The sequence below is a fragment of the Mercenaria mercenaria genome, chromosome 3 (assembly GCF_021730395.1).
Source record: "Mercenaria mercenaria strain notata chromosome 3, MADL_Memer_1, whole genome shotgun sequence".
In the NCBI taxonomy this organism is placed as follows: domain Eukaryota; kingdom Metazoa; phylum Mollusca; class Bivalvia; order Venerida; family Veneridae; genus Mercenaria; species Mercenaria mercenaria.
In genome coordinates, this window is record NC_069363.1 from 102,027,508 (window position 1) to 102,099,596 (window position 72,089).

At 35.1% G+C, this 72,089-nt stretch overlaps 4 protein-coding genes across 4 annotated transcripts in view; all 4 read left to right on the forward strand.

The window, feature by feature from the left end:
* Positions 1-3,427: 3,427 nt before the first annotated feature.
* On the forward strand, positions 3,428-8,787 carry LOC128555832 (protein draper-like; the record flags this gene model as incomplete). Its single annotated transcript, XM_053539525.1, has 6 exons — positions 3,428-4,175; positions 4,730-4,832; positions 5,001-5,092; positions 5,457-5,627; positions 5,960-6,082; positions 7,240-8,787. Coding segments are annotated over 6 exons (1,461 nt in total), but the record flags the coding sequence as incomplete, so codon positions are not given.
* A 7,078-nt stretch (positions 8,788-15,865) lies between these two features.
* On the forward strand, positions 15,866-23,020 carry LOC128555833 (multiple epidermal growth factor-like domains protein 10). Its single transcript, XM_053539526.1, has 5 exons — positions 15,866-16,009; positions 17,136-18,380; positions 19,376-19,478; positions 19,625-19,716; positions 20,601-23,020. Exons 1-5 carry the CDS (start codon positions 15,958-15,960, stop codon positions 21,317-21,319), a joined length of 2,211 nt encoding a protein of 736 aa, XP_053395501.1. The 5' UTR covers positions 15,866-15,957; the 3' UTR covers positions 21,320-23,020.
* Positions 23,021-37,484: 14,464 nt separating this feature from the next.
* Positions 37,485-42,781, forward strand: LOC123523723 (multiple epidermal growth factor-like domains protein 10). The gene is made up of 4 exons (XM_053537705.1): positions 37,485-39,020; positions 40,124-40,226; positions 40,925-41,016; positions 41,647-42,781. Exons 1-4 carry the CDS (start codon positions 37,595-37,597, stop codon positions 42,378-42,380), a joined length of 2,355 nt encoding a protein of 784 aa, XP_053393680.1. The 5' UTR covers positions 37,485-37,594; the 3' UTR covers positions 42,381-42,781.
* A 20,823-nt stretch (positions 42,782-63,604) lies between these two features.
* Positions 63,605-72,089, forward strand: part of LOC123523721 (protein draper-like) — an 8,707-nt gene continuing 222 nt past the window's right edge. The window contains exons 1-5 of the mRNA XM_053537706.1: positions 63,605-63,741; positions 64,977-66,449; positions 69,083-69,185; positions 69,369-69,450; positions 70,634-72,089. The exon at positions 70,634-72,089 is cut by the window's right edge and continues 222 nt beyond it. Coding sequence (XP_053393681.1) covers positions 63,690-63,741; positions 64,977-66,449; positions 69,083-69,185; positions 69,369-69,438 — 1,698 coding nt within the window. The 5' untranslated portion in view covers positions 63,605-63,689 and the 3' untranslated portion in view covers positions 69,439-69,450; positions 70,634-72,089. The remainder of the gene's footprint in view (positions 63,742-64,976; positions 66,450-69,082; positions 69,186-69,368; positions 69,451-70,633) is intronic.

Below are 72,089 nucleotides of genomic sequence, written 5' to 3' on the forward strand. Positions count from 1 at the left end.
AACCCCATTTCTTTCCGTTTTATTGTGTCAAAGTAATCTGTAGTGCAGTTTGAGTTTATATCTCATAGTTTACCATATTCATGACAGTTCATAAATTGTTGCATTTCAGCTCTATTTTCATCAGTCTTCGCTTTGTCATTTATCATTTCAGCTCTATTTTAATCAGTCTACGCTATGTCATTTACCATTCCAGCTCTATTTCGGCTCTATTTTCATTAGTCTTCGCTATGTCATTTACCATTTTAGCTCTATTTTCATCAGTCTTCGCTATTTCATTTACCATTTCAGCTCTATTTTCATCAGTCTTCGCTATGTCATTTACCATTTCAGCTCTATTTTCATCAGTCTTCGCTATGTCATTTACCATTTCAGTTCTTTTTTCGTCAGATTTCTCTATGTTATTTACCATTTCAGGTTTTTTTTTCATCAGTCTTCGCTATGTCATCTACCATCTCAGCTCTATTTCTATCAGTCTTCTCTGTATCGTTTTCCATTTCAGCTCTATTTTCATCAGTCTTCGCGGAATCGTTTTCCATTTCAGCTCTATTTTCACCAGTCTTTGCAATATCATTTACCATTTCAGCTCTATTTTCCTCAGTCTTCGCTATATCATTTACCATTTCAGCTCTATTTTCACCAGTCTTCGCTATATCATTTACCATTTTAGCACTATTTTCACCTATATCATTAAGTTATGCAAGTTATGTTAGAATCAGCGTAAATCTGATTAAATTTCGCGTTATTAGTTGTACACTGTACCCGCTATTTGTGCTTAAATATTTGTCATGCTAGAATGCTACTTGTCGTACGAAGTTTAAATGCATTATCATTTATGGTGCTTGGGTTGGTATTTGTGCTATATTATGTAGCCCACCACATGTGTTTAAGATCTTTTAGACTGACTGAGTGAGTTTAGTTCTATTGCGAATCGACACAGAAAGGTCATACACCGCCAAGAAACAATTCTACCGGAAAAGTTCACTGAAAAGCATTTCTTAAACATCGACGTAAAACATATTAATAGTATAAGAATATCAGTTGTAAACAAAATAAAATCGCAGTAAGTGTGAATAAAAATATTTATTTGTCAGATAGTATGATAGACACCAGTCTATTTCAAAAAAGAAAATAAGAGGAGAAAATATTAACAATTGATATGTTAAAACATTTCTTTTTAACAGCTGATTTTGTCCTTATCGTCATTTAGGAACATAAAAGGCATTTCAACTTCCCTTTGTGTTCTATTTTTAGAATATTTGCAAAAGAATATGAACTCATACGCTAAATGGCAACCCGCTAATGTAAATGTTCTTGAAAAGAGATGTGTGAACTAGAAGAAAAAAAATCAAATATAGCATTCGGTAAATTTTCTTATTGATAAAAGTTTGTCACTGGCTGTTCTCACTTATTATCAACAACACCTATATATCTATTGTAGAATTTATCCTAAGTTATTCCAGATAAAATTGTTTAAGCTAAAACTTATGGCAATTTTAAAACAATTAGATGAACAATATGTAAAATTTCCTTCCTTTACATTCGTCATGTCTGATCTGTAATTCAAGTTTAAGGAAATGACGCAGCATTTTATTTCATAAACATATATGTTTTACAGACATGTTGTTAATGTCGGAATTTAATGAAAATGATAATTTTACTGTGCTCTTATCTTTTACTTCAAACTGCTGTTGACGCAGGTAAAATTTTTGATGTGTTCAGTACAATGATTTTGAGTAGCGTTTAATATTATTTATAAGACAAAAGGCATTACCTCTTATAATGAATGTGTCATAAAAAAACAACATATATATAAAAAGGTTGTAGAACTACGATTATCAATGTTTTATAGTGTTGTTATAGATTTACTGAGTCATTGGAAGCATTATGAATTTATATGCGTGGCTAGTGATCCATGGTTTACCGACTGGTTTTACATTTTGTTGTGGACCTATTTTGCAATGCATGGCCTTATGGCTGTGTTTGGATGCTCTGTGCTTCCGGGAAATCTATCCTTACCTTTTATCTTTTATAACGTTTTACAACATTTTGGGGGGTTTAGAGACACATTGATTCAATTTAGGTTATATAGCAACTTTGCCACTTTTCCTGGTTTTGATGAGAGGAGAGGGAAAGACCCCAGGTACCCTCTGGGCATTGTTTCAATCATAGACAGAATCCTAGGTTGAACTATTGATATTCGATAAACCAGCTGGATATGCCTATATACATATGCATTGCTTGTATGTCAGCTTATGTAAATGCATTACATGGCGGCTTATTTCCGAGTACATAACGCTAGTGTAAATGCGTTCGTACGTCATTTTGTCGTACGAGAGTCATGCACTTAAACGGTTCCCAAGAAAAAAGTGCATTTTGAATTGCCGTTGAAATATTTGCTGTTTCCATAAATGACGCTAAAGGAAAAATTAACCCTTTTTGAGATATATGTAAGCAAAATATTAGATATATATGTCGCGGTCTCAATAACTTTCCATGTGGAATACATTGCTTGCGTCCCATGTGGTTCTGGGACGATCTTAGCATGATCGTAAGAGGCGACTAATAGGATCTTAACACTTGGTTTTGCTGTAACTCTGTGATTCCAGCAGGTATGCAAACTCTGATTCCATACCTCATGTTTTTATTTCGATGTAAATTAGATGTGAAACCAAAATTTGTAGTCCTGTTTGGCGCCATATAACCTATACTGTGTTGGTGCACCGTAAATCCCAAATAAATAAATAAATAAATACATTGCTTGCGTCTAACGTGCGTGACATTATGTTTGACCTCCAAGCAATTTAAACACACCAATGTTTTTCATTTACTTTAACTCAGTTTTCGCTTTATAGCACTGATAATGTCTAAATTAATTTCAAGAAACGGCAATAGTTGTATACTTTTCATAGTTTTAGGAGAATGTCCAAAACAGTGTCGTCAATCTACTTCAATCGGAGATTCTTGCTGTGAATGTGAAAGTGGCTTGCTAAGACAGCACTGTAGACTTCCATGTTTGGTAAGTAATGACACTTGTTATATTTGCCTGAACAGTTATAGAGAATCGCTTACGTATTTCAAATCAAAATGTTTTGGATGCCACGAATATGAGTATTTTCCTACCGGAGTGTGTAGGTCATGTCCAAAAGGATGTGTTTCTTGTTTCGACGAAACATTTTGCTTTGAATGTAAAAAAGGTCTGTACGGAAGATCATGCAATAAAAGTTGTGCGCATTGTGAACCGGACAGTGAAGGCGTTTTGAAATGTGACATTGACTCTGGGACATGTGCTAATCGATGTGAAGATGGCTATTTTGGTCATCGTTGTGATACTATATGTAGACACTGTAAACCTGATAATCATGGCGTGGTAAGATGTGGCAAGTACGATGGCACATGTGTAAACGAATACGTGGATGGGTATTTCCATCCAAGTTGCGACACTGTATGTGGATACTGTTTACCGAATAATGTCAGTGTAGTGAAGTGCGATCTGTACACAGGATTCTGTGTAAAAGGTTGCGTTGATAGCTACTTCGGTCGTCGTTGTAAAAAGAAATGCGGACATTGCCTACCAGACGATAACGGGAGAGTTGCGTGTGATATAAACACCGGAAATTGTTTGAACCCTTGCATTGCAGGTTACTTTGGTCCATCCTGTTTTGATAAATGTAACAGTAACTGTTTTGATTCAAATACAAATACAAATAGATGTGATAGATTGTCGGGAAATTGCATTTATGGCTGTGTGTCTGGATGGTACGGTGACATGTGTAATAAAACTTGTAGTAACACATGTCAAAATAGATCGTGTCGTCAAAAATCTGGCAACTGCGAAGGAAGATGTTTGTCTGGTTGGTATGGCGATACGTGTAATATAACTTGCAGCAGCATGTGTTCAGAAAGATCTTGCTGTCAAAATTCGGGTTACTGTAAAAATGGATGTGTTTCTGGTTGGTATGGTGATAGTTGCAACGTTTCATGCAGTAGCAACTGTAATGGTACATCTTGTGACCAGAATTTAGGCCAATGTGATGGTGGTTGTATTCCTGGTTTCTTTGGTCACACGTGTAAATTCAACTGTGTTGACACTTGTAAAAACGGTGTTTGTGACAAGGAAACATCGGAGTGTACTCAGGGATGTGTAACAGGATACGAAGGAGCATTCTGCAATACAAGTATGTATTATCATTTTTTTAAATTTATGTTCTAGAAATCAGTTTCATGCTTAGAACACAGTACCAAAATACTTTAGTTTCGGAAATTAGCTTGATAAATGATTAAACACATTGATCTCATCAGAGTTACCACGAATTATAAAACACAGTTAAGATGTCCTGTTTTTTTAATGTTCCTTCTTTTCAATAATAAGAAATATCTATAAATGAAACACTAGTTTAGTTATAATACATTCTTCATTTTTTTAATGATTTATGGATGGAAAGGTCGCCTTGCTTTATAGACATAAATAGATTTTAAAACGCAAAACTCGAGCAATCTATAAAAAACCTGCTTTCAATGTATTGAAAAAACATCGCTTCAAAAACCCAAAGTCAGTCTCTGATCTGATTGAGACTTATTTTACTAGTTTCACATCACCAAGCACATCAAAAGAATGAATGACGACTTTGATGATATGAAAAACGAAAACAATAAAAAAATCGAAGGGAGGGAAATATAAACCTTATCTTTGGGAAGGCATTTTTATTCCGATAATATCATTACATTTCAGCAACAGACAATGGTCAAGATTGTATTTTAGTTGGCATGACGAGCAGTCTGGCTGGAGTTGTAACATCTCTAGTATTTGTCTTTATTGTTTGGTTCATAAGAAGGTATGTATCTTGCATGTCTATTTGTTTACGAACTCTAATAAAAACAATTTAAACGACCTACTTTAGTTGAATACGGTAACATATGGAACTGCTTTGTAGTAATGTAGAAAGTATAACATATCATTGCAGTGAGTGAATCATCACAATAAATTCATTTTCTTATTTTAGAAAAATAATCAAAGGGAAGCGTTATAACTGCCTTCAAATGTCAACAAGAGAGAGCGCAGTGCCATTATATGACGATATATTAAATATAAATGGTATGAAAATATATACATATTTATGATACAATGTTTTACTATTCTAGTCAGGCTGTAATGTCACCCGATGTGTTGCCATTATGTCTGGTCCTTTAGGATCGTGGAGTTCATTCAAATTCGAATTGTTACAGAGTTCCTCTTAAACCAGTGCTAGGGGCATGAGGGATGTTGCAATTTTCATTATCTCTCTTGCATACATTTATTCATAATCTACTGCTATGACGCATGCTTCAGTCCCACGCGTTCAAAAATCTTCTTAATATAAATTTGTTTGATACAAAGGTGACCTAATATCTTGCATATATTATTATACCAAAAGTTACTGAAAGTAATACATGTGCACTTATTTTGTATTGAATTGTAGATACATCGATGAAACATTTTTCTGGCAGCGATTTGTACACAGAAGTTGGTACAACTCACACACCGATGGGTACACATGATTTCAGATCCAGTATGAGTACCAGCTGTGATAATGAAACTGGTGGCAATTGTGCAAGTACGACCTTCGAAGTTGATGCAGATGCGGAAACCAGTAATGACACTCGGTCTCTTTGTTTCGGCATTTTACACATGTCCAGACTGCATTCTGAATTCAATGAACACGGAATTGTTTATTTCTTGCATATTTCTTTACATCGCAATGGCCGATTTAATATGACCGATCGTGTCCACTTTTATTGATTTGTAGTTTTGATTGATCATGCAGTATTAAAACAGGAGATATTTAATTACTGTGTTATTGATGCTGAAGTGTAAAGTTCATATAAAATTAAATTTGATATAAGAGCCATAGTTAAATTGTAAGTAATGCATATGGTTAAACATGTACACTGATGTAATACTGGCTTGTTTTGAAAATTGTAGATAACACAGAGAAACACCGTGTTAGTGAGAGCTATTCATACATAGAAATTGATGCCACCCATCCGAGAAGTACACATGAATCTGGATCTAACACGCGTATTATTTATGATAACGATTTTGCTGGTAATTATGCATCAATACTTGCAGTTGTAGTAGCTATTAAAGACACTCGTGTTTGTACGAACGCTCTCAGATGTCTGCATTGCACTCGGAGGGCAATGAAAACAATAAAGCGCTTGTATTCAGTTACATGTGTTCTGATAATGCTAATGTTCACAGAAAAATAAAAAATATCAAACCAATCAAGAAAATATTATGGAATACTTCACAAAAACGTGATTAAAAATCATAATATCAAAATAAAAAGCAACTACACCAATGATGACCATGTTATTCTAATGTTAAATGCAAGACCTTGTGTCAAGAATGCCGAATCTCCTGAAGCTAATCTATCCAGATGTTATAACAGAATGGCTGACTTAGCTCTCATTTGGTTTTTAAACACTTCTGGTAGAAGGTACGGGAATGTGATTTATAAACTTCGTAAGATCTTGGGTTATGGAGTTTTGGTAAAATCATAAAACGTTTTAAAAGAAGTTACAACCCAACAGTTTAAAGTTGGACACTTCGCTTCCGTTTTTGATTGTGTCTGACGGAAGTGGGAGGGGGACTCTGTGATAAGCGGTTTTTGAATCTCACCAGGACTGAACCGTTTCGAATTTTCGCTTCTGACCTGTTTCGTCGGACCCTTAAAGACGATTCTCTTGATGCCCTGTTTCCTGAAAAGGCGTTAAGTACATAGGATTTTGGTTCTGAAGGTTTGCTTTTATGTAATTATACAGGAGCATTTTTGTTATTTACAAACCATGTCTTCTTGTTTCCATTGCATGTATTAGAGATTCCCCTGACGGGGATTACTTTTATTTAAACTGTCCCGAGTGTTTCCGATTGTTTGGAACATTATGCGGGTAAGAGGTAAGAGTGTGGTTGGTGCGGTTTAAGCATCGTTTTAAGCTCCCCAGTAGTATTTCTGCCTTTGACCATTTCAGTGGTGCCCCACTGTGTTCCCTTATTTGCCCGTTTTGTCCTCGTGCTTTTACTCTCTCTCAATTTCTGTGTGTATGTGCTTTTTTATGTATGTGTGTGTGTGTGTGTGTGTGTGTGTGTGTGTGTTTGTGTGTGTGTGTGTGTTGGTAGTGTGCACATCTGCATGCTTTGGGGAGGCTGCTTTTTCGGAACATGCAATTTCCAGTTTCATATGTATCTTTTTTTTATTTTAGCTACACGCCCAAGAGATTCAAATAGAACACTAAACAAAGATTTGATGTCCACAAGAAATAAGGAAATAGATGCCAATGACATTAACGCAACACCACAAAAGTCTGAAGAAGATAATTGCAACACAAATCCGTCTGTATTAAACATTGAAATGCAGTTTAAACCACAGGCGGATGCAATTGAAGGAGACAATGACAGCTTAAATTATATACATCCTGTGCATTAAAATGAAAATATTATTCAAAACAAGAATTACTTTTCCTTTTGAACTGAATAAAGGAGAAAGAAGTTTCAGTGGTATACATGCACACTTGCAACATAGTTAATTAGGAAAATTGCAATGGAAATAAATTAATTTGTTAAAGAATTTTATATCAATATGTGCATCATTTTTTTAATAATTCTAATTTTCAAGTACGTGTTACCTGGCATAAAGAGATGACTGACTTGAAGACGTAATTTTTATTCTGTTACACAGCGAATGTTCGTCATACAATTTTCATTTTACATTAGCGAGCTACGCTTTTCTATTTGATTGATGTTGAAGACTCATGATGGGCACTTTTAAAAGCCCACGTTGATTGAGCTGTTTTGATATTTTTCTTCTTGCCTGTTTCGTTGGGCCCTTGATGATTATTTTCTTGTTGCTCTACTTCTTTCACAGTTTTATTTTGCATGTTTATTTACACGTTCATTTTGTGTACAAATCATGTTAAACTGGACCATTGAGAAAACATTCACGCATCAAATACCAGGATGACGTCCGGTTGATTATTCTCTGATGAACGAGGTTCTGTATAATTATTATCAATGGATATTGATGCCTGGACCAATAAGAGACCATGATGACGTCAATTATCAGCATGAGGTCCGGTCCATTATTATTTGATGAATGAAATTATTAATTAATATTGAAGCATGCACCAGTGAGAGACCATAATGATATTAAACATCATCATGACATCCGGTTCATTGTTCTCTGAAGAATAGCATAATAATTATCAATGAATATTGATGCACGCACCGGTGAGAGACTATAATGACGCCAAATATCAGCATGATAACCGGTTCATTATTATTTTATAAATAAAAGTTCAGCATGATTCTGATCATCATGTTGTATGGACCAGTAATAAAAATATATCAAAACAATTCTAAAAGTGCCTTTTTTAGTTTATAAGATGTTCATCGGATATACCGAGACGGCGTTCAGCACTTGCACATCTGTACTGTGCCCCTCGGTAAATTAGACTATAAACAACGGGAAGGCGTTGATTATGTGTTAAACGAGCTAATACGTCAATATTGTTATGACTTAGTGTGAGATCTCATAAATGAGTCAATCACACCTTTTATCATAGAATCATAGATGTAAGTAAACATTTCATAAAAAATGTCATTAGTCTTTTAAAGTATCTTTTAGCAAAAATAATGAGGATACTAGAACAATTGATACTATATCATTCAATAAAAACTTCGTATAATACAGACCTCACGCTCAGTGTTGCGCGCCTAAACTTTGGGGTCATAATATTGTTTTTCACGTTTCTGCATGATATTTATGTCCACAGTTGTTTTATGAAAACATTAATTGGTACTGATCCGTTCTAAATCAAAAGTCCCAGAAAAAAATGGAATCATTCGACTTACTTTCAGAGCAATACTGATTCAATTACAGAATCACCTCCTTTCCTCGATTTGCAGGTTAACATATGTGTAATTTGTAACTCGCAAAACTTATTTTTGTTTAATTTGGGCTAAAATCATACATAAAATGACAAAAATACACACAAGATTTGACAAGATGCCTGTCCATATCATTCATCAAGAAAGAAGTTCATTTAGTTTTGATATTTCGTCCGAATTAGCAGGTAGGTGAAATTAGTTCCTTTGAAAATAATTTTGTAATTTCTAGTTTTGACGAACTATAACTTTTTAAAAAAGAGAAAGTCAATATGTTATGATAATTCAAAGAATTTATATTTAGAAGTTTGTATGTAGAACTATAGAATTAAGCTCATTTTCTGTGAGTAAACATTTTCTCTACTATTATTTGGCACCGCTGTCTGTAAGTACAGACTTTAGCTTCGTTTCCCTTTTCAGACAGGGATACTATTGGGTAATGTTGAGATGCAATTTGCAGAATTTGAAAAGTTCTATTATCAAACATTAAAATGGTACAGACTGCACTACAATGAAATGCAAGACTGGGTTTAACTATATTTTGTCGATAATTTAGTCCGTTATGTTTAAGATTAATGCTGTCTTTGAAAATATATGATTACCTGAGTACATAATGTAAATGATTTTTGGATCACGAACTGTTTTATATGTTTATCATGCTGCAATTATATGAGGTATAAAACGATTTAAAACTTTGGGATTTCAAACAAAGCTAAAGGTTTAAACAATATGAAATTTTAAAATAGTTCATCATTGAAATCTTTATTATCGAAAAAAAATAAAGAGTGTAAGAAATTTTTACAACAACGAACCAAACTTTTGCGTTCGTCTTTCAACCGTTAGAAGTGACTTTCCTCTATCTTTGTAACACTGCTATTAAAGAGACAATAGACTTATTTCAATTGTGTAATCTTTTAAAATTAAAAAACTAATATTAGAATATAACTTTATAATTTAATCACTAAAAATTCTTCTTAAGTCAAAATAAATTTTCTTTATGACATAAAAGGCAGATTGGAAAAGAACTTCATTGTTCAAAACATTCCTCGTGGAAAGGATAATGCATACCTTTGATGTTAAATGACTGATGTAGCATTTTGACTGTATCAGTTTCCGTTATATTCTTAATATATATTGATTTCCTTTAGTTGACTCTGTGTAAAAGGAAATAAATGAACTAAAGTAACTATAATAAAATTCTCAATTGATATAGAGGGGTATAATAATTGCTCAGTACATGTTACTTAAAAGCTCTTGAAAAGTGACAAAAATCACCCAAACCTCCAGGGGAATGACTACAGTTCAATATTATACTGAAATTTGAACAACATTTTATTGTCATGGGCGTCACAGGTCATAAAACGTGTGACTTCCCAACAACCGATTTGCATATTTTATGCCTTATATTGAAATAATTGTTGATTTTTTTCTACTTAAAAACGCCTGAAAAATAACAAAAATACACAAAATCCAAAAAAGGATGTCCTTTAACAAAATAGTGAAATTTGAATAATTTCTAACGACGAGGAGCGTCATAGGTAATAAAACCACTGGGCTACCTCATACCAGTTTCGCCCATTTTTGGAAGTATATATGAGTGATACATAGGTGACATAATGAAGGTTCTCAAAGGTATTTGACATCACTTTCAGGGGGTTATTTTATAAGGGGAGTCAGTATTTGATAGAAAAGGGGTCATTATTCTATATAAAATAATGACTGGAGGGTCATTATTCTATGGTGGTCAGTTTACAACGTTACACCGGCTACAATGTCTCTCCATTTTTTATGTATGTGCATTTTACGTATTCCGCGAATTAAAAGGATAATACCGTTGCCAATAAAGAGGAAGAGTGTTGCAAAACCGAAGAAAAATGTTTCCAAATTTACTGGTAAATCACTGGTAAATGTAAAATTTGGAGTATTCCTCGTTAACTGGCATGCATTTATTAAGTCCTGTGTACACATTTAACAAAGAAATTACGATCCCATATATGATATGGGAATCAACTGCTAAAATTACTGTCATTATGACTATGTAACAAAAATGGAATTTTGGTGTTTCATTTTGTACGACCAAATCACCCTTTAAAACTCTTACAACTGTCAATGCAGTAATATAAAAACCTAATGTTTGAGAGAAACACATATATTTTTCAGCCATATCATTCATGCTCGTACCTTTTAGATCTAGGCCGAAAACATGAAATTCATGCTATAATTGAATAGAGAAGAATACTGCTTGGATACACATGAGTTTTTGTATATGTAATAATCATAGCAACAGACACGTAACCTTTACTAAAAGGAACTATTTGAATTTGATTGTAACATTACTGCGGAAACAAATTCTGATATCCGGTGGAATAAAAGGTGACAAGAAATAAAATGTATAAGATGACCTTAGGAAGCATAGAAGGCAAAGCAAACGCGATTTGATGAGATATAATGAAATATTCAATATACTCCAGAGATCCCAGTCAGTCAAATTCATCATTGATTTAAATGTTTATTATTTTAAAAGCTAACCATTTTGACATCTCCTTGTCCATATTTACACCCCCGGAATCCTTTTCTATAACACTAAGCACCGAACCCGGAATCCTTTTCTATAACACTAAGCACCGAACAGGTAAGCTATCAGAAAACAATCATAAAATAGCTCGCAGTTCACCAACGGGTAATTTCGGAACAACTATTCTTACATTCGGAACTCAGCAAAGATCCAGTTGATGAAACGTTTCAATTGTGCTCCGAAAGACACAGTTTCATTGCTGAACGACTAACACTAGTGTATGTTAATGAGTAAGATATTTTCGCAGCCATATGTCAGATATATGTTTTATTTAATACAGACTCGGCTTAATTTAAGTGACTCAGGATGAGAAATATATGCATATGTGATACAATATAAATATCTATGCCTTTCAAAGAAATTTCTTTTTATTTTCCTGTCCGATTAGCAAGCCATTGTAATCAAGTTCTAAAGAAATGACAAAACATTGTTATACCAGAAGTGACCAATAAGTGTGTCATCAATTGTAAGATAAAGTGAAGATGAGTATCATATTTAGTTCAAGGTTTTTTAATCAGATCGATCTTAATGCAGGTAAAATCATTACAATCTTTAAAAAGTTTACTTCTGCAGAAATGTTAAGTTTATGAAATACATTTTCAACTATTCGCGTGAAACATATGCGATGATACATGAAAGATATATATTTTGTACCTGTTACTCTGTCGGGAAGTCATAATTTCAAAGTTGGAATACAGCTAACATTTCGACTGTGAAACAGTCTTTGCGTCAATCGGGCTTCACAATAAAGTAATTACCTTGATTAGAATAAATATCAAAAAGACGATAATATTAAAATGAATCCAGTATTAAAGTATGGAACTCCTCTGATACATAAAATATGGATGATGTCTCTAAAATGCTCTTTTGTACTTTTAGCATGTGTAAATGTTGAGTTCTCCTTAAAGATATTTCGTTTTATTTTCCTGCTAGAGGGCGTGGACGTTAGCATGCATTTCCACTACCGTCCATGAACAGGCTCAATCAAACCGAGCCTGCAATATTTTCGTTTTTGTCGTGTTGAGCGACCTGTGAAGTTTATACTTTTCTCTTTTTTTTACAAATTTTTCCCCCATAGATTTAATAGATTTAATAACTATCACAAAAGCAGCCTTTAAGTGCCGTGTGGCGGCTGTAAAATGTCTCCCAGTACTTGGAGTCAGTTTTCTTATATCTTCTTGTCCTTTGGGATCATGGAGGACATTCTAATTCATTAAGCAGGTGCTAGCGGGCGTGAGGGTATTGCATATTTAATTACCTCTCATAAATAGACTCAATCAATCCTAGCCTGATTAATTGTTGCTTGGTTGCATACTTTGCTTGAAAATCAAAACTTTTCTCAGATTTTATTCTAACACAGCCTGTTTGGTTGCATTCTTTGTTTGAAAATCTTTTTTTAAATTTTATTCTAACACGACTTAACACATTTCTGTCTGGCAATACGATGGATGTTAAAAATATCCGGAAAAAGTGCTCTTATATCTTTATATCTGGCCCCATTTTGCTACATTTTGACATGAACAGAGCAAATATTTAAATAACAGATCTCAGAATATTCACAATATTTATTTAGCGTCTCCTAGGCAATATCACTACCTCAAAAGCGGCCCAACGTTATTATTACTCATTATTATTCATATCAGAAACAATTGATCAACACAACACGTGATAACCATTAGTCATCAAATGCATTTTCTATACCTTCCTACGTATAAATAGATACAGTAACTGTTCATATGATATTCCTGCCGTTTTGATGAAAACAGACACACACTGACCTGTGATGTCATAACGAGGAACGTGACTGAACCTTACTTTTTATGTCTGTACCATGAGCAGTGCCGTAGCCAGATACAAATTGTAACCGAGGCAATCTAGGGGGTCTTGGGGCATCCCCCGTCCCGGAATATTTGTTCCAGGAAGGCTCTGGTGCGTTCTGGAGCCCTCTCTGACTGTGTTACATAACAGTTAAAATCGTCCTTTCAGCCCTATTTATCAAAGTTCTACTTTCATATTTTAAGAAAAAAAAAATATTGTTAACAAGGATATTTGGGGATTTATATGGTCGGATACAATCATTTATGTAACTAAAAGGCATTAAAATCAGAAAACCAGCAATGAAGACATTTTAGAACATGCTATTCATCAGTTTACTAAGTAGTTTATTAGATTATATAGGCTGAGATGGGTACGGGAAGGAGCTCTGTCCGTGTTGTGGGGGTGTCAGGGGATCTCCCCATAGAAATTTTTGAAATAGCGGTAGGAAATGGTGGCCTCTGGTGCATTGTTTGGTCTAAATTTTGAAGTATGGTGGGGATTTCCCCCTCATTTTAGTGGGGCCAGTGGACTTTCTTCCAGGAATTTTTTTAAATACAGATTCGAAATGGTGGCCTATGTTGCATAGTTTTGTTTTGATTATGAGGTACTGTAGGGGGCCCATTTTATGGGGCGTCTCGCGCTGAATAGAATTGAAATACAGGTATGGTCCAAATTTTAAGGTATTGGAGGGTGTTCCCCATCATTGTATTGGGATCAGGGGACCCTCTTCCTGGAAAAGTTTGAAATACAGATACGAAACGGTAGCCTATGGTACATTGTTTGGTGTATATGTTTAGGTACTGAATGGGAAACCCTCTTGTGTTAGGGGGGTAATTGGGCTATCTCACTGGAAAAAAATGAAATACAGATATAAAGTAGTGGCTTCTTATGCATTTTTTGGTCTTAAGTTTGAGGAAAGTGGGTTCGCTCATTTTGGTGGGGTCAGGGGTTTCTTCCCCTGGAAAATTTTGAAATATCGGTATGAAATAGTGGCCTCTGGTGCGTTTTTGCGTTTAAATTTGATAATGATGATAAAAATTGGGTTTAACTTTGATGAGTATAAGTCATTTATAAGCAAACAAGGGGTGGGGTTAGGGCCTCGCAAGGCTATTAATATGACTGCTAGGATTTCTACCTCACCTTGCCTCAAGGATGTAATGAGGCAAATGATATTCTGATATAATCTATTCATGTTAATATACTTTTTTGAATTTTTGTAACTGAATTTTTCATCAGTGTGATAGGCCTACTTTTTTGGCTCCTCAAATTTTAACGAGGCAGCTGCCTCGGTTTGCCTCAGTGTGGATAAAGCATTGATGAGTCGTCAGCAATATTCTCCTGATAAATTTGGAATGTCCAGTTCCACTTTTAAAATTTTGTTTCATTCTGGGCATTATTCCTTAAACCCTTTGCAACACAGCATTTGACTGTTTCCTTGATTTTCGATTCAAAACACAAAATGTTATCTCATGTCTCCGTTCAACACCGATTTTCACATGATGACCAACTTAATATGCCTGCCAAACGTTTTAATGATGTTTTATTTATAAATTTTACGAAACTGGAATAATGCTTACATTTTACATTGATATTCAACCAATCTTAGAAAAGGAAACTTGAAAAATAGGCAAGCATAAAGAAAATATTTGACATTCCCTAATATACATTTTATAGCAGTTTCATTTATTTCTGATGATACATGAAGAAATAAGAGGACTTTTCCGGGTATTTATTGAACACCCCCTTGTAAGTCTGTGTAATTGAGAACAGAAACTTTACTGCAAAAATGGTGATTAGTGAACAAACCAAATTAAGAAAAAGACTTTGAAAGCATGAAATGACAGCTGACTCAGTTTTATACACTCTGTTCATGAAAAGTGACAAAGTAACGACTAACAAGTAACAACAGGACAATCCACAGCATATGTTTACAGCAACACAAACGAATACAATAATAACAAAGACGTGACAAGCAGTTACAAAACATGCATGAAGAAGGAATACAGTTGGGTACCGCCTTGGAACGGTCAGTGGCTAAAATATCACTGTGGGGTTTAAATTAGCTTACTAGCGCCAAACCTTACTCAAGACTGCCGTTGTGACAGTAAATCAAATCCATAAGATGATATATTGGAAACTTAGAACGCCGTAGATGGGGACATCTCTTCAGATCTAGGTTATCCTATAGATTCTATATAAATGACGCCACACAAGTCGGTGCAGGAAATTTTCAGACCATAACGTTGTGCTCATCTATTTTTATCGCGAGATAGCAGACTATATTCTAAGGCCAGGGACAGACATTTGACTATATTGATGACCACCGAATGTATGTATGTATGTATGTATGTCTTTAAGTGTTAACTGGATGCCTTACGTCATCGTCTGATAATACCAATCGGATGTGAGATATATATTTTATTTCAAGCTTAACGTTCCAGTTAACGACATGCATACTTATTTGGTGAAAAGTATATGGCAAAACAATATAAATAATAATATCATATAGAAATAATTAGGTTTTTCTTTCTAGTCCGATAAGTTAGTAACTATTATTAAGTTATATGGAAATGACGAATAGATGTATTTTGAATAACAGAAGTGACTAATAAAAATGTGTGATTAATCGATAGATAAAGTAAAGATGGCTATATTGTTCTTTTCGTGGTTTTTAGTTCAAATTGCTCTTACTACAGGTAAACTCATTTTATTTGTTTGTACAAGTATTGCTTTTTTAAACATAAAATCATTTTATTTTTAGCTTTGAACTAATCTTGAAAATATGTGTAAGTAAATCAATTTCTGTAGGTTCTTCAAGTTAATGAAATTATATTTTTAGTCTTGAAAAATAGATGAGATAAGCAAAATATAGTTTGTTTCTGTGGCGTAATCGTGACGTCATGATTTCAAAGTTTGAACACCGGTGGTTTTCGGTTGAAGCATACCCGAAGATTTTTCTGTTATGTCTTCACAATAGAGATAAAAACTTGATTAAAATAAATAAATTTAGAAATGTTATTTAAACTCATCTAAATAAAATAACTTTACGGCTTATTTTCTCAATGGTAATATCGGCAGTGCTTTGCAGTATGTCTCAGAAAGTGAGAGTAGAAACTAAAAAAGGTGATTATTGAGACAGAATTATAAAACCGATTAATTTTATAAGACGATATTTTGCAAGCATAACAGAAAAGCTAATTCAGTTTTATTAACTCTATTGATGAAATAAATTTACCATCAGCACCCAACACACACAGCTGCTGTTATGCAATACAGTCACAGTGTTGACGTCACAGCTTTAAATGGGGCCATAGAAAATAAAGAGAGAAAAAAACGTCAATATTTGGTGGACTTATCAAGGTTGCAGATGATATTAAATGATTACATGTTAGAATCGAAATGATATTATCTCAAACGGTAATTGGAATAAAATCATTATTTGTCGTCCATATATGTATTATTAGAATCTACATAATTAGGGCTGCACCATCGTGACATAATTCTTTCCTGTGGGAACTAGATTCTATAATCAATGGTTTTATTCAACGACAGATATAAGTTTTGAATATACAATGTAATATTATTAATTCTCACGTCTGAAATAAAGTTTTGTAATGGATCTGATTTTATTATGTTCTTAACTTGAGCGGTTGTTTTAATCTCTATCTTGTGAAGTTGGAAGAGTTGGTAACGTCTTTTCCATAGACTAAGAAGATAAGTGTATCAGATATAATTAACTTTTCAGTATTTGCTTTAAAAGATGGTAACACTTTATATTTGTTTATATAATATTGAAATATTTACGCATTTTACTTTCTATAGGAGATTGCCCAAGACACTGCTTTATCTCTTCGTCCAGTAGATCTACTTGTTGTACGTGTGGACATGAATGGGTAACAACTAAATGTATTGACAAATGTCTTAATGTTAAGGATTGTCATAGCTGCTTTGGTCATCCAAGTACATGGTACGATGAAGATATAATTCTCAACTGTTCTAGATGCCATGAATATGTAAATCATAGTACTGGTGAATGTAAATCGTGTCCTGATGGATGTGTTTCTTGTTTCGACGGTACATTTTGTTACGAATGTATAAACGGCTTGTATGGTAACAACTGTAATAAAAAATGTGGCAACTGTATACCTAGCTCTTTGGGCGTGGTAAAGTGTAACAGAGGGACTGGCAAATGTAGTGGGTGTGTAAATGGATATTACAGTCCCCGTTGTGATCGTGTATGTGGACATTGTTTACCGAACGATTTCAATGTGGTAAAATGTCATCGTTACACTGGATATTGTGATAAAGGTTGCATAGATAGCTACTTCGGTCGGCGCTGTGACCAGAAATGTGGAAAATGCCTACCTGACGATAAGGGGGCAGTTAAATGTGACAAAGACACAGGAAGTTGTTTTAGTGGTTGCATCCCAGGCTTCTTTGGTAAAGCATGTGACAATAAATGTAGCGGTAACTGTCTTGATTCAAGCATAAAAACAGATGTCTGCGACATAATATCGGGAAAATGCCTTTATGGATGTGTGTCAGGTAGGTATGGTGACACATGCAATGAAACTTGCAGCGACACGTGTTCTAAAAGAGCCTGCAGTCGAAAAGCGGGCTTCTGTGACAATGGGTGTGTTCAAGGTTGGTACGGTGACTCATGTAATAAACCTTGCAGCGACACGTGTTCTAAAAGAGCCTGTAGTCGACAATCGGGCTTCTGTGACAATGGATGTGTTCAAGGATGGTATGGTGACACATGCAATATAACTTGCAGCGACATGTGTTCTCTAAGCTTCTGCAATCAAAACTCAGGCTTCTGTGAAAAAGGATGTGTTTCTGGTTGGTACGGTGACTCGTGTAAAGAATCATGTAGTAGCACCTGTTATGACAAGACATGTGACCAATATTCAGGCTACTGTTACAATGGATGTGCGTCCACATACTATGGCGACACGTGCGAATTCAACTGCGTTGTCACTTGTAAAGAACGCGATTGCGACAGGGAAACATCACAGTGTTTGCGGGGATGTGTGACAGGATTTCAAGGAGCATTCTGTAATATTAGTATGTAATAATCAATCTGTATTCTTTGATAACTGTTAAAATAAGTGTCCTGAAAACAAAATCAGCACTCTATTTCTGTATTATTAAATATCGGTCGAGCTTTTTTGGTCCGCCTCTTTCGTCTTAAAAGGAAGCATTTCTGTACTCAATATTGCTTTAAGGATTTTAAGAGCACTGATGACAAGTGCGTGTTATTTATTAACGTTCGACTAATAAATTCTAAATTTCGACTTAGAAATTTAAAATATCGATATATGTTATAAGCAATTTCTAGCAGATATGTTTAAATCAAAGTAACGTAAGTCGGAATTCCAAGATGATATATTTACATGGTAGTTGTGGGGGTCAAACCAGAACGAACACCGTCCAGAAATGGTGCAAATAGTGAAATATTCCGATTTACAACACTACCGAACCACCTTCTACGATCTCTCCTTAAATTTAGAGTTACTCATGCACCCGATCTTGGTCTCAAAGGGTAGCCAAGACCCATAACTTTACGTTCTTTTCTATATTTCCTTGACATAGGAAAGGCTCAAATTAGTTATATTTATCTTTAATGCGATTAAAAAATAATGTGCCTATATCCGTTTTTATTTTCTGCACAATGATGACAGTGCAATACATTCTTGTAAGTACTTGAAATATACATACCTGAGGAAAGAAAAGTCATTCCTTGCATACACATGTTGAAAAAAAATCTCAGTTTTATTGATATGAACAAAGCTGTCAATGATTAAAGTCTAATTTGTATTAGGATTTAGAAATAAATGCCTGGCCTTTCTTCATCTAATGTAAAAACTGAGATCCAATCGGTATTAAATGATGACTTTTAAAAGTAATAATGACCTCGGTTAAGTTAAAAAGATTTTCAAGAAGTAAGGCGTCATATGTTGTAAATGAAAATGTATTTTGTTTTAAATTTTAAAATTAGTTAATAGTTATTTGATAGCTTTAGCATGCATTCTGATCCTGACAATATCGTTTCATTTCAGCAATGGAAACTGGCACTGATTCTGTTTTAGTTAGCATTGCGGGCAGTCTGGTTGGGGCTATAATATTACTTGTATTTGGCTTGATTGTTTGGTTGTTAAGAAGGTATGTAAGTGACATGTTTCAATATACTTGCTCAAATAACATGCATATACTCCATAACAACAGTATTCTTGCGGAGAAATTTGAATGTCATATATTGCAGCAAAAGCACTGTATAAATTTAAAATCAATTAGTTTCATTATTTTAGAGTACTACTCAAAGACAAGCGTTATGACAACCTTCAAATGTCTACCAGGAACACCGCAGCGTCAATATATGACGAGATAAGAGCTACAAGAGGTAGGTATATAATTATTCAGTATATAAAATTACTGTCAGTCGACAGTTTTACAGCATTATTTCTGGTTCTTATGGACCATGGATTTCTTTCAGTGTTATTTTACTGTAGCCATTCTCGAAGGGACGGTGTCAAAAATGACCGAAGCCTTCGAATCCCATGGAGGTTTCTTTACCTTGCTTTCTGTGCGAGCAAATGCGAATAGAATGGCAAACTGAGAACCAATTAGCAACATAGAAACCCAATATTCTTCTTATTTTCTTTTTCTAAACGACAGCGGTATCCTTTTTGCTTATCTTGGCGATGATATACAATTATATGTACTCCACACTTCTTCAGTCTTGTCTACATTAGCACTGAAAACAGGCAAATGACATGTTTTTACAAAAAGCTAACTTCACTTAAGAACCTACCAGAGGGCGTAATCAAAATTTTTATAGTTTGCCGGTCTTTTGGGGGTCATTCCGCTCACGTCGATGCTAGGGGCGTGAGGGGTTTTGCGGATTTTATAACCTCTCATGATCAGAATCAATAAATTCGATACCGCTTATATAATTCTTGTTGCACTATATACCTTAAAATGTTCAATGATCATCTTATAAATTTTATTGCTGAATATTTCTTTACATCCCAATGACAGATGCAGTAAGATTGACCGTGTCTGCTATTGTTATGTTTGGTTGATTTCTGAACATCCAAAACATGTTATTATAGCTTTGAATAATGATTCAGTTTTAAAACCTGATTTTTGTAAATACTGTATAGTTTATGCAAAAGAACGAAGTTCATATAAAAGATTATATAAGAGCCATAGTTTGATTGTAAGTAATTTATATGATTAAACACCGATACTTCATTTGATACTTTCCTCTCTTGTTAATGTTAGACAAAACAGAGGAACGCCGTGTTAGTGAGAGCCATTCATACACGGAAATTGATGGTGCCCTTCCAATGAGTATTCATGAATCTAGATCAAACTCTTTTGATGACGATTTTGCTGGTAATTCTTCATCAACGCTTGCAACTGTAGAAAACATTGAAGGCACTCCGCCGTTTTGTGCAAACGCTCTCAACATGTCTGCATTGCAATCGGAAGACAATAAAGATAATAAAAGCGATGGCAACGAAACTCAGATATCCAGTTTCATTTCTTCTGCTGAGGTTCATAGAAAAGGTTCAAACCGATCAAGAAAATATTATGAAATACCTGACATTGTACCTGGTGTAAATCACAAAGTTGAAAGCAACCATACCATTGAAAGCTATGAAATTCCTTTATCCAATGCAAGTACTAGATTTCGGAAAGCCCAAGTTCCTGAAGCAGGCAATGCAAATCTATCAAGACAATGTAACATAAAGACTGACGTAGCTACAAGCCAAAGGAGAGATTCAAAGAAACCACAGAAGAAACAACTGATGTCTAAAAGAAATAAGGAAAAAGATGCAAATGACATTAATCCAACTCCTCAAAAGTTTAAAGACGATAAATGCAACATAAATCCTTCTAGATTTAATATGGAGATGCAGTTTAAAACACGTCAAATGCAGGAGGAGATACATAAAAGAGACAGTGACAGCTTAAATTATATACATCCAGTGAATTGAAATAATAATAGCATTCAAAACAAGAATTACTTTCCCTTTCAAATATAAGACAAGGGAGAAATAAGTTTCAGAAGTAACTAGATGCACCCTTGCAACTGGGTTAATTAGGAAAATTTAAATGGAAACCAATAAATTTGTTTAAGTATTCTATATTAATATAAGAAGCATTAAAAATATTCTAATCTTTAAATACGTGGTACCTGGCATAAAAAGATACCTGACTTGAAGACGAAATTTGTATTCTGAGACACAGCGCATGTTCTTCGTACAGGTATTTACAGCTGGAAGCTACGCTTTTCTATTAGATTGATGCAGAAGACTTTACAATAGGCTCTTCTGAAAAGGCCACTTCGATTGAGCTGTTTAGATATTTGTCTTAAAATATTGTTTTGAAATATTTTTCCATTACAACTTCCTTTTGTTGTGGGCCTACTATGTAAATGCGTAGCTCTGGGGCTGTGTTTTGTGATGCTTTGTGCTTCCGAGAAATCTACCCTTACCTATTATCTTTTCTTGCTTCTTGTTTTTTTTTCTTGTTGCTCTGCTTTCTTTACAGTATAATTTTTGCATGTGTATTTACACGTGTGATTTATTATTCTCTGATAAATGAAGTTCAGCATAATTCTGATCATCATGCTTTAACCTTTACCCTGCTAAGTTTCTGCAATGAACTTGTCCATATTTCTATTGGGACAGTACCATTAACTGTTTAAGAGGGTACACACCAAAACATACTGACTGAATGGTGAACAGTGTAGATCATACAAAGGCAGAATCAATCGTGTCCAGCACGAAAAGGGTTAATGACTATATATATTGAAACGATTCTAAACATTGCGTTTTTAGGGTTTATCGTTTGATTTACATTGTTCATTGCTCAGATGCTTGGATATACCAAGACGGCGTTAAATTCCTGCGCATCTGTACTGTGCCCCGTGCAAAATTGGATGATAAACAATGGGAAGGCTTTGATTATTTGTTGAACGAGCTAACACGGCAGTATTCTTATGACCAAGTGAGTGTGAGAATTCATAAATAACACCTTATAACAATTTACTTTTTATCATAGTTATAAGTAAACATTTCATGAAAATGTCCCAAGCCTTATAAAGAACCTTATAAGAAAAATAATGCAAATATCAAAATAAATGGTAATATATCATTAACCAGAATAAACGCTTAATATAACACAGATGTCGCACTCGAAGTGACGCCTTATATTTGTTTTATTTCTTGTGTCTTTGCATGTCATTTATGTACAAATTTGTTTTAATATAAATTGTTTTTTTACTAATCTATTGTAATTTATATGTCCTAGGAAAAATATTTCCATTCCACTTATCTTTAGAGCAAGACTGACTAAATTACAGAATCCCCCGGTTTACAGAAGTGTAATTTACAACTCGCAAAACTCTGTTTTGTTTGCTTTGCAATACTATCAAATATAAAATGCCAAACAAAAAAGGAGCAAGATTTGAGGAGATACCTGTCCACATCATTTATTGAAAAAAGTCATTGAATTTTACTCTTTCATCCGAGGTTATTTTGAAAACAATATGTACTTTCTAGTTTTACTGAACAAAAGTATTTGAAGAAATAAGAAAATTGATATGTTCTTGCTAATACAGAATATTTATTTATAAGCGTTTTCTTTAAAGTTATATTGATTAAATAAAACATAGTGTCGTCTTTATTTCGTCATATTACTTATTTGCTAAAATTGTATGTATACATGTGTTTAAAAGAAGGAGGGTACATGTATTTTGAATGTCATACAAAGTTTTGACATCTGTGTGTAAGCACAGTGTAACGTATACATTCATTGTTGTACTTGAACCCAGTGTTTGGCAGGTTTTTTTTGTCGAGTACCTGTATGAAACCTGTAAAATATTTATCGAGGTAATGCTGTACTGACAGCCTACAGTGTAAGTTATATCTATCTGACTAGTCTATAGAACTCCTTATTTTAAATAGTGTTTGGCAGTTTCATAACGATACTTGTTCTATAAATAGTGTCAAACACTATTTTAGCCGTTTGAATCCTGTCTAAAGGTCTGTTTTGTACGCATTGTGAAAAGAAAATCATTTTTTTTCACTTCCTTAGTTAATCATCGTTAGTATATAGGAAAATTAAAGAAATATTTCACTCATTTGTTTTTCCAAATAGAATTGTTGATTAATATATATGTCAGTACAGTCATTTGTCATTGTATAGGTATGTTTGTAACAAAACAGGTTTGAGTCGCTCAGATCCTACTGTAAATAATTTGTAAGAGTTTTGTGATGTTAGATCAAATATTGAAGACTAACAAGTAAACTAATACCAACTCTGCGATACATGACACAACTATTTTGTACACATTCGTAACAGAATGTCTTTTTGGAAACTCAATATTTCATTCTTTCTTATCTCTATTTTTGAAATATCACTTTTTTAAAAATCGTAAATAATGTTAAGATTTTAGTTCTTGAAAAATACATTGGTGAAATTAGTCTAAAGTATCAATAGCAGCGTTACAAAGATAGAGGAACGCCACTTCTAATGGTGGAAAGATGAATGTAAAAGTCTGGTCTGACTGTTTTTGATTTCTTGCGATACTAAAGATTTCAATGGTGAACTATTTTAGTGTCAGGATACTGGTTATATGACCCAGGGAAGTGCCTACGCCTTTAGTATCTTGAACAATAGTTTGGGTCCAATCGCTAAGGTGACTTTGTCTTAGACTAGCTGACAAACGATGTAGAATGTCCTTTGTTAAAACGTAAAGCTGGAGGGACCAAATATCTCAGATATAGAATTTTTCTCTGGCTACCTTGGCTAAATGATTCGTGTACCAATGATTCGTAAATGAGATCTATTATGAACTAGACAATTTCAGGGATCAGGCAAATCACTAAATGTTTCAAACAACAATTTTCAATTAAAAATGATCAGCTCAAACTCCTACAGGCTCGAGACTCTATACTTGACTGGTCTTTTTATTGAAGTTCCCGTCAGACAATGTCTTTGAATCAACAACATACCGGTAAACATTTAAATACTGGCATAAAAAGATACCTGACTTGAAGACGAAATTTGTATTCTGAGACACAGCGCATGTTCTTCGTACAGGTATTTACAGCTGGAAGCTACGCTTTTCTATTAGATTGATGCAGAAGACTTTACAATAGGCTCTTCTGAAAAGGCCACTTCGATTGAGCTGTTTAGATATTTGTCTTAAAATATTGTTTTGAAATATTTTTCAATTACAACTTCCTTTTGTTGTGGGCCTACTATGTAAATGCGTAGCTCTGGGGCTGTGTTTTGTGATGCTTTGTGCTTCCGAGAAATCTACCCTTACCTATTATCTTTTCTTGCTTCTTGTTTTTTTTTCTTGTTGCTCTGCTTTCTTTACAGTATTATTTTTGCATGTGTATTTACACGTGTGATTTATTATTCTCTGATAAATGAAGTTCAGCATAATTCTGATCATCATGCTTTAACCTTTACCCTGCTAAGTTTCTGCAATGAACTTGTCCATATTTCTATTGGGACAGTACCATTAACTGTTTAAGAGGGTACACACCAAAACATACTGACTGAATGGTGAACAGTGTAGATCATGCAAAGGCAGAATCAATCGTGTCCAGCACGAAAAGGGTTAATGACTATATATATTGAAACGATTCTAAACATTGCGTTTTTAGGGTTTATCGTTTGATTTACATTGTTCATTGCTCAGATGCTTGGATATACCAAGACGGCGTTAAATTCCTGCGCATCTGTACTGTGCCCCGTGCAAAATTGGATGATAAACAACGGGAAGGCTTTGATTATTTGTTGAACGAGCTAACACGGCAGTATTCCTATGACCAAGTGAGTGTGAGATCTCATAAATAACACCTTATAACAATTTACTTTTTATCATAGTTATAAGTAAACATTTCATGAAAATGTCCCAAGCCTTATAAAGAACCTTATAAGAAAAATAATGCAAATATCAAAATAAATGGTAATATATCATTAACCAGAATAAACACTTAATATAACACAGATGTCGCACTCGAAGTGACGCCTTATATTTGTTTTATTTCTTGTGTCTTTGCATGTCATTTATGTACAAATTTGTTTTAATATAAATTGTTTTTTTACTAATCTATTGTAATTTATATGTCCTAGGAAAAATATTTCCATTCCACTTATCTTTAGAGCAAGACTGACTAAATTACAGAATCCCCCGGTTTACAGAAGTGTAATTTACAACTCGCAAAACTCTGTTTTGTTTGCTTTGCAATACTATCAAATATAAAATGCCAAACAAAAAAGGAGCAAGATTTGAGGAGATACCTGTCCACATCATTTATTGAAAAAAGTCATTGAATTTTACTCTTTCATCCGAGGTTATTTTGAAAACAATATGTACTTTCTAGTTTTACTGAACAAAAGTATTTGAAGAAATAAGAAAATTGATATGTTCTTGCTAATACAGAATATTTATTTATAAGCGTTTTCTTTAAAGTTATATTGATTAAATAAAACATAGTGTCGTCTTTATTTCGTCATATTACTTATATGCTAAAATTGTATGTATACATGTGTTTAAAAGAAGGAGGGTACATGTATTTTGAATGTCATACAAAGTTTTGACATCTGTGTGTAAGCACAGTGTAACGTATACATTCATTGTTGTACTTGAACCCAGTGTTTGGCAGGTTTTTTTTGTCGAGTACCTGTATGAAACCTGTAAAATATTTATCGAGGTAATGCTGTACTGACTGCCTACAGTGTAAGTTATATCTATCTGACTAGTCTATAGAACTTTTTATTTTAAATAGTGTTTGGCAGTTTCATAACGATACTTGTTCTATAAATAGTGTCAAATACTATTTTAGCCGTTTGAATCCTGTCTAAAGGTCTGTTTTGTACGCATTGTGAAAAGAAAATCTTTTTTTTTTTCACTTCCTTAGTTAATCATCCTTAGTATATAAGGAAATTAAAGAAATATTTCACTCATTTGTTTTTCCAAATAGAATTGTTGATTAATATATATGTCAGTACAGTCATTTGTCATTGTATAGATATGTTTGTAACAAAACAGGTTTGAGTCGCTCAGATCCTACTGTAAATAATTTGTAAGAGTTTTGTGATGTTAGATCAAATATTGAAGACTAACAAGTAAACTAATACCAACTCTGCGATACATGACACAACTATTTTGTACACATTCGTAACAGAATGTCTTTTTGGAAACTCAATATTTCATTCTTTCTTATCTCTATTTTTGAAATATCACTTTTTTAAAAATCGTAAATAATGTTAAGATTTTAGTTCTTGAAAAATACATTGGTGAAATTAGTCTAAAGTATCAATAGCAGCGTTACAAAGATAGAGGAACGCCACTTCTAATGGTGGAAAGATGAATGTAAAAGTCTGGTCTGACTGTTTTTGATTTCTTGCGATACTAAAGATTTCAATGGTGAACTATTTTAGTGTCAGGATACTGGTTATATGACCTAGGGAAGTGCCTACGCCTTTAGTATCTTGAACAATAGTTTGGGTCCAATCGCTAAGGTGACTTTGTCTTAGACTAGCTGACAAACGATGTAGAATGTCCTTTGTTAAAACGTAAAGCTGGAGGGACCAAATATCTCAGATATAGAATTTTTCTCTGGCTACCTTGGCTAAATGATTCGTGTACCAATGATTCGTAAATGAGATCTATTATGAGCTAGACAATTTCAGGGATCAGGCAAATCACTAAATGTTTCAAACAACAATTTTCAATTAAAAATGATCAGCTCAAACTCCTACAGGCTCGAGACTCTATACTTGACTGGTCTTTTTGTTGAAGTTCCCGTCAGACAATGTCTTTGAATCAACAACATACCGGTAAGAGTCCTTTCGCATAGATGCTCGGCTTCTGTCCCCTCAAACTCTCCATAATTTCCCTGACTCCTATATGCTCAGCACCTATATGCTATCATATGTAGCATTCACCTACCATACAGGTATATCCCCGATGCCTTGGCTCTACTTCGCCAGTAATGCTGAACCGTCTATTAAGCTGGAGCTCTCTTACTATCTCAGTAGATTACCAAACTCTTGGTCTCTGTCTCAGCTTCCCGATGCTCAGCCTATATATGCTATCGTCTATAGCATTAAATTACCTTTAAGGTAAAATTCCTATGCGCTGGTCCTATAGCTCGAGACCTTATCGAAATTCTGATACTCTTCTTTAGTCCAAAAACTTCCAAAGTCTTCATTTTAATAATTTATCCGCCCTGACAGGATAATTGCAATAGTCTCCTTACCAAGGTACTAGGGTAAATTATTAGTTGAATCCTCGATGTGTCTTCTTCAACCGCTGGATACTGAATGAGCTCTCTATCATCCATTTACCTCTTTATACCCCAGCAGACGTGCTAATTTTAGAACTTGTTTCTGATTAGTCCAAATTTAAACATAACGTTTTACAACGAGTACTTGCTCTATCAAATATCTGGTTCCCTATAACTTTTGTATATGACATAATGTGCGAAGCTGGGACCCAGCCATCTCCATAATGAACCCAAATCAGCCAAAAATTACCAAAATTCTATTATATACAGCAATTTAACAATAATTGGAGCAATGATAACATGAAAAGGGAGTCAATCACTATCTGTGCTTATATGTTACGTTATCAATATATCAGATAAACAAATTATTCTGACATTTAGTTTATACTAATTCATTTTAAGCCGATTGTGAAATATGTTCTACAACTTATATTAATCACTTTCGACACCTCATTCCTGATGGTATTTTCCGTGGACATGACAGAAGAGGGTAGTTTCCCTTTTAATGCTGAGTGCCAAGCAAGGGAGCTACTGGTAACATTTTCTTGTCTTTGGTATGATGCGGCATTACATTGTGTCATATTTTAGACGATTTTGATGGTCGACTTTACACCAATCAATCTCAAATAAGTTCGGATCTGTTCCAAGTTTACTAATTTATTTTACGTCGATTGTGAAGAAGTTAGACAACTAAAATTAATCATTATCGCTACCGCATTCCTGATGGAATCAATGAGAGAAGAGAAGCCAGTTTACCTTTTAATGGTGAGCGCCAATCAAGGAAGCTACTGGTACCATTTTATACGTCTTTGCTATAACGCGGCCGGGGATCGAACCCACGACCTCCCGCACTCGAAGGGATGCTCTACCACAATGTTATCGAGGCGGTTAATATTTAAGTTACTTTGATGGATTCTCAGGCTGTGGTAACACGTTTTCCCCTTTACAAATATCCCTAGAATTTGTAACTTAACCTTGGTTCTAATGGCTATGCTTCGGGAATTTCTGTCTTTATTTGGGTTAAAATTTTGCCACTTTTTACGTTCCTGGTTTGCACTTTCTTGCGTCATATAAAATGCGCCACCATATTACAATGTCGTGCTATTTCATGCAGATTTTTCAAGAGGTTTTAAAGCATGCATTTTAAAGCATGGATAGGTTTTATAGCATGCAGGTTTAGCATAGAGGTTTTATAGGATACATGGGCGGTAGCATGCATTTCCACTGCCGTCCATAAACGAACAGGCTCAATCAAACCGAGCCTGCAACATTTCCGTTTTTGTCGTGTTGAGCGACCCGTGAAGTTTCCACTTTTTTCTGTTTTATATGTTTCTTAATAATAACTTGATCTCTTCTAAGTAAAAACGCAGTGTCAATCACCGGTTTAGTTGCAGTTTTCGGATCTGAATGGGTTACAGAGAAATGGCCATGAAATTTTCAGTCATTTAATATCAACATATTAATACAGAACTTTTTCCGATTGCGATTCCTGTCGAGCTGTGGGATCACAAAATGGTGGAACACAAACTTTCTTTTGTATTTTGACAATCTAAGTGTACAATAAGTGCAATAAATAAATTCTTAGGGCTCAGGTATGAAGAAATTTGTCAGACGTATCGTCTTATTATTTATGCTGTCATATTAGGTAGAGAATGGCAACAAGGTTGCTGACTATATTCATAAAGTACGCTAGAGGCTCCTGTTCAGTGTCGCACGCTGCCCAGATCACTTACTTTTGATTTAAATGTTTATTCATTAAGTGACATATCAAATGAACTTTGTGAGAGAACCAAGATAATTATTTTATGTACCGGGAGAGTAATGTTTTATAAATAATGCATATAACATCGTTGTCATATTGCTTGTTATTTACGGCATGTTATCGTGTCAATACAATAACTTCATATGTATCAATAATAACAAGCTTTTTCGATATAAATATTTCAGTCAGACAGTTACCCACTAGTGCCAATGATAAAGCCATAAAACAAGTTTAATCCTTTACTATTTATGACAGTTTGCTTGGGAAAAGTTTCTTGGCTCTTACACAAACAGTCAGTAGTTTCTTACATAGAAAGATATTTTCTACAATGTGCATGTTTGCCTTTAAGGTTTCTTACGCTAAAGTGAACTATGCTATAAAATCATCGAACAATTATTGATTCAATAAGGAACCCCTTGGATACGGGAATGTTAACTCAGCAAAAGGGAGGCTATTCTATTCATACCAGTCAACATACGTGATCCGGTTGTGTGTCCTGTAACTACTATTCGTATACATTCTGATGGACCATTATTTCATTTACCCAAAGGTCAAGCCGTGTCCTACGCATTCTCTAGTTTACACGTCAAAATGCTATCACATTTCTTTGTTTTGTTGTAGCTTGTTATAAATTGGGGCAGCAACTCCAAAGATGCTATACAAAAAGGATGGGCCGTTGGAAGGTAACGCTTTGCAAAATATTAGCTTGACACAATTGAAGTTAGCAATGTCGAATTAGACTATTGCTGTGACACGACAGTTGATCTGTTTGAGAACGGACTGGTATAGACCACAATATATGTACAGAAAAGTAGTTAGGTCAGACAGGTTGTTTCATTGAGTATTTGCAAATGTCTTCTTTTTGACACAGTAGTTATTATGGAAACAAAGTAACAATGAAGGCACATAAATGTCAGTAAAGATAGAAGTTTAAAACAAGACTCCCATACACTCAATCAGGGCTGTTAGATTTCAATCCTCTCAGATCGTTCAACACGACGTTTATGTCGTGTTATTGGTACTGTTTATTTTCTCACCGTTTCGACCTGGGTGGTTCCAATACTCCTGCTTTCATAGCCTTGGGTGTTGTATAATCACCCCGTGGATATGCTGCCTGCTGTTAAATTTTGTCTTTTGACAGTTCCTGTGATATGCAGACTCCATAACCTCAGATCCCCTTCCTAAATTCCAGTTTGTTTAGTTCTGCCTATTGTTTTCTCGCTTGGGGCAAACCATTTACTTTATCTGGGGACCAAACACCGCTCTTCATGGAATAACACGCCTAAACACGTGTATCATTGAAGGTTCCATGTTCACCGCCGTTTGAATACATCTGCGGATGTCTCTAAATTGCTTTTTGTACTTTTAGCATGTGTAAATATGGAGTTTTGCTCAACCCGGGGTTAGAGGGTGTGGACGGTAGCATGCATTTCCACTACCGTCTATGAACAGGCTCAATCAAACCGAGGCTGCAACATTTTCGTTTTTGTCGTGTTGGGCGACCTGTGAAGTTTCCACTTTTCTCTGTTCTTTTAAATAATGCCTTTCCATTTTGTGTCTTAGAAACTTGATGTACTGTTAGGTTAACATAAACTGTATAGTGATATTTTATCGGACCATCAACATATAAGCAAGTTTTGTGTAAGTGTTACTTTAAACTTGGTTTATTATGAATCAACAGATACGTAATTAAGTTGATGGAAGTAAAGCATGCAATTTTCTTTTCATTAACTTATGTCAAACCAATTTGTGTTGCGGTTTGAGTTAATCTCCTAGTTTACCATATAAACGACTGTATTTCAGCTCTATTTTCATCAGTCTTGGCTATATCAAGAACCAGCACCAGAAACCGGTCCGCTAGTCCGTAGTGTTTTTGTGATACGTGAATGAAACCTAGCAACATATCAAGATTCTCTCAAGGTTAAGTAGAATTTTAACGAAAACAAAGTCAAAACAAGTTTGCTGTATCCGATGCGACAGCAGTCACAGTATTTTCTGTAAACATCTTGCAGCTCTTAGTTATTTCAGTTTGAACAAGTTTTAAAGCTGTTATTTTGTCTTTAAGGTGGCGCATAACGCTTTATTTTATTTTATTTTAATTGCTAACATAATCAGATCTTTTATATTGTTTTGCACCTTAATTATACAAAATGTAGATAAACTGGAACGATATTTTAAATTTCTAAACAGCTCAAACAAAACTCACATCGCGTGTACAGATTTTTACCATCATCAAGGATGGAACAAGTAAATAGGTAGCCATAGCTAACCCGCTACGCCAAAACGTTTATCCAACTAAATACAATCACTTTCAAATTTATGGCTTTTTATTTGGTAAAGTAGGCACTTCAAATATAAGGGCTAAAATGAACTTGAACACGGATAGTACAATTCTGTAATACGTTTCCTTTAAACTTGGAGTACTGTTTAAAACACAGTAAACCTTTCGGGGACAGAGCGTTACCCCTAGTAGTATATATAATCTGAAAAGGAGATCCCTCGGAAGCACCGAGAACAATGCAAACAGTAAAAATTGCAGACTCGGTTTGACTGAGTCTGTTTATGAGCAATAATGGAAAATGCAACACTGCCCATACCCTCTAGCACCGGCGCAAGCAGTATTCAATCTTCAAATCTAAATGAGTTGAAATCAATGGTCCCGAAGGACCAGCTATTTATAACAACACTGAGAGGAAGTCGGGGCGACTTTTTACGGCCACCACACAGCACTTTACACCCGCTGTTGTGAAATAAATATAATCTGAAAAGGAGATCTCTCGGAAGCACCGAGAACAATGCAAACAGTGAAAATTGCAGAATCGGTTTGATTGAGTCTGTTCATGAGCAGTAATGGAAAATGCAACACTGCCCACGTCCCCTAGCACCGGCTTAAGCAGTATTCAATCTTCAAATCTAAATGATTAAGCCTTGCTCAAAACTTTATTTGTAGTAAAAAGTCTGTACTCTGTTTTATGTTATATGTTTCCAAAATGTAAAATAGTCCGTCCAAATAAAATAAAAAAACCAGTTCAAAGTATATTAGTGGTATATGTTTTAATTGTCAAATTGATATTTAATGAAAACGGTTTTTAAATTACTTACTTGCTCCAAAAATATATACAGGTGTTTTCTCAACCAGATAAGTACGAAACTAGATCTTTACTGTAAGATTTTAACATTACATCTGCGTATATGCCAAATGTAACATGATTTTAGTGTTTGTGTGTTTGTGTGTGTGTGTGTGTGTGTGTGTGTGTGTGTACAACCCATGATTACAATAGGTAACAGTTAACGGTCACGTGCCACACTTTAGCATGCAAAACCACAGATATTTCATATAGAATTTTATATAAAATAGACTATTTTGACAGGCGTCACTGTTCATAGTCAGGATTTTCATGCTTTTTTAGCGGCAATTCAAGGTTAAAAGGTAGGACGGGAGCAGGGCTTTAAAGCCAGACGGCCTTCGCATACAGGTTCAAACCCCCTGCCATCACATACTATTTAAAAAGAAATACTACACACTATCCCTAACCATAGATCCTGTACAAACTGTACTTTAACAAACCTCGGAAATGTAAATGTTAAAATGTAAAGCGTTTTACAAATATTTCATACCTATCACCTGTTTTGCGTAGTTCTAACAGCAGTTCTTTCCAATGTTTGGACCAGTAGTACAGAAACTTCTACCATTGAATGTTTTGCACATGTTGTGAATGTTTAGCACTTGTTGGTCAAATAATAAATCAGAAAAAATAATTTACTATTTAGTAAAATTATTATCAGAGAAACAGCACAAAGTTCGACAACAAAAGTCACCATACTGCCCATTTGGTTGACAATGACAGACGTGCGGAATGAAAGACATATATTTTATATGACCATATATAGCATTAGGTATTAACTTCCTGTTGACAACATTTGACATAGACGGATAGCAATGTAGATGTCTTTAACATATATGTATCTTTTCGTCCGATTAACAAACCATTGTTATTTATTCATGCGGAAATTGACAATAAATATGTGATTATTCTTAAAAAAACCTGAAGATGTTTTTCTTATTTTGTTCATTGTTTTTACTTCAAATTGTTATAAATGCAGGTTAAACAATTCCATGTGTATTATATATTTTTCCATTGTACAGTTACTACTTTTTGAGTTACTAACTTGAATTCTTTTCATTTCTTAATGCAACAGTTTAGAATGGTTGATTTCTATTGATTCGTGAAATACATGTAAAACTTTTTTATTTAGTTGAAATTATAAATATGTAGAACTAATGTGATAACTAAAAACACTAAGTGCCTGCTGCTTAGCCGGGATTTCAAGATTAAAATGATCGAATTTGATTGGGAAAACGACTGCGAAGAAGAACCAAGACATTTCTACTGAGCTTCTATCTTTACAATCAAGGCAGTTGAAAAGAATTCACTGTTAACGTTCTATATGACATATGTTTTATTTGGAATTTCAAAGCTATAGGTAATGTTTTGAGATCTATCACTGGAAGTTGAAAAACCTAGCATAAAAGTTCACAAAGAAAATAAAATTAAAGAGTCGAAACTTTACAGGTCGCTAAACACGACAAAAATGAAAATGTTGCAAGCCAGATTTTATTGAACTGATAATTATGGAAGCCCTGGAGGGACAATTGATTCCGTACTTCCCACTTCTAACTTTTGCACATCTAACTTCCAACTTCTTGACTTTCTACTTCCTACTTCTAACTTCCGCACTTCTGACTTCTTACTTCCACACTTCTGACTTCCAACTTTCTGACTTTCGACTTCTGATTTCCATCTTCCACACTTCTTTCTTCCGACTTCTTTACTTTCTACTTCTTTCTTCTAACTTCCAAACTTCTGACTTTTAACTTCCGTAGTTCTAATTTCCAACTTCCACACTTCTTACTTCAAACCTTTTGACTTCTTACTTCTCTCTTCTAACTTCCGCATTTCTGACTTCTAACTTCTGCACTTCTGACTTCCTGACTTTCGAAATCTGATTTCCAACTTATATACTTCTTACTTCCGACTTCTTACTCCCCTCTTCTAACTTCCGCACTTCTGACTTCTAACTTACACACTTCTAATAGCTGTGTGAAGTTGGCTAAACAAACGACATACGACATTCGAAAATTTTGAATTTCGTCCATTGCGCGACATACGGCATTCGAACATTTTCAATGTCGTTCATTGCGCGACATACGACATTCGAAAATTTTGAATGTCGTTCATTGCGCGACGTACGACATTCGAAAACTTTGAATGTCGTCCATTGCGAGACATACGACATTCGAACTTTGACAAAAAATTTGAATGTCGTTCAGTGCGCGACATACGAAATTCGACATTCGAAAATTTTTGAATGTCGTCCATTGCGCGACATACAATATACGACATTTGAATTTTGACAAAAGAATTGGAATGTCGTTCAGTGCGCGACATACGACATACGACCGTCGAAAATTTTGACAATTGCGCGACATACGACATTCGAAAATTTTGAATGTCGATCATTGCGCGATATACAACATACGACATTCGAATATTTTGAATGTTGTCCATTGCGCGACATACGACATTCGAAAATTTTGAATGTCGTCCATTGCGAGACATACGACATTTCCGAATGTCGTATGTCGCGCAATGGACAACATTCAAAATATTCGAATGTCGTATGTTGTATGTCGCGCAATGATCGACATTCAAAATTTTCGAATGTCGTATGTCGCGCAATGGACGACAGTCAAAATTTTAGAATGTCGAATGTCGCATGTCGCGCATTGAACGACATTCAATTTTTTTGTCAAAGTTCGAATGTCGTATGTCGTATGTCGCGAACTGAACGACATTACATTTTTTTTGTCAATGTTCGAATGTCGTTTGTCGTATGTCGAGCAATGAACGACATTCAAAATTTTCGAATGTGGTATGTCGTATATCGCGCAATGAACGACATTCACAGTTTTCGAATGTCGTATGTCGTATGTCGCGCACTGAACGACATTCAAATTTTTTTGTCAAAGTTCAAATGTCATATGTTGTATGTCGCGCAATGGACAACATTCAAAAATGTTCGATTGTCGTATGTCGCGCTCTGAACGGCATTCAAATTTTTTGTCAAAGTTCGAATGTCGTATGTCGTATGTCACGCAATGGACGACATTCAAAATTTTCGAATGTCGTATGTCGTATTTCGCGCACTGAACGACATTCAATTCTTTTTGTCAAAATTCCAAAGTCGTATGTTGTATGTCGCGCAATGGACGACATTCAAAATTTTTCGAATGTCGAATTTCGTATGTCGCGCAATGAACGACATTCATATTTTTTGTCTCAAAGTTCGAATGTCGTATGTCGTATGTCGCACACTGAACGACATTATTTTTTTTGTCAAAATTTTCGAATGTCGTATATTGTATTTCGCGCAATGGACGACATTCAAAATTTTCGAATGTCGTATGTCGAGCACTGAACGACATTCAAATTTTTTGGTCAAAGTTCGAATGTCGTATGTCGTATGCCGCGCAATGGACGACATTCAAAATTTTCGAATGTCGTATGTTGTATGTCGCGCACTGAACTACATTCAATTTCTTTTGTCAAAGTTCGAATGTCGTATGTCGCGCAATGGACGACATTCAAAATTTTCGAATGTCGTATGTCGCGCACTGAACGACATTTAAATTTTTTGGTCAAAGTTCGAATGTCGTATGTCGTATGCCGCGCAATGGAAGACTTCAAAATTTTCGAATGTCGTATGTCGTATGTCGCGCACTGAACGACATTCAAATTTTTTAGTCAAAGTTCGAATGTCGTTTGTCGTATGCCGCGCAATGGACGACATTCGAAATTTTCGAATGTCGTATGTTGTATGTCGTGCACTGAACTACATTCAATTTCTTTTGTCAAAGTTCGAATGTCGTATGTCGTATGCCGCGCAATGGACGACATTCAAAATTTTCGAATATCATATGTTGTATGTCGCGCACTGAACTACATTCAATTTCTTTTGTCAAAGTTCGAATATCGTATGTCGTCTGTCGCGCAATGGACGACATTCAAAATTTTCGAATGTCGTATGTCGTATGTCGCGCACTGAACGACTTTCAAGTTTTTTGGTCAAAGTTCGAATGTCGTATGTCCTATGCCGCGCAATGGACGACATCAAAAATTTTCGAATGTCGTATGTTGTATGTCGCGCTCTGAACTACATTCAATTTCTTTTGTCAAAGTTCGAATGTCGTATGTCGTATGTCGCGCATTGGACGACAATCAAAATTTCCGAATGTCGTATGTCGTATGTCGCGCACTGAACGACATTCAAATTTTTTTGTCAAAGTTCGAATGTCGTATGTCGCGCAATGGACGACATTCAAAATTTTCGAATGTCGTATTTTGTATATCGCGCAATGAACGACATTAAAATTTTCGAATGTTGTATGTCGCGCACTGAACGAAATTCAATTTTTTTGTCAAAGTTCGAATGTCGTATGTTGTATGTCGCGCAATGAACGACATTCAAAATTTTCGAATATCGTACGTCACGCCATGAACGACATTCAAAATTTTCGAATGTCGTATGTCCTATGTCGCGCAATGAACGACATTCAAAATTTTCGAATGTCGTATGTCCTATGTCGCGCAATGAACGACATTCAAAATTTTCGAATGTCGTAGGTCTTGCAATGGACGACATTCAAAATTTTCGAATGTCGTATGTCGTATGTCGTTTGTTTAGCCAACTTCACACAGCTACTTCTAATTCTAACTCTCTGAGATCCGACTTCCAACATCCGCACATCTGCATTCAAACTTTCCCTCTTTGGAAGTCGGAAGTAAGAAGTGTTGAAGATGGAAGTCGGAAGTAAAATGTCAGGAAGTTGGAAGTCAGAAGTGCGGAAGTTGGGATCGGAAGTCAGGAAGTTAGAAGTCAGAAGTAAGAAGTCAAGAAGTTGGAAGTAAGAAGTGTTGAAGTTGGAAGTCAGAAGTCGAAAGTCGGGAAGTTGGAAGTCAAAGTGCGGGAGTTAGAAGTCAGAAGTGTGGCTGTTAGAAGTAGGAAGTCAAGAAGTTGGAAGTAAGAAGTGCAAAAGTTAAAAGTCAAAAGGAGGAGGTACGGAAATAAATTGTCATTTCAAGGCTTCCATAGATAATAGCTTAATTAAGCACAAGATATTGAAATATTAACACATGTTACCTGTTTCAGGAGAATGCCCAAGAAACTGTCGTAACTCGACAATAAGCGGAAATTCTTGTTGTATATGCGAAGTATTCTTTGGTTGTGGAGTTACTAAGTGCAGTAAAATAGCAGTACAATTATGGTCAGTTAACAGTTTTGTAAACTGTTTGGGATGCGACCACCATGACCATTTCCCTACCTTTGAATGTATGTCTTGTCCTGTTGGATGTGTTGGATGTTTCGACCATACACTTTGTCTCAAATGTGTGAATGGTATGCACGGTAAAATATGTAATAAAAGATGTGGTAAATGCAGACATGATAATCAAGGCGTAGTGAAATGTGACATTGGATCCGGTGTATGTACTAATGGATGTGTAGATGGTTATTACAGTCCTCGTTGTGATCAAGTATGTGAACATTGTAAACCGGGCAATCAAAGCATGGTGAAATGTGACTATAACTCTGGGATATGTACCAATGGATGTGTAGATGGTTATTACAGTCCTCGATGTAATCGTGTTTGTAGACATTGTAAACCGGACAATCTAGACGTGGTGAAATGTGACTTTATCTCCGGGACATGCGCTAATGGATGTGTAGATGGCTATTACAGACGTTGCTGTGATCGTGTATGTGGACATTGCAAGCTGGACAATCAAGGCGTGGTGAAATGTGACTCTATCTCCGGGATATGTACTAACGGATGTGTAGATGGCTTTCACAGTTCCCGTTGTGATCATATATGCAGCGGCACTTGTTCTAAAAGAGCATGTAGTCAACAGTCGGGCTACTGTGACAATGGATGTGTTTCTGGTTGGTATGGTGATACATGCAATGATTCTTGCAGCGATACCTGTTCTCTAAGCTCCTGCTATCAAACATCGGGCTTCTGTGACAATGGATGTGTTTCTGGTTGGTATGGTAAATCGTGCGGTGAATCGTGCAGTAACACCTGTTATGATAAGTCCTGTGATCAATTTTCAGGATACTGTGTCAATGGATGTGTTTCAGGTTGGTATGGAGACACGTGCAATGGAACGTGCAGTGATACGTGTTCTTTAAGCTTCTGCAATCAAAGGTCGGGCTTCTGTGAAAAAGGATGTGTTTCTGGTTGGCATGGTGGCACGTGCGAAGAATCGTGCAGTGATACATGTTCTTTAAGCTCCTGCAATCAAACGTCGGGCTTCTGTGAGAAAGGATGTGTTTCTGGCTGGCATGGTTACATGTGCAAATTATTGTGCAGTAGCAAATGTTTTAATAAGTCCTGTGATCAATATTCAGGCCGCTGTTACAACGGATGTGCGACTGCATACTATGGTAACACGTGTGAATCAAACTGCTTGGACACTTGTAAAGAACGCGTTTGCGACAGGGAAACATCGCGGTGTTTGCGAGGATGTGTAGCAGGATATCAAGGAGCATTCTGTAATATGAGTATGCAATAATGAGTTTGTAGTCTTATGTTTCAGTTGAATTCAGCTTTCTTAAAAATAATTTAGCACTCATTTCTTTAACGTTAAATACTGGTTAAGCAAAACATGCTTTCTACATAAAATATTTTGACAAACATGGTTTTTGCTGTTTTAATGTCAGAATTGTAGTAATCAAACTTAATTTGTTTTTGTTACATTGATATATAAATTGCTATGTATTTAATAAGGAGATAATGTTTTAAATCAAAGGAAACATTTCAATGCAATTTAGATGTTAGTAATAGACCAAAACGTAGTAGTAAAATAATTGAATATATCTTTCATATTCATTAGAATATCAAAATATAGATATTATATATATTTTGCAGCGAGTTTACACCGTGAAATATGTCAAAAATGATTCATTGATTAAAATAACTTTAAGTCAAGATTCTTACAAGAATAAAAATGTATGTACCTTTCAAATGAAAATATAAACAAAATTTACATAGAAATACTTAATGGCTTTGTGCGTTATGTTATAGTGGTAAATTCTTTAGATCCATCGACAAAATTAAACAAGAGTTGTAGATCTGAACACAATAAAGATACTTTTGCGATAAAATTTTATTTGTTAAAATATATTATTTCATTTTTGTTCATGTACTGATAAAACAGTGTGATTAAAATGAAAAGTGTTTCCGGCAATCTGATGCAATACTCAACATTTTGCCGTGATAAAAGCTGACAATGCCTGTAAACAATATTCGATATACTACTTCAGGAAATTATAGCGCGAAATGTAATTTTCTCAATTGACGAGAAGTATAAAAAACTTACTTATACAAAAATCAATAGCGAATATAACAAATGAGTTCGTAGCATTGTATAGCTCTGTTTAGACTATTATAACAAATATATTATACACAATGGGCCACTGAAAAATACTACGAAACGTAGAATATAGCGCTTTCTGACATTAAAACTAGTGGCCCAAGGAGATTAGCCCCATTCTATCAAAGGCCGACTTGTTGTAATAGAAAATACTTTCTTTTTTCAAAAGTTTGTAATCAATAGTTATTTGATAGAGCACATTCTAATTCTTGCAATATTGTTGAATTTCAGCTATGAACATCGGCCCTGATTTTGTTTTAGTTGGCTTAGCAAGCAGTCTGGCTGGAGTTATAATATCACTTGTATTCACCTTAATTATCTGGTGTATAAGAAGGTATGTAGTTGACATGTTAACGTATATTTCAAACCTGTGAACAAAGACCACTGTTCGGAACAAGCAAAAGTGGTCTTTGTTCACAGGTGGTCTTTATTCGTGGGGGGTGGGGGTAAGGGTCACTTCTCAGTTAGTTATTATCATGCTGATAAAAAGTATTTTTACAGCTTCTTGCTCTCTTTATGTTCTATGTATTTATGCAGCCGCTGCAAACTTGCAAATTTTCAATGAAGCAGTAATTATTATGTTTGCAATAAAGCGAAAGTCGTGAAATTTTTGCGGATTTCAAATATTTTCATGCCGGAACGGTCAAGCTTGGACGTTATTTGGGGGCAAAAATGACACTTTGGAATGAATTAGGCCGGTCGCTGGTCGCGGTCGCCATGTGGTCGCTATTCACGGCCTTTTTATGAGAATTTTTCTACGGGGGACCAGAGACCGGTCGTTGTCGACAGGTGTTCGCTATTCACGGGTTGTCGCTAGTTTGACTGAAACGCGGAATGCGAACTTAATACTCTACAAACAGCACACTCTTGTTGTAATTGAAACATTTATGAAGTGTATGTATCGTATATATTGTGAGTAATGCGGATAGATACATAGATAAATTCTTTTATTTCCTCCAATTTTGAAGAGTAAAGCATGTAGATGAAAAATAAAGCATGTAGATGAAAAATAAATTCGCTTTAATATTTTAGAAGAGTTCTCAGAGGCAAGCAATATGACAACTTTCAAGTGTCTACCAGAGACATCTTAGCGCCAACATATGACGAAGTATCAGATATCGGTGGTATGTATATATATTCTGAATAATATTTACTCTCCATTTGGTCGGCAGTTTCACTGAATGAACTGAGTTTGATTCAGTGTTGTTATTATTTCTTGTCCTTTAGGATCTCAGAATCTATTCAAAACAACTCGCTTAAACCGGTGATAGATGACGTGATCAGTGTTGGTATCTTCTATGATCCTTTTTGATCAAGGGACCATGAAATAAATTATGAACAGAATTCCGTGTAAGCCGATGCTAGGGGCGTGATGGGTGTTGCACATTTCATTACCTCAATGAAATCGAATCTGTCATTATTTTTCTTTTTTTTTCCCCATTCTTTGCTTTTAAATGATCTTGACTTCTGAGCTTCCAAAGTACTGTCGATAATTTAACGTCTTTAAACAGGAGATACCTTATCATTATTTTGTTGATGCAAAAGTTCAAAATGTTAAACTAGAGAGAAGTGGAAACTTCACAGGTCGCTCAACACGACAAAACCGAAAATGTTGCAGGCTCGGTTTGATTGAGTCTGTTCATGGACGGTAGTGGAAATGCATGCTACCGTCCACGCCCTCTAGCCATCTATCTGATTTAATATGAGGTTTTACTGTTATTGCGAATAATATTGACTTGTTTTGTAAATTTTAGATGCAATAGAGGAACACCGTATTAGTGGTAGCCATTTATACATGGACATTGGTACCTCCCAGATATATAGGAGTATACATGAATCTGGATCCAACACACATAACAGTTGTGATAACGAAATCGCTGGTAATTGCGCAACAACACTCGCAGTTGTAGAAACCATTAATAACACTCCGTCTGTATATGCAAACGCTCGTAACCTTTCTTCATTGCACTCTGAAGTCAATAATTGCAATAATGGAGATTCCAGTGAAATTCTTACAACCAGTTTCATTTCTTTAGATAATGTCGAGGTTCACAGAAAAGGTTCAAACCTATCAAGAAATTATTATGAAATATCTGACAAAATACCTAATCATGATCATAATATCGAAATTGAAAGGAATCATGCCAATGACGGCTATGAAATTCCTATATCCGGTACATGTTCTGCTGCTCAGAATGCCGAAGCAAGCGGAGCATGTCTATCCGTACACTGTAACAGAATGACTGACTTTGCTACAAGTCCTTCAAGAGATTCAAAGAGAACACAGAAGAAAGACGTGGTGTCCACAAGACATAAGGAAATAAATGTTGATGAGATCAACCAAACACTACAAAAGCCTAAAGAAGATAAACGCAATTCAAGTTCATCTGGATTTGAAACCGACATACCATTGGAAACACATCAAGCACAAGAGAAGGTTACTGAAGGAGACAGTAACAGCTTAAATTATATACATCCAGTGAACTAAAACTATAACAGTCAAAACAAAAATTACATTGCTTTCGAAGCGAGAAAGAACTTTCAGTAGAATCAAGACTGATCCTTTAAACTTTAAACATGATTCTTTAGCAGTCCACGGAAAATTTGTTGAAGTGTTTTATATTGATATATGTATTATTTTCTTAAACTTGAGTCGAATACATATCCGGCATGAAAAAATGCCTGGGTAGCGTACTTGATGACGCAGTTTATTTTTTGAGACACAGCGCATGTTTGTTGTACAGTTATCTATGTTTTTTTTCTTTGATTGTGTCTGTATGAACGAGTAAAAAACCCGCTTGGACTGAACTGTTTGTATATCTGTCTTTTTGTCTGTTTCATTCGTTTATATTTTCTTGTAACTCTGCTTTCTGCTTAGTTTTTATGCATGTACATCTGCACGTGCATATATATATATATATATATCGTGAGGGGTTTGTATGGTTTGCAGTTGTTTTAACTTAAGCTTAGGAAGATGGGATCAAAAGTAATGCCACTGGCTATTGATAACCGCTATTTTTAGCGCGAGTACAAAATTCACCCCTTGCACGTGCTTCCCGTTGTAATTGCTTTCAATCGACGTATAAACTGTACATGAAGACACAATATCTCACTCACAATTCACATTTACACAAACCCTACTCCTAGGCGGTTAGGCAAAATGGTTGGTAAAAGTGTAAAAAATGCGAACGAAATTAGGTCTTATATTAAGACTTGCGCTTCACTCAGAAGAGGTTCAAAGGACATTTATGCTGACATATGTGCTGTCTATGGTAGTAATGAAATGTCCTTTCCACAATTTGCAGATGGGTTAGGAAATTTTGTTCAGGCGTGGAGTCTGTCAAAATGCGCCTAAAGCTGGTCGACCTAAGTCTGCAAGTAGTCCAAGGATTGTTGAAAAATCAAACAAATAGTACTTTCTGACGCAAAATATACTTCTCAGCAGATTGCGGAAATATAGTTGGCATTTCAAAAGCACCTGTGTTGCGCAATCTGCGACATATTTTGAAATTGAAGAACAAAAGTGCTAGGTGGGTCCCGCATTTGCTCACTGATGAGCAAAAACGCACGCGCGTTAAGATGGCGCGCAAGCTTTTGAAAAGGCTTCCAAGACACGATCAAAAACATTTATGAATGTAGTAATAGGTGATGAGTCTTGGATACATTTCTTCGAACCGCATCGAAAAATTAGTAACCGAGTATGGCTCACCAAACTGCCAGAAGACCTTGCATTGCCAAAAGGATTGCAAGTGTAAAAAAGGTTATGTATGCCATATTTTTCACTACTAAAGGTCTCGCCATCCAGGTTCCTGTACCTAAAGGCAAGTCAATGAATGCCAAGTTTTATAAGAAAAAAGTTCTTAAAAAGCGTCTCAAGTATTTCCAGAAACGTCGACCAAAGACGGGTATCCGAGGCATCCATTTGTTACATGGCAATGCCTCGAGTCACAAGGCTGGGATTGTGACGTCGTTTTTGAATGAACAGGGAGTATATGTTCAATAACACCGACCCTATTCTCCGGATCTAGCCCCCCTGTGACTTTTCCTTTCCCCTCGTCTCAACAAAAAGCTTGCAGGCAGAAAATATACATCCCGACAAAAGTTGGGGGCCGCCATATTTAACCTTCTTAGTGATATACCTGAAAAAGACTATCAGAAAGCTTTTAAGGATTGGATTAAAAGATTGAAACGTTGTTTTTCTGCCAAAGGAGATCACTTTGAAGGTTTGAAATAATGATTTTCTTAATACAACCTTGTCATTTAACACCATTGTTTGCATTACTTTTGATCCCACCCTCGTACAAACAAATTCTAACATAGTTCAATTTTTATCATTTAAACAAAGAATGAAGTCAAGCGTTGTAAAGGCTGATTCAAAACTTCAAAAGTAGTGACAAAATAGTTTTATAATTTTATATAAATAAAATATTGTGTAGATCGCAGTATCACTCCTTCACAAACAAAACAAGAAACGGAAAATTCTGTAAGTCAGGTTAATGTTAGCAGGACACTTCGTGGCACTAACGTTTGAAGGATGGTCGGGCAAGTGATGCAAAGAGAGGGCGACATAAGACTTTCTTCGCCGCGAACTTACCTGACGCCGCCATTTCTGGAAGTGCGTCTGACCGATACTTTCAAATTACGTCACATTTTTAATGTAAGTAATGTCAAAGACTTGAAACGCAATTTCATTACGCACCACATGTTACCGTTAGCGACGTTATAAATTTTAATCCTGCGGGATGTATATTGGGTAAGTTACATGAATTTAAAAGGTAAACGCTTTTTTGTAGGGGGAAAACTGGGCGTGTGCCGGCTAGCACTGACTGCCGTCCATTATTTAAAAATACTCAGATAATATCACAGATATTTAATTTTAAACTCTATAGCCCTGTCGAGTATGAATTGAAATAACATCAGTTGAAACAGTTATTTGATGCGTCGCTTATTTTCGATATAATAAAAAAGTTCGGGCTTTTCTTGGACAACCCTCGTTCAGATACCAATATTCTACATTATCTAGAATACTGTATAAACTGCTGCAGAAAAAAGTGGACAGAATCTTGTTTAATCTTCAAACGGGAGTGGCGGTCTAATGGTTAAGGGTTCGGACACTTCACCCAGGGGTGAAGGGTCTCATTGAGATCACGACTATATTGTCTCATATGACACAAGTTGCTTGGTTTAAAATGCATACAGGTGTCTAGGAAATACATACGAAAGTTAAATTTCATGCAAGGTTTAGACATCTATTTATAAGCTAAATGTAACATATACAGCATACACTGATTGTTGTACTTAGACTTTTATCTACTCGTTGTTTTATCATAACCCTAATTAGCATTATTTTCTAAAATTAACCGAGGTTACGCTGTATTGAAATACCCACATTGATTGAGTTCTCAACTTCACAGCGCATTATCATCACTCAAAGTTGCATATGAAAAATGTTGTTGTCGTGGTATTTGCAACTGTCATGAAACCTGGCATACATCTTCCCAGGTAATGTGGTATTGAAGCATTTATACAATTTCATATATGCATTCCACATCTTTTATTAACCTTGACTGTAGTGTATACGATCAACGACGGATGTGTATTACGGTAAAAGGCAGCGATGATACATTGTTCTGCAATTAGACATTGTGATTTATCAGAACTTAAAGGTACACGTGACAAGCTTTGTTTGAATATTATAATTTCCAATATAAAAGTATCTAAATGACTAGTCTGCAGAGCTTTTTCTTGATGTTAAGTAGTCCTTAGTAGTTTTTATAACGTTATAACTGTTTTGTAAAAAGTATATATTTTTGCCGTTTGAACCATGTCTGTACGGAAATAATTTCTGAAGCAATGTCTTTCTTTAGTACACATTGTTAAAAACAATAATTATTGTTTGTTTTTCTGAACTTGCAACTTCCTTAGTTAATCATCGTTAGTATAAACGGAAATTAAATAAAAATAACTCACTAAAGAATTATTTTAGAATAAATCGCTTGCTAATTTACATGGCAATATAGTCATTTGCCATTGTCTGGATATGTTTCTAACAAAACACGTTTGAGTCACTCAGATCATGCACTAAATAATTTGTAAAAGTTTCATCATATTAGAGCAAATTTTAAAAACATACACGCAAACTAATATCGACTCTGAATTTGATAGATATAGCACAACTATTTTGTATATATTAATAACAAAATGCCTCTTCTAAAACACACTACCCCACTGTTTCTTATATTTCACTCTTATTTATACAATAATGAAATACTAAATCTTAATTTTATAAGATAACATGCAATAATTCTACAATTCTCTTTTATAGCAGTCTGGCTAGATGAAGTTCTCTTCTAACGGTGGGGGACGGATGCAAAAGTAGTTTACAAAATAAAAGTACTCCACGCTAGGAAAATCTCTGACACATATAACTGTATCCACACGAACACAATGTTAAATACAAATATGCTACATAAGATTAATACTTGTAATTCAAAACACGTGGACATGGGACAATTATCGAACCAGTCCGGGGCTAGAGGTGGATTTAAAAAATAGTGGCCATGGATTTCCCCACCGTCCCGTCATCACACATTTAGACAGGAAACTAAAGTGGCAAACTGTTATTATAGGAATTATTTATGTTAAGTAATATTAAAATGTCGGTGACGGACATAACAAAACCTAGTGATATTTTACCTCCGAGTGTGACCTTGATCTTTAGGATAACGCTCTGGGTGATGTGCATAACACGTTGTCTCGATATCACTTTGGAAAATGCCAAGTAATGATAAAATCCTTAAATGCTTGATAAAGGCGTGTACATTACATAATATAATCACTGCATAACAATCTTTGTTCATGTATAAGGAAGAACACCATTTTCATTCACGAAACCCGCTCTCTGACGACATTGCTTAGATTTTCATGGCCAGTAATTATGAAAACGACTTTATTATTGTTTCGACCGTATATTGTATATTTTGAAACCGCGTGATCTACGTATATGAATACCTGGAATAGCGATTCTCGGACATATGCAAGCGTGAGAAGATACCTACACGGCCACGAATACATGGAATACCGACCTAGCTCTACAAGAAAGCCCGGGGCACATATTGTAAACATTGAGTTGATTCTAGCAGTTTGTGTCTTATCAAATAATTTGCAGTTCATTCGTCAGGTTTTGTCACGGATGACATTAGCTATCTTTGACGGAACCAAGACCTTATATATATCCCTAGTTTGCTACCTAAATTTACATATATAGAGTAAACTCCAGTTATAGCGAATCCCTGATGACAAGGATCGTTATAGCCATAGTTTATTTTATAGACATAGCCATTAAATATCTTATATGCATTAATTGTGAAGCAAACTGATTTATGTATAGTTAGTTGATTAAAGGAGCATTGAAATTCACCAGATGTCTTTTAAAAGCTACAGTTTTGCAGCTTACTTCATTATCTTAATTTATGATTGCTTATTTTACAATTATCCTCGACATGCGAAAGCCTTCTACACTAGTGGTTCAAAAAGACGGAACTCGGAAAAGGTACATTTTTAAGCCTGAAAAAAAAAAGATCCAATTAAACTCAAATGATTACACCAAATTAAATCCTAAGAGTAATGCACAGGTATGACATCGATACAAGGTCATACAATAAACGAAAATATTATCCGGAAATCCTAGTAAACAAATAACATAAAGATTTACTTAGGTATTGTATTCTAAATGTAGATATATAACCATTTGGCGTTCGGTTTGGCGGTGCTTGACTGTTAATTTATCTATACATATGCTTAGAATGGACGCTAATGGCATAATAACGCATACGTATTTCACATAGCTATAAACATTAGCGGATCTTGGTAATATGGTTTTACACTTTTTGATAAAAAGAGCACTAGGTTGTTAATACTGTAAAATCATTTAATTTCGTGGACATGCAATTTCGTGGTTTTGGTCTAAACGGCAATTTCGTGGGGATATGAATTCGTGGATTTCAACTTTTGTCCTCTCACCAGTATTAATGATTTCACAGTACGCAATACAAATACCAGTGTCTTTAAGTATCAGAACAACAGATCCATCAAAATATCCATGAATGCCCATTTGACTTCTTAAATGTCAGTGATACAAACAGTAAAGTTCTAATCTCCAACAACAGCGTGTTGAACAGGTCTTGCATCGATTCTGAAATTAGAATAAAACCAAAAAAGCCCAGCGACTGTTTCGAGAACTTGTGTGTAGATGTACGACTATACGGAACTTAAGTACACATAAACAAATAACATATAGTTTTTCTTCGGTATTGTATTAAAATATGGATATATAATCACTTATTATTTGATTTGGCCATAGAATGGAAGTGAATGATAAATTATATCAATACACGTACATATTTATTTCAAATATTTATAAACATTAACTGATGAGGTAATATAGTTTACACTTGGATAAAATAAGCATTAGAATTCTGTAGTTAATATAGCCTTCCAACAGATCGAAAATTGGCTTATTATGGTACGATTTTTAAAATAAATGTTTGCATGTCGACAGTGTGACAACTGGATATCGGTAAGCTTTGACCTCAGGATTTCGGACAGTAGGTAACCCCGGATATAGAGAGCTGGACCGGATGTCTGTCTCCGTGGTTCGTTAAGATGGTCGAGCAAAAGGTTATGACTTATCTTCACCAAAGTCAGAACATCAAAGCAATCAAATCGTCTGATTTGGAGGAAATTATACTGACACTTTAAAACGTGCATAATGGTTAAGACGAAATGCAGATATGATGCTTATCATTTTTAGATATTTCCTTATTTGATGAAATGGTTGGAAGACACGAGTTTTAACTACATACGCGAGTTAACGGGTTTGACTCCAGTCAGTCGTAGCTACCAACCTCTAAAGAAAAGCTAGAGTATATATGTACAGGTTATAATCTGTTTTCAGGAAAGCATGTTACATTGTTACTTATAATGGCATTCAAACCATACATTATGTCATTTCCTGCTTAAGACAGATGTACATTATCTCTTTTCAAAATGTAGTATTAAAGCATCTAGGGGACTTGTTTAGTTTCATAAGATTATTTTCCTTACGGTAGACCAATCGCTTGCAGTGTATAGATAGCTAACAGATCTGTGTCATCTAAAGGACTTCCAATGTCATTTCCGCCATAGTGAACAACAAGGTAATTTTCTTGCTGATCGTTCTTCAGCAAAGAAATGAGTACGTATGTTGATGGTTATGTAGATAATACATGCACGATTGGTTAAACGGGTTAAACGAGCATATTTCTGGTTAACCATACGTGTGATATGAATTCACTTGGCTCGAATAAGGATCCAGAGGATTTTCATGTAGATTCTATTATGTAAATAGACCAGTAACATAGTTGAAATATGGAGAGGGTTAAGACACTGATACCAGATCAAAAAGTGAAATATGCAATACCCCTCGCACTTCAGAAAGTCACTTACATTTCGTCATTCCCTATTAAAAGAGTAGGCTATTTTGTTGTTGCCTTGTGCACATTTATCTTCCAAAATTCTGTCAGGAAAGCTAACAGAAACCATTCTTTTAATACCTTGCGGCTCACCAACCGTTCATTTAGGCTCGATCCCACTACAGTTCGGAACTTAGCGGAGATTTAATCGGTTTGATAAAAATTGTAATATAACCGATGAAATGTTTCAATTGCATCTCCGAAACCAATTACATGACTAGACTCATTGTCTGTTAATAACAACCGGATGTGAGAGATGTACTGTATTTTGCCATATTCGGCTTAAAGCTTAAACTTCCTGTAAACGGCATTCATACTCATTCAAGTGATGAATGTATAATCAACACAATGTTGATATCTATGTCTTTCAGAAAAAAACAATTTTTCTGTCCGATTGGTAAGGCATTGTAATTAGATATTAGGAAATGACAAGGCATTGTATATGTATTTTATATACCAGAAGTATCATAAAGCGTAAGATAAATTAAAGATGTTTCTCCTATTTTGTTCGTTGGTTTTTAATTCAAATTGCTCTTAATGCAGGTAAATCATTATTATGTTTCTTTTGCACATTATTCCAAACTTCAGCTGGTGCTTTTTAAGTAATTAATTAATTTATTTTTTATTGTGAAATAATCTTAAAACAGCTGAGTTAATATTTATTAGTTTTCATTTTTCTGATCATTTACCTAAAAATGTCGAGTTTATGAAATTATGTATTTAGTTTCTTTTCAACTATTCGTATGAATCATAGATGCGATTATTAAATATAATTATGTTTCTACTGGTCTGACAGATTGTCATGATTTCAAAGTTTGAATACCACTCGCATTCGGATTGCCAAGCAGTTTTGGTGTCTTCCGGGCAACGGACTCGGGATATGCTAAGTCTTCACAATAAAGCTAAGAGCTTAAAGAGATTAAACAAGACGGCAATAAAAACATTAACGTATTTAAGTTCCTTAATACGGTTACCGTCCATGAACAGGCTCAATCAAACCGAGCCTGCAACATTTTCGTTTTTGTTGTGTTGAGCGACCTGTGGAGTTTCCACTTTACAAAGGATCTTTGTGCATATTTTATTAAATATAACAACAACAGCCTTTACGTGCCGTGTGGCGGCTGTAAAAAGTCTCCCCGACTTGGACTTGTTATATTTCCTGTGACTTTGGGATCATGGAAAACATTATTAATAAAAAGAATTCCGCTTAAGCTGGTACTAGGGGTCATTAGGGATGTTACCTCTCATGAACAGACTAAATCACATCGAGCCTGCTATTATGTTGCTTAGTTCAGCTCTGTGCCTCAATGCTTCGGCTCCCTAAAGTGCCATTCGTTCAAAAGTTTCGTACAAATCAGTCATCCCTTTTATTCACCAGATCTAAGTCCTTCTAATTTTTCTCTTTACAAGGTTGATGCTGGCTGGGTGCAAATATTTATCGATTAAAGCACTCGGGAGTGGTATTTTTCAGAAACTTAAGGCCATACCAAGCATTAACCGCTTAGATTTTTCTACAGCAGAAGTGTGTCATGGGCGAATACTTTGAAGGAATGAAATAAATTTTAAGTGTGTGCACAGACTGTGTACCATAGTCCGTCATGAAAATCATTATTCTTAAAATGGTCCTCTTTGTAATCTCGGGTTTACTTTATTACATAAAACTAATGTCTTAAATATAAGGTTTTTCATGTATTTGGCTTTGGTAAGTTTGGTAAGTTTGGTCACTCTTGACTTAAGTGGTGTAGGTTGTTTATTCTTTATCTTGAAAACTGGAAAGGATTATTGTAAATCCAGCCTGAAAAGGTCTGACGATAACGTCATCAGATACAATAAGCTTTTTAGACATTGGTTTAATAAACTAAAATACTTAAAATTTATTCCCTATGTACTTAAATCTTAATATATTTTACTTCTTATATGAAAATGTTCCAGACACCGCCGTCACTGTACATTCAGCAAAAACTCTTGTTATTAATGCAAACAAGGCACTATATGCATGAATATCCACAGGAGAAAAATGTTATAACTTCCTTCAACATTCAGGATAATTATTCAAATATTTTCTTTCAGTTTGTTTGGATTGCAAAGACTTTAAAGAATTAATGGGATATGAGCTTTCATCTAACGGATGCGTCTCTTGTTTCAACTTAAGTCTTTGCCACTACAGCTGTAGAAGTAGCAGGTATGGTAATTTTTGTAATGAAATTTGTCGTAAATGTCAAGAATCTGACATCGTGGTGGATTGTGACGGCCGCTTCGGGATATGTGTTAACGGATGTGTAGATGGCTATTTCGGCAACCGTTGTGATAATGCATGCAGGCATTGTAAACAGGATAAAGAGGCGTTTGGAAATGTAACATTTTTACTAGATTTTGTACAAATGGATGTATAGACGGCTATTACAGTCCCCGTTGTGATCATGTATGTGGACATTGTAAACCTGATAATCATGGCGTAGTGAAATGTGACTTTGACTTCGGGACATGTACAAATGGATGTGTAGATGGTTATTACAGTCCCCGATGTGATCGTGCATGTGGACATTGTAAATCGGATAATAAAGGCGATGTGAAATGTGACTCCGACACAGGGACATGTACTAATGGATGTACAGAAGGCTATTACAGTCCCCGTTGTGACCATGTATGTGGACATTGTAAACCGGACAATCAAGGCGTGGTTAAGTGTAACATTTACACCGGGACATGTACTAATGGATGTGCAGATGGCTATTACAGTCCCCTTTGTGAACGTGTATGTGGACATTGTAAACCGGATACTCAAGGCGTGGTTAAATGTGACTCTGACTCCGGGAGATGTACTAATGGATGTGCAGATGGCTTTTGCCGTCCCCTTTGTGATCGTGTATGCGGACATTGTAAACCGAATAATCAAGGCGTGGTGAAATGTGACTCTGACTCCGGTACATGTACTAATGGGTGTTTAGATGGCTATTACAGCCGCCGTTGTGATCATTTATGTGGACATTGTAAACCAGATAATCAAGACGCGGTGAATTGTGCCTTTTACTACGGGACATGTACAAATGGATGTGTAGACGGCTATTACAGTCACCGTTGTGATCGTGTATGTGGACATTGTTTACCGGATAATCAAAGTGTGGTGAAATGTGACTTTTACACAGGGACATGTACTAATGGATGTGTAGATGGCTATTACAGTTCCCTTGTATGCGGACATTGTAAACCGGATCAAGGCGTGGTGAAATGTGACTTTGACTCCGGGACATGTACTAATGTATGTGTAGATGGCTATTACAGTCCCCGTTGTGATCGTGTATGCGGACATTGTAAACCAAATAATCAAGGCGTGGTGAAATGTGACATTGGCTCCGGGACATGTGCTAATGGATCTGAAGATGGCTATTACAGTTCCAGATGCGATCGTATATGCAGCGGCACGTGTTCTCAAAGAGCCTATAGTCAACAGTCGGGCGTCTGTGACAATGGATGTGTTTCTGGTTGGTATGGTGGCATATGCAATAAAACTTGCAGCGATACCTGTTTTTTAAGCTTCTGCAACAAAAAATCGGGCTTCTGTGAAAACGGGTGTGTTTCTGGTTGGCATGGTAACACTTGCGGAAGAATGTGCAGTAGCATTTGTTATGATAAGTCCTGTGATCAATATTCAGGATACTGTGTCAATGGATGTGTTTCAGGTTGGTATGGTGACACGTGCAATGAAACGTGCAGTGATACATGTTCTTTAAGTTCCTGCAATCAAGTGTTTGGCTTCTGTGAGGAAGGATGTGTTTCTGGTTGGCATGGTGACACGCATCGAGAATCGGGCAGTGATACATGTGCTTTAAGCTCCTGCAATCAAAAATCGGGCTTCTGTGAAAAAGGATGTGTTTCAGGTTGGCATGGTTACATGTGCGAATTATTGTGCAGTAGAAAATGTTATAATTTGTCCTGTGAACAATATTCAGGACGCTGTTACAACGGATGTGCGTCTGCATACTATGGTGACACGTGCGAATTCAACTGCGTTGACACTTGTAAAGGACACGTTTGCGACAGGGAAACGTCACAGTGTTTGCGTGGATGTGTAGCAGGATATCAAGGAACATTCTGTAATATGAGTATGCAATAATCAATTTGTATTCTTTTGTTTCAGTTGAAGTCAGTTTATTTGAAAAATAAATTAGCACTCATTTCTGTATTGTTAAATACCTGTCAAGCAAAACGTGTTTATTATACAAAATATTTTGACAGGCATGATAAAAAGATTTATATGGTTTGAATTTCAGAATTACAGTAATCATACTTAAATTGATTTTATTGCATCTACATATATATGGCTATTTATTCAGGAGATAATATTTTAAATCAGTTGAAACCCTTCAGTGCAGTTTTAGATGTTAGTAATAGCCTAAAACGTTGTAGAATATATTTGAATTTATCTTTTACTTTCACACGAATATCAAAATATAGATATTATCCTGATAACACAGTTTTGCAGTGAGTTTACACCATGAAATATATGAATAATAATTTATTGATTAGAATGCCTTTAAGTCATGATTCTTACAAGAATGAAAATGTATGTACCTTTCATATCAAAATGTAAACAAAATTCACATTGCAGAGAAATACCTTTTGGCTTTGTGTGTGACGTTGCAAGGCTAAATTCTTTACATCCATCGATAAAATTAAAAAAGGGTTTTTAAGCAAGGCTTAAAAGATGCCGTATTTATAAATGATACCTCTGGGATGATAGCTAGATATTTTATTTGTTAAAAGATATTGTCTCATTTTGTCATGTATTGATAAATTGTTATTGAAATGCAGAACTTAAAGCAGACAAGAATAATTCTTTAGCCTTCAGCCATGTTCACAGCAATCTGAAGCAATAGTCAACATTTTACCGCGTCTAAACGGACTAAATGTGTTAACAACATTTGTAATACTACATCAGCACATGATAGTGCGAAATGTAACTGATCTTCTCAAATGACATGACATTGCGAGAGTACAAAATCTATATAATAACATATATGGGAGAATATCTAGAAGGAAGTGACAATAGAGCAACTAAAGGCATGGTACATTTTATGTTCGTAATTTTCCAAAGCATTAGTGAATTTAGCAAGGATTTCGTGACAAGGCATTAGCTCTGTTTCACTTTTATAACGACTTCTTACAGAGCCAAATGCAATGCTACGAAATCTTGTATAAAGTGGTTTCTGATCTTGAAACTAGTGGCTCACAGATTTTCTCAGCCGACTTGACATTGCGATAGTACACACCTTATAAATATACATACTGTTTATACATGTACTGGCAAATTGAAAAAAAGTGACAATAGAAAAACCAAAGGCATTGCACATTGTATGTTCGTAATTTTCCAAAACATAGCTGTTTAGACTTTTCAATGACTATATTATAGACAATTGACCCGGTAATGCTACGAAACCATGTAGAATATAGCGATTTCTGACTTTAAAATTAATGGCTCACGGAGTCTAGCCGCATTCTGTCAAAGGCTGACTTTTTGTAAGTGAAAATACCTTCTTTTTTCAAAAGTTGTAATCTATAGTTATTTGATAGTACACATTCTGATTCTTCCAATATTGTTAAATTCCAGCAATGAACATCGATACTGCTTCTGCTTTAGTTGGCTTTACAAGCAGTCTGGCTGGAGTTATAATATTACTTGTATTCGCCTTAATTATATGGTTAATAAGAAGGTATGTAGCTGACATGTTTACGTATATCTATTAATATAACTTACACAATATTCATAATTCAATACTCTACAACCATCATATTCTTGTTATATTTGAGACTTTAATGGAGTGTATGTGTGGTATATATTGTAACGAGTAAGGCAAATAGATGCATTGATGAGCAAAGCATGCACATTAAAATAAATTCGCTTTATTGTTTTAGAGTAGTCAGAGCCAAACGTTATGACAACCTTCAAATATCTACCAGAGACACCTCAGCGCCAATATATGACGACAAATCAGATATTAATGGTATGTATATATATTCAAAATAAACATTACTCTCCAGTCAAAAGTGTAACGTCTTAAAGGAGGAAATATTTAATACCTATTCAGTTCATGCAAAAGTGTCAAAATTGTACGTTATGTATATGATTTAAATATGTACACTGATACTGTTTTGATATTGACTTGTGTTGTAAATTATAGATACAACAGAGGTAAACCGTGTTAGCGGTAGCCATGTATACATCGAAGTTGTTACCGCCCATACGCCCTGGAGTATACACGGATCTGGACCTAACATGCGTAACAGTTCTAATACTGAAGGTGCTGAAGATTGGGCAACATCACTCGCATCTATAGAAAGCATTAATAATACTCCGTTAGTTTGTGCAAATGCTCTTAATATGTCTACATCGCATTCGGGAGTCAGTAATATCGATGAAATCCATACATCCAGTTTTACTTCTTTAGATACTGCTGAAGTTTACAGAAAAAGTTCTAACGTATCAAGGAAATATTGTGAAATACCTGACATATTACCCGATCATGATCAAAATATTGAAATGGAAAGGAATGGGAGCACTGAAGGCTATGGAATTCCTATATCTGGTACAAGTTTTACAGCTCAGAATACCGAAGCAGGCGGAGCAAGTGTATCCGGACAATGTACCAAAATGACTGAGTTAGCTACAAGCCCAACAAGAGATTCAAAGAAGGTAACACAGAACAAGGATTTGTTTTACTCAAGAAATAACGAAATCGATGTTAGTGACATCAACCTGACGCTACAAAAGACTAAAGATAAACGCAATTCCAGTTCGTCTGGATTGGATATCGACATACCGTTGGAAACAAATCAAACACAAGAGAAGGTCACTGAAGAGGACAGTAATAGAAATTATATACATCCAATGAACTAAAATTATAGTAACATTAAAGAAAAAATAAAACTTTCCTTTCGAAATGAGAAAGAAGTTTCAGAACAATCAAAACTGATCCTATAAACATGATTCTTTAGCAAAAGTTCCATGGAAAAAAATCAGTTTGTTGAAGTGTTGTATATTGATACATGTATTATTTTCTTAACCTGCCTGCGTTGAATACATGTTATATTGTACGTTTATTTTGAGGCATAGCGTATCTTTGTTGTACACTTACCTACGTTGATTGTGTCTGTATGAACGAGTTAAAGAGTCCATGATAGGCACGTCTAAAAAGCCTGCTTGGACTGAACTGTTTATAGTTTTGTTGTTAAAATGAAACTCTACAGGATTTTACCGAAGTAATGCAGTGTTGAAAAAACCGACGCAGTTAGAGCTCTCGACTTCGATCCACTTCTTCAGATTATCTTTATAACAAAATAAAGGATAAAATGTCCTGTAAAAACTGACAAATACTTAATCATGGCTTAAGTACAGAAATTGCTTCTGAAACAATGCATTTTCTTTAGACCGCATTGTAAAAAGGCAATTACTGTTTGTTTTTCTGAAGTTTCAATTTCCTTCGTGAATCATCGTGAGTATATACTGAAATTCTAAATAAGGTAATACAACCATTTGCGATTATATGAATATGTTTGTATAAAGTAGGTTTGAGTTACTCAGATCCTGTCGTAAATAATTTGTAACGGTTTTATAAAGTAAGAATATGACAAGGATAAATATCCAATAGATAAGTCACATTGCAAAACACTACCTACAGCATGCGGACCAGCACACACAGAAAAAACAAATGCACAGAAACAGAGAAATCAACCAAAGGAATACAGCGAAAATCGCCTTGGAACAGTCAGTGTCAAAAGCACCCACCTCTGGGGAGCTTTAAACCGGTTTATGTTGCACCTATTCTCACTCTTACCCCCACCATCTTCCAAAACAGTGTAAATAAAAGTTACCCCCGCCTGGTGCTAGGGGGCGTGGGCAGTGTTGCTTTACTGCCCATGAACAGACTCAATCAAACCGAGTCTGCAATTTTCACTATTTGCCTTTTTCTCGGTGCTTCCGAGGAATCTACTTTCCAGAGTTTATATAGTGTCAAGAGAAGGCAAGTTTTATAAAACAAAATAATGCTCTTGCAATTTTATATAAAAAGCAAACCTTAGGAACCAAAAACGCATTTACTCTATGTTTTTGCAGAAAAAAATAAAAAACGAACGTCCTGTACTTGTTTCGTCAAATACCATAAAAGAGGGAAGCGTAGCGTCAAACTGAAAAAGGGTTGAAGACTGTATACGGTGTGTCTCAAAACAGTAAAAAAACGTTTTATATAATTATATACATTTACCAAACTGAGCTGGAAATTTGTCATGACGCAAAATCGCATTGTAAACAACATCCCGATACATCTTTAAAAATGTGTACATGCAATCCGCCGTGCTACTACCAACAGTTTATACATTGAGGTTGGTACCAGTGAATATAGTACTAATTCCAATGATGTTAACAAAATTACCGGAAAATTGTAGAGTAATCGGAGTTGAAGCATTTGTGTAAACGATTAATAACACGCCGCCGCTTGTATGCCTGATCGCTTTAAACATGTTCAATAATTCTGATGTTGACACAACTCCTGCCATCAGGTACAACTCAGATTCATAGACAAAGTTCAAACCGATATAACTATGAAATCCCTGACATAACATACAAAATACACTGTAATCCAAAACACTAAAAATGAGAAATGACACTATTGATAACCCTCTTTAGGTCATAATTTCGAAACTCTTAAAGCAAGTAATGCAAATCTATCAAAACTACAAAACTGCTGACAAAGTTACAAGTCCAACAATCAATCCATATAGAAAACAGGTCCTCAGGAAATAAAAAGTATATTCCTGTGAAAATAAAATAAACATCTTTCATTTTGATAAATTAAAGAAAAAGTTGATACATGAGAAAAAAGATGAAATCAACAAAAGACAACCATGATATAGAAAATAACCAAACGCCATAAAATCCCGAAGAACATAGATGAAATTTAAATCCAGATATTACACACTGAATACGGTAATTCAAAGAGATAGAGGAAGCGTAATTATGTACATCCAGTCAGTTAAATAATAATGTGAAGAAAAGTCGAACAAAGAAAATAATATACAAGTTTACTAGTCATGGGAGAATTATAACGGAATATAATTAATCTATTTATTGATAAACTATTTTGATCTCCACATAGAGATGGTACATAAAAAAATCAATTTTGACTTGTTTTGTTTTTGCTTAGTGATTGCTTAGTGGACAAGCTTACTAAATGTGTATATATTTTTCATTATCTCTTTATAATAGCAGAAGTACTGGATATTTAAAATGACTATCTTAATATATCTGATGCAAAATGGATATCACTTGCATTTAAAGTTGTTTCGGATTTCATCAATTACAGTCGATATTAAATATCTCCACTGGTAAATAAATTCAGTAAAATACTGTTTAACGTCAGTATTCTTTTCAACACTTTGAAAAAGGATATAGAGATATTCCTTTTGTCCTTTAGTACATTCAACTTGCCAAGAATTTCGAACACATAAAAAGCCTGTGCGAAAGAGACTTATATACTCGTTAAAATGAGCTTGCCAAAACCATAACAAAACTCAGCATGAAAGAAGGTATTAAGTAATAGTTATTGTTCAAAGAATAGGTGTGTTTGGTGTTTATAGACCTGTGAGCGCTTTGTAAAAGGAACGTGCGAAACTAAGCGAACAAGTTTCTTACAATAATGTTTGTATAGCAAATTGATTTATATAATTAGTTGATTTAACTAGCACTGAAAGACAACTTATTTCGTTATCCTACTGCTTGATTGCCTATTTTGCAAGTTAATACAGTTACAATGCGTTATCAAAAATTGTTAAAAATGTTTTTGAGAAAATCAGCAAAGATTTTGTCCGAACTTAAAAGCTTCTGAATAGAACATAAAGTGTCTCGAATAAAAAGCATTGAGTTAATTTCAGATATCATAGATATATGGCATATATGGCATCATTCTCGAAAAATGAAACAATAATAAAATCCAGTTGAAATCAAATACTTACACCAAAACAAATCCAAGTGTGACACCGGTACAAAGTCATACGATAAACGAGTATATGAAAACAAATTCACAGTGAGAAAATTATATTCTTTCTTGATAACTGGCGATTACAAATTTTTCAGTTGCAATATAGGTAATTGAATTACAATCATAATATTTCAGAAGACCTTAAACAACATGTTTAAAGATTATAAAATATAGATTTCAGTGTAATACTTGGTTTCAAATGTCGTTGAGATTTATAAACAACCACGCTATGTTTTTAATTTTATGATATGATTCAAAATTGTTGATGTTCCTTAGACACGATAATTTGCTATAGCTGTAAACATAAAGTTTCCTGTTTAGCTTGGGTAGCCGAGCCCACGGCAGGTATCATATTTACCTCCCCAGTATCGAGTCTAGACCAATTAAGCTTGAATTCACAGACACTTGGAGGTCAAGCACCTCACCCCGCCTCCCCCGTCCGCCCCTGCAAAATATTAGCCAATGATTCAGTCTTTTTTAAAACATACTGAGAAGTCTCAAACATTGAATATGTTTAGTTACAAAATCAACATGTTTTAAAAACTACCATTTACTATCAAAGCAATAAAAAACCGTTTTGAACTTGTTTTAAAAGACTAAAAATATTGGCTGATATTCTGCAGGGGCGGAGAGGGGATATGGCTTGATCTTTAATCGTCTGTGCTGAAAACAGGGCAAATTTAAGTCAGTCTCCCAGCACTGAACACTAGTCGGGATATCAAACACAACTGAAAATTGAGCCCGGATCGCTGGCGTATCTTGTAATGTATACAGATAAATACTATTCAGAAATGATCTTTTATGTAATGAAAAATATATAGTTTGTGTTGGATATGTTGTTTTTACCTGAAAATAGACATATATTGATGTGATTAACACTTAGCTGAAATACTATCACACTTACAATTTTTTGAAAGTCTTTCATAAATATTATATTAGAAAACATGTATGTGTATATGCAACCTAATTAAGTAAATATGATCAGAATTTATCCGAAGGAGGAGGCATATAGTCTATATATCTACGTCTGAAAAATAAATTAAATTACTAGTTCCTAGTGATTTACTTGCGTCTAAATATGCTTATACAATAAGAAACAACTGTAGAGCACTTCAGCTGAGGTTACCTTAACTCCTGTCTCCCTCATAAACTGTTTTGTTCACAGGTACTGTAATTACCCTAAATATCTTCTTGTTGTTCAACGTACTTGCTAGTCTGTCATTTTCTACTTTTGGCACATACTCCAATAGGTATTATACAGACAGTGCGAAAACACCAAGAGTCGGTTATGAACTCCCAGTTGCTTAGAGTCAAGATTTTACAATATATACACTGACAAGATATGAAAATGCAACAAACATATGTCTGAATATATTTTTTACTACAAAAAGCATCACCTTGAAATGTTCAACACATACATATCTCGATACTATACCCATTGTGTTCAAATTTAATCAGCACAACAGGCCGTAAAATTAACACAATGTGTATAGAGTATCTAGATGTATGACATTGTGTTTAAGGTGGTGCTTTTTGTAGTAAAAATACATTCAGGCATGTTTGTTGCGTTTTCATATCTCGTCAGTATATGTTAAACGAACATGAATTTTTAAACTGTCAATTATCTTGAGAGAACATAGTTCACTTCTTGTTCCTCATCTTAATTCTTATTTGATTTAGGAAATAATGTATAGAAAAACCGTGTTTTAACGTAAGTTAATGCACGAAAATAGGCTTTGCGGAATAATTTCAGGATGACGTATAACCGATTTGAGTGTGTTAATTTAAGTAAAACACGATTTTGCTATACAATATTTCGATTCTAATATGCTCTTGATATAAAACAGTAGATACAATATTGTAGCGCTCTTTCTTGGCCGCAGTATCGCACGTTAACGTGACGTCATTTTAGCATAAACGTGTTTTAAAAGAAACAAGCGTATTAGAATTTATTTTATGAAATATACATCAATACGAAAAATTAAAATAAAGGACTACTAATTAAGAGATCAACGACAGGAAAATTAACAAAGACTCAACTTCGTTGTAGATAATAAATGTATATGTACATAGTAATATACATAAAATTTTAACCATTCAATACAAATGAAATTCAAAAGCATTCATGTTATGGATTTACTCCTTACAGATACAAAGGATGTTTGTTTGTTTCAGTGTAAGATCGAAATAACTGTATCTAACCCTAACCCTGACCCTATAACTGAATGAGCAACAGATGTTGTGCTATGTTTTAACTTTAACATAGCAAAATAAACAGATGAATCTCATTCTAATGTTTCAATAAGTCACAGATGAATATGCATAATAACATACCTAATCTTTTTCTTGTGAGATGTCATTTTAAGTCTCTGGAAGTTGTAATAATGCTCATGACCTACTTCGTTAACAAAATCCTTGTACTGAATTTCTGCATTATATCCAAATGCCAATAAAGGTAACGGAAGGAGAGTTTTCCATCGTAAGAGTGCCAGATCCGGAAATCCATCTTTTTACCGAAGCTTTCGTGGGATCACTTGAATGAAAATGTCCATCCTGACAAAGTTGTACCAATGTCAATGACAGCTACCAGTAAGTTTGCAGATGATCACGATTTACTTACAGTCTGAACATGGTGAATGTGCCTCAAAACGATCAACCAAATTGACAATATTAGTATATTAGTATAAAAATGTCAGGTAATAGGTCAGTTTATTTAACATTTAACGGAGCAGTATCTATTTTCGCGTCTTAAGTAACTAAATGACAAGTGTTTCAGTGTTGAAAATTGTGTACACACTTGGATAGCATTATAATTTCAAAAGTATATATTAAAGACCTACCATTAATGCTCCATGGAAGGAAAATAAAGGATAGCAAAATGTTTAAAATAAAACCTCTTGATATTTTACGCAACATTTTTATGAAAATTCGAATTACATATAATTGCTGATCATTCTTATGTACGTGAAGTTTTGGTCTCTATGTTCGCAAGACACGCGAATTTAACAAACAATGAACCAGTCCATTTTTTATGAAATAAAAATGTGATGTGATCTCCAATTTCGCTATTGTTATATCAAGGTTTGCTCGTCATCATCATGTGTGCAGACAAAACACAAAACAGGAAATCACCACGGCGAGGCACTAAATTGCAAAAGAAATATTTTGCGCATCAAAACTGTGATCTCGCACTTCGCGTATCGCTAAGTAAGCAAGGTTAAAATAATTCGTACGTCATATCTTATAATTTTTCATGAAAAATTTCTCTTTGTGGCAGGCTTGGACTTTTCTCGGCGATCTAATCAAAATAGCCAAATTGACTTTCAGCACTCCGTCTGCATCATATTGTATATTTGTCCACCTTTGTGTCAGCTTGCTTGTGAACTTCGTCCCTATATGTGATTTATATATGTTTTCTATGTTCAGTTTAAAGATCCTACTCTTAATTTTCTAATTCTTGGAGCAATTAGTGTGTGTTTTGAATAAATAAATCATACCTTTATTTTGAATATTGATTCAAGCATTTTTTTGTGTGAATAACATGTATCTGATTTACAACATTATTTCTGCACGCAACACACGTACAGGTACAGTAAGAAGTAATTCATGAATTAGGGAAATGAATTTTATTGATTTATTGATTTATGGAATGTCATGTTTACAACAGTTAAATCCAAGTTATTTCTGATTGAATGCTAAAGAATATGAGCTGCTCTGTTTGATAAAAATATGAACACTATTACATATGAAACTGTGTACAATATTTCATACGCATATTGTCTACTTTCATGTAAAAATGACGTCATTTCGGTCGATGCAGGGAAGTTTCATAATCATCGGACCATAACGTCGTGCTCATCTATTTCTAGCGCTAGATAGCAGACGATGTATGTTTAGGCCAGGGACAGACAATTGACTGTAGTAAAGTCCATCGAATATATGTCTGTCTGTCCGTCTGTATGTAAATTTTAATTGCATGCCTAACGTCATCGTCTGTTAATACCAACGGATGTGAGATATATACATGTATTTTATTTCGAGCTTAACGTTCTTGTACGACATCCATACTTATTCTGTAAAATGTGTATGATAAAACAATATAAACAATAATATCATTTAAGAATATTTAGTTGTTTTTTTCAGTCCGATTAGCTAGTCATTATGATTAAGTTATATGGAAATGACTAATAATTGTATTTTAAATAACAGAAGTTACCAATAAAAATGTGTCATTTATCGTTAGATTAAGTAAAGATGGCTATACTGTTTTGTTTGTTGTTTTTAGTTCACATTGCTCTTACTGCAGGTAAAGTCATTTTATGTGTTCTATACATTTATGTTGGTACAACTTATGCCTTTTGAAACACAAAATCTTTTTTTAAACTAATCTTTAACATATGTGTACATACAGTTAATTTCTGTAGGTTCTTCAAGTTTATGAACTTATATTTTTAGTCTGCATTTTCAATTATTTGTATGAAAAATAAATGCGATAAGCAAAATATAGTTTGTTTCTGCCACTTAACCGAGATGTCATGATTTCAAAGTTTGAACACCAGTGCGTTTGAGCATCGAGTTTGAACATCAGCTGGGAGAAGGGCAAAAAACTAGATGTCCTCAAAAAAGCTAAGAACTTAATAAAGAATAAATACGACGCCATTTAAACAAGGATACAATTTATTTAAACTCGTCTAAATGTAATAATTTTATGGCTTATTGTTACACTAATTCACACATTTCTGTTTGGTTTGCTTATTTCAAAATAGCTCGAATTGCCTTAATGGCGATACCGGCAATAAGTCTTGGTAATTGAGAATAGAATGTAAAAATGCGAATGATGAGACAGAATTCCAGATTATATTATAAAACCAATACAATCCATAAGAAGATATTATTGAAGCATTTAAGCTGACTAAGTTTTATTCACTTTGTTGATAAAAAGTAATAAAGTTACTGCCATCAAACGACACACACGACTGTCGTTATGCAACACAGTCACAGTTTGTACATCACAGTTATAACGTCACCGCTTCAAACGTCATAGCGGCATGACAAAAAAGGAAGGAAGAGTACAATATTTGGTGGTCATTTTCAAGGATTTAGATAATATACCTTGATAACGTAGTAGACTCGAAATGATATATCTAAAGCAGTGATTTGAATAAAATCATTATTTGTCGTCCATATGCGTATTATTACTTTATTCGGGCTGCGCCATCGTGATATAATACTTTTCTTGTGAACTATGTAAACTAGATCTATAAACAATGATTTTATTCAACGACAATAATCTCAGTTTGGGATATAATATTTCTTAAGTCTCACGTCTAAAATATAATGTTTTAATGCATTTGATTTTGTTTTGTTCTTGACTAGAGCGGTTGTTTTAATAATTCTCTATCCTGAGAAGTGGGAAGACTTATTGAGAACGTAGCTTAAAAAAAGAAGAAAAATGTATCAGATATAATAAACTTTTACAGTCTTTGTTTTAAAAAGATAATATCACTTTAAATTTGTTTTCACGCATTTTACTTGCTTTAGGAGATTGCCCAAGACAATGCCGTATCTCTACACGCAGTAGATCTACTTGTTGTACGTGTGGATCTGAATGGCTGACAACTGAATGTAAACATAAATGTCTGGATGAGGAAAAACTGTATTGCTATTACTGCATTCGTCTTCATTTTCCAAACAACTGGTATGATAACTGTTCTGGATGCCATGAATATGTAAATCAGACAACTGGTGAATGTAAATCTTGTCCTGATGGATGTGTTTCTTGTTTCGACAATACGTTTTGTTACGAATGTATAAACGGCTATTATGGCATTAACTGTAATAAAAAATGTGGTAATTGTGTACCTGGCATTCTAGGCGAGGTGAATTGTAATAGGGTGATCGGCTCATGTACTAATGGGTGTTTAGATGGCTATTACAGTCCCCGTTGTGATCGTGTATGTGAAAATTGTAAACCGGATAATCAAGGCGTGGTGAAATGTGACTCTGACTCCGGGATATGTACTAATGGATGTGTAGACGGCTATTACAGTCCCCGGTGTGATCGTGTATGCGGACATTGTAAACCAGATATTCAAGGCATTGTGAAATGTGACTCTGACTCCGGGACATGTATTAATGGATGTATAGATGGCTATTACACTTACAGCCTCCCTTGTGATAGTGTATGCGGACATTGTTTACCGGTCGATTTCAATGTAGTAAAATGTCATCAGTACACTGGAGACTGCGAGAAAGGTTGCGCTGATAGCTACTTCGGTCGACGCTGTAATCAGAAATGTGGAAAGTGCCTACCTGACAATAAGGGGGCAGTTACGTGTGACATTTTAACAGGAAATTGTCCGAACGTTTGCATTAAAGGTTACTTTGGTAAAACCTGTGACAAAACATGTAGCACCAACTGTTTTGATTCAAACATAAATACAGATGTGTGCGACATATTATCGGGAAAATGCATTTATGGCTGTGTGTCAGGTTGGTATGGCGACACGTGCAATGAAACATGCAGCGACACGTGTTCTAAAACAACCTGCAGTCAAAAATCGGGCTTCTGTGACAACGGATGTGTTCAAGGTTGGTATGGTGATACTTGCAATAAAACTTGCAGCGACATCTGTTCTCTAAGCTCCTGCAATCAACATTCGGGCTTCTGTGTAAAAGGATGCGTTTCTGGTTGGTATGGTGATACATGCAATGAAACCTGCAGCGATACATGTTTATTTAGCTCCTGCAATCAAAATTCGGGCTTCTGTGAAAAAGGATGTGTTTCTGGTTGGTATGGTGATATATGTAAGGAATCATGCAGTAGCACCTGTTATGCCAAATCATGTGATCAATATTCAGGCCGCTGTTACAACGGATGTGCGTCCGCATACTATGGAGATACGTGCGAATTCAACTGCGTTGACACTTGTAAAGAACGCGTTTGCGACAGGGAAACATCAAAGTGTTTACAGGGATGTGTAACAGGATATCAAGGAGCATTCTGTAATATAAGTATGATATAATCACTTTGTATTCTTTAGTTACAGTTGAAATCGGTTTCTACTCATTTCTGTATAGTTAAATATCAAATGAGCTTTTCTGGTCCACCTCCGGAAGCATTTCTACACTCAATATTGCTTTAGAGATTTTAGTTCATAGGGTTGTTCTAATTTTGCCTTTCTGATGTCAAATTTCACAGACAATAAAACACGTAAAATGATAAAAAATATTTCTGTGTAAAATTTCTATTTATTTGTTTATTTAAACAATTTGTGCAGCCAATAACATGCAGAGTCTTTGTAGAGGTTTTATTCAGTGCATGTATTACTAATATTCATATCAAAATGTAAAGAAGATATATATATATATATATATATATATATATATTGCCTCGAAATGCTTCATAATTGTGTGGGTAAATTCTTTAAAATCATTGATTGAACTAAATCATTATAGACAATTTTTGTTTAACATATTTGATCTGTGGTGAATCAACTGCATAATTACGAGGGGTGTTCCAATAATAATGTCATTTGTGCATTATTTCTTGAATATCGTGCTCTATGTACTCTAAACCACAACGGGCCGATAGAATAATGACTGAAGCATTACACAGGTGAAAATCTCGCTCACAATTTCACTAACATTGATACAGTGTACATTGCTTTATAGCGTATTCATTACACTATACATGAAATGACTGGTAGAAGAGCTACAAATGTGCTTGAAATTAGGGCCTATATAAAAGGTCGGTCGTTACTGGGCATAAAGCCTATGGATATTCATCGTGAGGTGTGCGACATTTATGGGGAGGGTCAAATGTCTCACAGATCTATTTGTAGGTTGGTTGCCAAATTTAAAACCGGTCAGCAGCAAGTCAAAGATGCTGCTCGTCCAGGTCGTCCTGCAACAACAACGACGAAAAGCAACATACAAAAAATCAGTAATATGTTGCAAAAAGATGCCCGATATACCGTGAGGGATTTAGCACGGTTGACGAACATTTCTTTAGCACGAGTTCATGGTATTTTAAAGAAACATCTTCAACTCAGGAAAAAAAATGCAAGATGGATACCCCATTTGCTAACAGACGAACAGAAGAGAACCCGTGTTGCAAATGCTAAAAAGCTTCTCAAAATGTATTCCGAATATAACAAAAAAGCTTTCGACAACCTCGTTACTGGTGACGAGACATGGGTATACTATTTTGAGCCAAAGCGGAAATGTTCAAACAGAATTTGGGCCACTAAAATGCAAAACGTCCAAGTATTGCCAAGGGACAGCGCACGGTGAAGAAAGTTTTGTATGTGATTTTCTTTGACAGTAAGGGACCAGTAATGCAAATCCCGGTACCAAAAGGCAGAACGGTAACAGCAAAGTTCTACAAAAATGTTGTTCTGAAAAAAAGTCCTGCTACAAACGCCGCCGCCCAAGCACAGGACTCAAGTACGTTCGGCTTTTGCATGATAATGCCCCCGCTCATAAGGCTAGACTTGTGACCGAGTTTTTGGCATCAGAATAAGTTATTGTCCTTCCGCATCCTCCATTTTCACCAGACCTGGTCCCTTGTGACTTTTTCTTGTTTCCAAAACTCAAATTCCAACAGTCTGGAAAGAGATACAAGTCGCGAAATGCCCTTGGGTCTGCAGTTTATCAGTACCTAATGGGTGTTCCCATTAAAGAGTATGAAAAACAAAGAAAAATATCAAACAGGGAATGCCACGCACCAAAAACGCAGCCTCCCCAAAACGAAACCCCCAGCACGCAGACGCGTGCACCACACCCACAACACGCAGACGCGTGCACCACATACACACACACACACACACATATGAACTCTGCTTTCAAAGTTGGATTGAGCGACTCAAACGGTGTATTCAGGCAGGTGGAGAGTATTTTGAGGGCCAGAGAAACACTTGTAGTTTAGCAAAACAAAGGCAAATGACATTATTATTGGAACACCCCTCGTATGTTTACTCGCCGCTGAGGGCATTTTGTTATATGAAAGTATATAGAGCAATGTCGAGCTAATAGTTCGAAATACAAGTTACGTAAGTCGGAACTCCGAGTTGATGAGTCGGAATTTTTACTTTGTATCTTGTCCAGATATGGTGTAAATAATGAAATATTCCTATTTACAACACTATCAGATCACCTTTAATGACCTCTTCTTAAAATCTAAAGTACCCGATAGTAATCTCAAAGGGTAGCCAAGACCCATCAAAGGGTAGCCAAGACCCATAACTATACGTTCATTTCTATATTTCCTTGACATATTGGCTCAACTTAGTTATATTTGTCTTTATTGCGAAAACGTAATGCGTCTAAATCCCTTTTCATTTTCTGCACAATGGTGACAGTGCAAGGAAAATGAGTTCACACATGCTTGTAAACAAAACTGCCATGTAAAATATTTTAAGGACTGAGAAATCAAATGTCTAGACTTTATTTAATGTGAAAACTTCTGGTCAAGTATGTATTAAATGATAACGTTTAAAAGTAGTAACGACCCTTGTCATTTAAAAAAAACATTTTCGAGGGTTAAGGAATATCATGTTGTAAATGAAAATGCATTCTGTCTTAAAAGTTATAATCAATTAATAGTTTGCACGCATTCTGACCCTGCCATTACTGTTAAATTTCAGCAATGGAAACTGGTATTGATTCTGTTGTAGTTGGCATTACAAGCAGTCTGGCTGGGGTTATAATATTACTTGTATTCGCCTTAATTATCTGGTTTATAAGAAGGTATGTAGCTGACATCTTTCAATACACTTGCTAAATAACTTATACAGTATGCATATTTTAATACTCAATAACAACAGTACTCTTGTTTTGAGGCTTTTACGAAGTAATATGAACGTATTGCAGCAAAAGTGACACTATATTATATTAATTCATTTAATTAATCAGTTAATTTTATTATTTTAGAGTAGGCCTTAAAGGCAAGCGTTATGACAACCTTCAAATGTCTACCAGGAACACACCTGCGTCAATATAACAGATACAAATAGTGGGTATATATTTATTCAGTATAAAAAATACTGTCCAGTCAGTCCACAGTTTAACAGTTTTTCTGGTCCTTCAAGATCATGGGTTCCATTTAATAATATTTTATTCCAGTCATTTTCGAAGGGTAAATATAACGATAGGATATTTGTGAAAACGGCCGAAACTTTCGAATCCCGTGGAGGTTTCTTTTACCTTGCTTTCTGTGCAAGCATTTGCGAATAGATTGACAAGCTGAGAACCAATTTGCAATGTTTAAACCATATAGACTCTTTCTAAACGAAAGTGGTTTCCTTTTTGCGTAACTGGGCGATGATATGTAACTATATGTACTCCACAGTTCTCCAGTCTTGTTCCACATTAGCAAACAAAAAGCTAACCTTGTAACAGTGTTTGCTTAAGAATGTTCCGAAAGCCGTGGTCAAATTTTTATAGTTTGCTGGTCCTTTAGGACCATTAAGTCCATGCGAAATGTTTTTATTTAGTTTAAGGTGGCACCGACACAATTAAAGGTCATATGGCGACTTTCCAGTTTTGATGGTAGAGGAAAACCCCAGGTGCCCCTCCGTGCATTATTTCACCACGAGCGGGCACCTGGATAGAACCACCGACCTTCCGTAATCTAGCTGGATGGCTTTCTCACATGAAGAATTCAACGCCCCGAGTGAGGCTCGACCCCCACATCGTTGAGGGGCAAGTGATTTGAAGTCAGCGACCTTTACCACTCGGCCACGTAGGCCCCTTGCGAAATATGTAGAACAGAAGTCGATGCTAGGGGGACTAAAGCGTTTTGCGGATTTCATACCTTACATAATCAGGCCCAATAAAATCGAGACCGCTAATATATTTCTTGACAAAATTACATGCATTAGAAAATTTAATGATCATAATATAAATTATACTGCGTACTTCTTAACATAGCAATGGCAGATTCAAGGAGACCGACCGGGTCTGCTTTTATTATGTTTGATTGAGTTTGAGCTTCCAAAATATTGTCTTATAGTTTATATTTATAATGAAGTCTTAAAACTGGAGATTTTTAAATACTGTATAGTTGATGCAAAAGTACCAAGTTAATATAAAATTTGATATACTAGTAAGAGCCATAGTTAAATTGTAAGCAATGTATGTGGTTAAACATATATCCTTATACTTCATTTATTACTGGCTTGTTTTGTAAATTGTAGATAAAACAGAGGAACACCGTGTTTTTGATGCCGCCCATCCAAGGAGAATACACGAATCAGGATCCAACACGCGTAACTATTGTGGTAACGATTTTGCTGGTAATTATGCATCAACGCTTGCAACTGTAGACATTAAAGACACTCCGCTTGTTTGTGCGAACGCTCTCAACAATAAAGACTACATAAGCGATTGCGATGAAACTTAAATATCCAGTTTCATTTCATCTGATGATCCTGAGGTTCACAGAAAAGGTTCAAACCGATCAAGAAAATATTATGAAATACCTTACGTAATACCTGGTGTAAATCATGATATTGAAATTGAAAGCAACATTACCAATGATGGCTATGAAATTCCTATATCCAGTACCAATACTAGTGATCGTAAAGCCAAAGCTCCTAAAGCAGACGATGCAAATCTATCCAGACAATGTAACAGAATGACTGACTTAGCTACAACCCTAACAAGAGATTCAAAGAGAACACAGAACAAACAGTTGATGTCCAGAGGAAATAAGGAAATAGATGCCAATACACAGGAGGATTCAATTGAAGGAGACAGTGACAGCTTAAATTATATACATCCTATGAATTAAAATGAAAATAACATTTCCTTCCAAAATGAGAAAAAGGAGAAATAAGTTAAGTAGTATCAAGACCCATCCTTGACACAGGATTAATAAGGAATATTTCAAAGGAAACCAATTAATTCGTTGAAGTGTTTTATATCAATACATGCATGATTTTTGATCATTCTAATTTTTGAATACGTATTACCTGGAATAAACAGATGTCTGACTTGGAAGACGTAATATGTATTCTGAGACACAGCGCATTTTTGGTCGTGCATTTTTTACAGTTACGCTTTACTATTTGATTGATGCAGAAGACTATGATGGGCGCTTCTAAAAATCCCACTTTGGATGAGATTTTTTTTTTAATATTTGTCTTCTTGCCTGTTTCATTGGGCCCTGAATATTTTATTTCTTGTTGCTCTGCTTCTGCACAGTATTATTATGCATATGTAATTACACGTGCATTTTTGTATGTTTTGTGTCATTTTTGACCATTGAGGAAACATTATGGCATCAAATAGCAGCATGGCGTCCGGTTCATTATTCTCTGAAGAATGAAGTTTAGCATACTTCTGATCATCATGTTTTAATAAGTATGATAGAGTGATTCTAAATCTTGCATTTTTGAATTTTTTTGTGCAATTTAAAGTGTTCATCGTTCAGATATGCTTTGACATACCGATACACCGTTCAGTTCTTGCGCATCTGTACTGTGTCCCGTGATAAATTAGACGATAAACAACGGGAAGGCTTTGATTATTTATTAAACGAGCTAACACGTCAGTATTACTATGACCAAGTGTGAGATCTCACTTTTTTAAAGTTCGTTTTATCATAGATATAAGTAAACATTTCATGAAAAAGTCATTGGTCTTTTAAAG

Bases quoted from the DNA above. Each gene is read 5' to 3' on its own strand.
- LOC128555833 (XM_053539526.1), top strand. From the start codon at position 15,958: ATGGCTATATTGTTCTTTTCGTGGTTTTTAGTTCAAATTGCTCTTACT. The intron at 16,010-17,135 runs GTAAACTCATTT...TACTTTCTATAG, and splicing joins TCAAATTGCTCTTACTACAG to GAGATTGCCCAAGACACTGC. The intron at 19,717-20,600 runs GTAGGTATATAA...TGTTAATGTTAG, and splicing joins CGAGATAAGAGCTACAAGAG to ACAAAACAGAGGAACGCCGT.
- LOC123523723 (XM_053537705.1), top strand. From the start codon at position 37,595: ATGTTACCTGTTTCAGGAGAATGCCCAAGAAACTGTCGTAACTCGACA. The intron at 39,021-40,123 runs GTATGCAATAAT...GTTGAATTTCAG, and splicing joins AGGAGCATTCTGTAATATGA to CTATGAACATCGGCCCTGAT. The intron at 40,227-40,924 runs GTATGTAGTTGA...TTAATATTTTAG, and splicing joins ATTATCTGGTGTATAAGAAG to AAGAGTTCTCAGAGGCAAGC.